We start from the raw sequence: 72,089 nt of genomic DNA on the forward strand, positions 1-72,089 counted from the left end.
GAGGTAGGGGAGAAGCTAGCATATATATGATTTTTTTTGGCTAGGAAATACATGTAGTCAAGCATACAAGAACAGATAGCTCAAGTTAATGATTTTAGTGCTTTTCTATGTATGTGTAAAATCAAGTTAATGATTTTAGTGCTTTTCAACTATCTAGGGGCTGTTTATCCAAAGCAGAGAGTGCCTTATCCTGTTTTTCATCCTGAATTCCTTTCATGGTACACTGTTGGTGAGCAACTGCCATAGGTTATGATTTAACTCTGATATAACTGGGTGATGAGTGATGCTCTTTGTTCTTTCTTTGTTCACAGTATCAATAGAATGTAGACCTCAGTAAGGTCACTGAGTTGGTGGAGTAGGGGTATTAGAGGAAGTGAGTAGGAACATTGGAACTGTTGGTCTGAAGGTAGGATGCTTGAAAGTGACATTATAAATGAGATGCAGTTATTGATGATGACAAGATCTAGATATTGGTTATGATAGCAGGAAAAAGAGCTGAGGTAAGGTGAAAGGTAAGGTAACTGAGGGAGAGGAGACTGAGAAACTGATAAGCCAGAGCAATGCAAGTTTCATCTACATGAGCATTGATATTCTGCCAAATTATGAACAAAATGTACTAGTGAACCAGGAACTAATGCTTTCAAGAAATGCTGGGGAGGGACTCAGGGTGCTGTGGAAGATTGCAACAAGGAGGGTACAATGGTAGAATCTGACGCAATGATTATTCAACAGATGAACTTTTATTTCTTGAGAAATTCTTTTCATATCTCATACAGAATATTTTTTAAAAATTGTCATGATTGGGCTTCCCTGGTGGCACAGTGGTTGGGAGTCTGCCTGCCGATGCAGGGGACACGGGTTCGTGCCCCGGTCCGGGAAGATCCCACATGCCGCGGAGCGGCTGGGCCCATGAGCCATGGCCGCTGGGCCTGCGCGTCCGGAGCCTGTGCTCCGCAATGGGAGAGGCCACAACAGTGAGAGGCCTGAGTACCGCAAAAAAAAAAAAAAAAAAAAAAAACTGTCATGATTTAGCGCAATTTAGGGTCATACTTACAAGAACTGACTCCTGGAGCCAGACAGCCTGGGCTCAGCTGTCATCTACTATTTACTAGCTGGGTGACCTGAGGCAAAATGTCTCATCTGTATATTGGAGATGATGAAAGTACCTCCCTCACAAGATTGTAGTGAGTCTTGTTTGAGCTAATATATGTAAAGCACATGAACCAGAGCCTGGTGCAAGCTGAGTGCTATGTAAGCATTTGCCATTAATAATGTGACTTTCTTTACTTGGGTATCACAGGGCATGTCAAGGAGACAGTCACTACATGCATTGTAAGTTGGCTGGAGAGAAAGTTGGCTCAAAGCAATTTGTCAATGCCTTTATGCAACAGTTCTATTTCTAGGTATTTATCGTTTAGCTATACTTACCCATTTATAAAATGACATATATACAAAGATGTTCTTGCTATGTAATTGATAATAGTGAAAAGTCTGGGAAAATATATAACCATAGAATATATCCTATGCAGCTCTTAAAAAGAATGCAGTAGCTTTCTATGTGTTGACAGAAAATTCTCCAGAATGTACTGTTAGGTAAAAAAAAAAAAAAAAAAAAAAAATCAATTGCAGGACAGTGTACATATTTTGCTAGAATTTGATAATGTACATATATATTGCTCTGTGTGTGTGTTTGTAAATGAATGTAGTATTTTTAGAGAGTTACACAGGAGCCCTCTGTTTGCCTCTCAGAAGAAAACTGGGTGACTAGAAGACAGAGGTAAGAAGCAGCCTTACCTTTTAAGTTTATATTTTGTAGCAGCTTTTATATTTTGTACTTGTATATGTTCAAAAAACTATTTTTTAAAGTAAGTCTTTTTTTTATTATTCTCCAAAATAATCAAGTTTTATTGTAAACTGTCCAAATTAGAAAGTCCAGATGAGGTCATAGAATAGAAATTAAAGTAAGTCTTGATTCTAAAATGTCAATTTCATATTAAGGATATGAAAACTAATAAACAGAAACCTCATTCAAAATGGAGTCAGGAGACCAGAAGGGAAATATTTCACACCCTGCTACTTGAGATCAGTTACAGACCAAAAACAAAGAGAGGAACTTTTGCAACTCCAACAGCAAGAAGGTTACTACCTTACTGTACAGCAGGAGGAAGGATTTCTCTTCGCCCAGCGAAAGCCCAGCCAATGAGAAACTGTCACAACTCTGCCAATGAAACGCCACTACACGTTGAACTGCCAGTTTCCTCCAATGGACTCTTCGTTTATAACAGCTCCTCCCAACTCCCCCTTCTCTATAAAAGAACATTCCTCTCCTTTGGTCTCTGGACTTGCCTGTGGTTCACCGTAACCTGCGTTTCCCGAATTGCGATTCTTTTCTGTTACTGAATAAGCCCACTCTGCTGGTAAAATAACTGTCTGTTTTATCGTTTTAGGCCAACAGGGCACATCCCTTTAGCAAAGATTTCTTGATGGCTTCACTGTGTGCCCAGGTCCATGGCAGGTGCTATGAGAGAGTCTGAGGAAGACTAACATCCATCCTTCTCCTCAAGGTACTTGTTGGGGAGCAAGATGCATCCGTATGAATCATTAGAGAATAACACCAGACACGCAAAGTTGAACAGCCAAGGGTTCTAAAGAGGCTGAGAGGATGACCACTGTTTCAACTTGGGACTTCTGGTTTGGAGTCTAGATCTGGATATACAATTAATTTACTCAGAATCGCCCAAGAAAAGAATTAGTTTCTCTCTATATTTGCTTAGTTTAAAAAAATTAACTAAGGAATTCATTTATCTGAGGGGCTAGTCTGCCACTGCTACAGTGGGAAAGTATTTTATTTTCCCATAAAATATCTTGGAATAAAAAAAAAGTAACTCTCAAAATTATGCTTCCCATTACAGCAATACAAAAACAGCAGGACCATTTATCCTTATTACAGCTGCTTTCTAGTAGTGCTACAACGAAAATACTCTATTTATTTAAATCCTAAATTTAGTATGAGGTGACTGGGCAGCTCAGGACACTGCAGTGAAATGTGAGTGTGTGGCACTACGATTCATGGCCATTGATGAGAATGTAGGACGTTAGTGTTTCCAACGAGTCTTAAGGCCATGAGACACATGGAAAAGAAAATAAGAAAGAAGTAATTGAGATTCTGAGAGGGGACATTGAGAATTACCTACAAATAGAAACTGATCTTTTTTTTTACTTTTCTTATCCTTAATCCCCTTCCAACCGAACGTCACTGCAATGGGTTGGAAGAGCAGGCACAGTTTCTGTGCTACAGGCTATAGCTGGTGTGTGAACAGAGCCCAGTTTCTAATCCTGTACCAAATATAAAACTAACTTAAAAAATGGCTTTCTGTTTCAGTTTGTTTGCTCATAAGTTACAAAGCCCTGATAGATATTTGAGGGAAATGAAAGCAATAGGCTCAAAGTTGTTCAACTGAGAAAAAGAGCTGCTTTGTGAAACTGACATTTCTGAGAAACCTCTCCCCTCAGCCTCCACCTTAGCGCCACCCTCGCTCTTAAGTCATACATTAGGGAGAATGTGCTGGGTTGAACAGTGCTGTACCACACACAGCTGCAGATCTGGGAAGGCTATTTCCATCCTAGTTGGATTCCAAAGAAATACATTTTCTTGGGCTAATCCTGGAGTCTGCTCTTGCCTAGAGAGGGCCCTTGTGGTCCTGAAAGCCAGAGGACCCATCCAAGTAATTCAGGCACTGAGGGTTTGGGTTCACTCTAGGGCAGACCCAAGAACAAGGTTGGGCCCAAGAGTCTGGGGCCACCCTAGTGCCATTTCAACTGAAAGTCAAACTGACCTGAATTCTCAGGAGTCTTTATAAGAATTCCGGCCAACACTTGTCCTGCCCTGAGGCCAGTAATAAAGGTGTGTGGAGTGCAGGACCCTGAGGCAATCAGAGTCGTGTCACATAGTAGCTTGAGAGCTCCCACCATCCATCAAAGAATGTCAGGGATCCTGTCTGCCAGATGCCCCACCGAGTTTCAGGATACGTTTAGCATTCAGAGTACTTGTAAGGGCGTAAGACTACAGATCCCTTAGTGTGTAGTCTGATTTACCTAATGAATCTTTTACCCAAGTCTTGGGTTTTCACCCAAGATTTCTGCTAGGACCAGAGTCTCTCCTAGTTTAGCCAAAGTGGCCACTGTCCTAGTTTCTTCACAAAGTTCCTAGCAGTCCCTTGCTCCTGGGCTGGACCCAGCTTTCTGTTTTCCTTACATAAGATAGGTTTGACCTTTTTTTTTTTTTTCCTCTGCACAGACACCCTTCAAACAATGGGTATTTCAACACTAACCTAGATACATCTAAGATTTGTATACCTCTTTAGGTTGCTGTTTTTGTAGCGGTTCTGTCCTGGGATTAATTTGTCCCTCTTACTCTCACTTTCAGCTCATTGTCCCTAGATTCATCCTCCGAATCCAGAACTCCCAGAAAACCTGATGGCCAGGGAAATGCTATTTAGGACACTTCATTGGAAATGTCCTCTGGCTGAGAGTTCCTGAGGACTCACCCCTAAACAAGCCCCCAAACACTCACCCGTGCCTTCTCAGATGCACTAGAACCGGATGGCTTCTAAATGAAAAGAGAAAGCAGAAGCTTAGCCACAGATCCACCTGGACAAATGCCACCCTAAGGGAAGCATCGCCTGCTCATTCCACGCCTCTAATTGTAAGGGTGAAAAGAAATACTAGGATTTTCTAGACTTATAGGAAGGTACTTCTTTATTATTCAAAAAAAAAGTATACGACAAAAGGAATTCTTGTTCTCCTTGAGTTTTCTAATTGAGGTTCTAGAAGCTGACAGAGCATGACATGCACCCCCCTTCCCTAGTCCCTCTCCACTGCTTCAAAAAGGTCATAAGAGAAGGAGCAAAAAATGTAGAAGAAGCATTGCATTTTTTAAGACTGTCAGATGGTGTGATTGATAGTACAGCTAACTCAGTACATTGAAACAGTAAATAAATAAGGCCCGTGTGCCTTAAGGTAATACAGTCCCAAGGGTGCCTTGGTTTCAAGGGTATAGTTTATGCCCTGAAGAATCTCACCCAATTAAATAATAAAAGTAAAGCAGCAGAAAGCAGGCTCTGAATCAATGAGTTCCTGCTGAGAGCTGATGCCCCGTTCTGTGCTGAGGGATGCAGATGCCATGTTCCCTATCTTCAAGGGACCCACGGTCTAGGTGCTGCAGAGAGAGACGCACACCAAAGAGGAACAAAGCAAAGGACTAAGCAACATGTAATTAAATGCTACACTTTTTCTGAGGCAGGGGAAGACTGGGCTCCCCAGAAAAGGCTTAGTGAGAGAGAGTTGTGTGCTACCCTGGAGGGCAGGAACAGGGACAGGTGAAGAGAGAGATTCAGAATGAACCTCCTGGAAGTGGAACAGACATGGTCTGTTCATGGTTGTGTAGAGGCCCTACTGATGAGAGCAGGCCATCTGTGCTGTGTTAATAATTTCAAAAGTACCACTTTCAGATTATGCCAAACAGAGGGAAGAACGTGTTGATCGAATGAGTAGACACATAAATGCAAAAAGAGATCTGATTCATTTTCCTTTGCCCTTCCATAATATATCCATGACAGTTGCTTCAGAAATTATACTATGGTATAAGCATCAAGCTGAGTTTTTTTGTTTTGTTTTGTTATTTTTGTTTGTTTGTTTTTGGCTGTGCCCCGCAGCTTGTGGGATTTTAGTTCCCCAACTAGGGATCGAAACTGGGCCCTCAGCAGTGAGAGCACGGAGTCCTAACTGCTGGATGGCCAGGGCATTCCTGAGGGTGGGGATTTTGAAAAAAAGAAACATTATCTAGTTACAGCCATTATTTTATGATCTTCTTGTCTATACTTAACATAAAGTTTTTCTGGTGTTGACCATGGTTCCTTAAATCCTTCCTTTTACTTCCAACTATCAAATTTTCAGCCTGAGATCTAACTCAATACATTTTTCTGTATAAAACTGGTAAAGAGTCCAACTGACTAAAAATACAATATCAGGATCATTTAGGATTAGGAAAAAGAAGTAAATTAAAAGAGGAAAAGGAAAGCAGTTCTGTGCAATAAGCTTCATGTTCTATTTAAAACCGAACATTTAGTCTACAGGGCTCCATTTGCTACTAATAAGGCATAGGGTCTTAGTAAAAGGGAAATAATGGTAAGACTTAAATAGTTTTGATAAATGAGATGCAAAAACACGTTGTGAATGTATTTTGAACACATATATTATCTTAGCATTTAGTCTTTTCTTTTTCTGTAAGTATAGGACTGTCTTTCCTATGAAACAAATAATGTCCAAATTTACTCTTTTTCTTCTCATTGGAATGGATTTTTCCCCTTGCAGAAAAGACTTATGCCTATAAAAATGTTAAGCAAAATTTTAAATTAATGAATAAAGAATGTATATGACTTTGGAACAGTCCTTGGGCAGCTGAGGCCATCTGGCTGTGTAATTCACAAGCCACCTGAGATGCATTCCTCTGGCTGCATGCTGCTCACTGGTTTTGTACTTCTTGATAAAGATCATGTGAGAAATCAGCAGCCTTCTGCTCAGAATGCAAGGTCCCCATACCTAGCCCCACACATCGGAAAAGTAAATGGGAAATATTTCCGTTGTCCTTTAGCAAGCTATTTTTCATCCAACTCTAATTTGAGCTGCTTCTCAGTCAGCATCTGTAAATGAGTACACCAGCGGCTGTGTCCTGAATGCTCCCAGGATGGATGACCTGCCAGGATGACACTCCCCAAGTGCCACAGGAGAGACAGATGTGCCTTCTCCCTGCCCCTCCAGAAAGAGACAGAGCAGACCTGCATCCAGACCAGTTCCCCCAAATTCAAAAGGAAAATTCTAAACAGCAAAATACTTTTAGAAGTCTAAAAAGTTTATGGAAGCAAGCAAAGAGTGCCCCCATCACACAGACCCACGAACTACATTAAGGAAGGAAGTCAATGGAAACCTCCTAGTTTTCACAAAGGAACACTAACTATAGCCCCTAAGTTAGGCAGGTACAAGAATGAGAGAGAAAGGGTTGAGAGCAGCAGTCTGGGCTTGGGCACTCACTGCCCACCTCGGGGAAGTCACTTAACTGGGCTCAGGCTCAGAGCCCACATTTGTAAATTAGGACAATAAGTCCACATTTCCAGGTTGTTTTGACAATTACAGATAATATATTTATCTGTAATGTAACACACTCGAAAAAGTTCCAAAACTTAGAGCTATTATTGTTATCTTTGCAACTATTATTGTTACCACTACCACTTTAATCCCTGACCCAATATAGACAAATTAGAAGCTAAGAGACAAGATGTGCTACGTTTTCAAAACCAGCCATCCTACCAGCTTTGGAAGCAGGGATATTCTGTCTTGCCACAATAACATCTCCTTTGTTTCTGCAGCTAGTACCAGACTCTTTCCTGGCACAGAACGTATTTTTCTGTTTATGGAAGTGAAATGCAATATTACAAACATGCTTTTAATCAGAAACAGGCCACCTAAGCAAGAAACATCTCCTCAATGGGAAATAAAATGCTACAGTTCCATCATTTTGCCACGAGGCAGGCAACATGCCGGGAAATGCTTTTGCCCACTTTTTACTCCTCGTGTAATCAATTTTTATTCTTTTCATCGTCACATGTAATGGGGTTGGAAATGGCTAATTAAAGTGAAGGATGTTTTGAATTGCATTACTAAGTGATAGCTGCATTATTTTATAAATGAATAGTGCTACCCGCATTCATATAATTTACGAATCGAAGGGTCATTTGGGGGGAAATATCAGTGTCCGATTTTGCATATAAGGGTCTGCATTAGCTGGCAGCTGTGTAGAGTCCTATAAAGACAAACAGCTCCAAAGTAGGCACACAGATGAGGGCATTCATGGCCCACGTTTGCAAGAAGACGTGATACTGTAATCATGAAGAAGTTTTCTGTAGTCAACTCCTTTACAGCTTTGTCTAAAAGTTTCTAACATCTTTTCTGAAAGCAGCCACATTTACACGATCCATAGTAACTAGCAGAGTCTTTTGAGCCTTCAGAATTTCCTTTCATTCTATCTCTACATGAAATTCTTCCTCTAATTATTATTATTTACTTTTAGAGCAAGTTTTAAACATAAAATTTAATAAACTATATAAGACACTAGAGCATATAAGTCTGATATTTATATTGCAAATTCTAGATCTCCATTTCTGTGCTACTGGAACTTTCCAAATGAGTGAACAATTTTAAGTATACTTACTCTGCTGTGTGATAGTAGTGGTGGTGGTGGCAGTGTGTGTGTGTGTGTGTGTGTGTGTGTGTGTGTGTGTGTGTGTACACGGGCATGCTTTCAGCCTGTAAAAGGAAGGGAAGAAAAGAAGGAAGGGAAGAGAAGAGGATAGCAGAAATCTTATGCCATCATATGTTAGAAGTGTGAGTTTAGTAAAAGTTATCAAATAAAGCAAAATGTAATGAAACAAGTAGAGAACCACAAATGTATCTTGAAGTGCATCCTTTACTTCTCATTCCTTTATTCAACTCCTACTATGTGCTGAGCACATTGTTGAGTGTGAACACACTGAGCCTTGATCAAAGCCTTGTGAACCACGTGTATATGAGAAAAGATTTGTAGAAGACAGTGCGTAAGCATGCAAAACGGTGAAGTAGGTGCCTCAGGGGAGTACAAATTTGGGGGGATTTTATTGTTTTAGATTTGAATCTTTTTTGTGCTTTCAAGAATTCATATTATTCAGGAATGTATAAATGAGTACGCATTACTTGTGTTCAAAATAAGATAGATAAAAGAGAAGAAATGGTTTGTCAGATAAATACTGGCTTAATGTGTGAAAATGGAAAAAAGGATGTTTGACGATGGCCACTCAAAGAGGAAAGTAGAAAAGAGAAAGGCAAAAGATCTGTTCTCTCTCTCCTTGAAAAGAATACAGATAAAAATGTGCGAAAGTCTATTTAAATGTGGTTTAGTTTATCTTTGATGTTTCCTTTCAGCTACACTATATAGTGAATAGCTGTAAAACTTAAAAGTGAAAGAACTTGTCTTCTTGTTTTTCATGGGGGCTGGGGGGTAAAGTTACCCAAGGGGTAACTTCGATTCATTTCAGTCAAAATTAAAACAAAACAAAACCTGGGGAACGGAAAGGAATGTGAAGGGCAAATATTTGATAACAGAATGATATATTAGTCTTTAACTTGAGCTATGGCAACTGTGAGCATGTGTACTGAAATAAACATTTCAGGGTACCAGAAAGTGGTAGCATGCCAGTCAAAGTTATGAAATTGCTTTGACGTTCGACACAGTAGCAGCAACAACAACAACAAATATGAAAGAATAAGCAACCAAAATTATGTCATAATCAGCAAATGTAAAAATTTCGGAAAACTAGAAGTCAACAAAATGTTGGTCTCTTTGGGATATTTCGTTATTAATACTTAGTGTTCTTTTGAGAAGGTGAATAGATCATTAAGTCTACAGAGAAGTTTGCTAAGAAATGCAAAGGACTGGGAATAAAATTTGATTTCTTTAGAAACTGAAAATGATGCTTCCGATGCCCCCACTAGCTAAATAGGTCCTCCATGTGCTAATGCAGAGATAAACAATGCTAAGTGTGTTACCACTTTGGTGTTCCTATTGCAATTAATATAACTCTCCAGGGAGAAAACAAGATATCGTGCAAAATCCCCTGGTACTTAAAACCAAACATTAAATTGAGTCAGATCTTCTCAACTGCCTAAACTACGCTTTGAGAAGTATAACTTTTGGGACATCAGTATAACATCAAAGGCAGTTTTGAGACTCCAGGGCATGGTATGCCAACTGCCTTGGAAGAATTAAGGGAACAATTTAAACAATGGGAGAATCTGGCTCATTAAGAAAAATTTGTGCTAGAGTAACAAACATAATGTGTGCATCAGTCAGCGAGTCCTTTGCTCTCTCTTGGCCATGCACAGGTAATAAACCACACCTGTCATTTCTCTTTTCCCTCACAGTTCCAACACCTCCTTATGGGGCATCATTTGCCCACGTAATTAATATGTTTTTCACCCTGTCTTCCAACTCACTAATGGTTTTTTAAGAATTTTAAATTAACAGGATTAGACATAGCATCACACCCAGTTACACACCATATGGTAGGTTCTCTCAAGTGCTGTTTAGTATTATTATATTTTTTACTCAGATTCAGGATATAGACCCAGCCATGTTCCTATATGAATCTCAAAGGTCAGATAAATCCATTTCTCTCATTTTAACTGATGAGGGAGTTAAGGCCAAGCAAGGTTCAGTGATCTTTAAAAGATCATTTATTGCTCCCAATACTTATGCAGACTCTGAGACTAGCCATTAACCATTTCTTCTGTAGATACTCTGTTTGCAATCTAAAGGGAGTAAAGCTATATGCAGGCAAAATTCGGGCGGTGATATTTTGTGAAGTAAATTTTTCCAAAATCCTTTATACTAATCAGTCAAAAATAATGGCATCTATGAGTTGGAAACTTAAAGAACTGCATTTTACATAAGAATTTGCACACTCAGAAGCTTTTAGGGCCAGTAAGAGAGAAGGCTGTGGAGTACATCTAACTGTAGAGACTGTGCCCCTTTCAAAGTGACTTTAACTCCAAAAGTTTAAAAAAAAAAAAAAAACCACCCAGAAAAGCTTTGGTGAACTCCCATTGATCTGAACACACAGGAATAAAATATAGAAAGGAAAAACCAAAATGGGATAGTAGGATCAAAAGCAAAATAAAATTTCTCTTGAATCAGAAACAAATAAACAAAACAAATGTTTCGTTTATCATTATTTGTTTAAAAAAATGTTTTTTTATCATTATTTGTTTAAAAATAAACAAATAAACAAAAAACTCAAGACACTGAGTGGGTCGCAAGCCATTGGTCATCAGAGCCCCGTGTCCAAGCGTAGGCAGCAATAGGCAAGAGTTCAGCTCCTGAGAGCAGGTAGCCAAAAACTGGTCCAGGTGAGTCAGTGACCACTGCTGAAATTTGCAGACAGGAAAGGTGTTTCCATCCCATAAAACACACTTAAAAATAACAACAAAAAAACTACTCCCAACCACTTCCTAGGGTTACTGTTTCCATGGAGCAGCTGACTTAGGAAGGCAAGCAACAGAGATACAGTTAGGATCAAGTATTAAATCAAGAGACCTGTAGGACTGGTCTCTAGATTTTCTATATCCTCCACTTAAAGCAGGGAAGAAGCTTTAAACCGTAAATTTAAGACCTAGTTCTGTACTATAAGAATAGGTAGAAGCAGCCTTAAAACCACAAGCCAAAGATAGAAACTAGAGAATAGAGTATGTCTCAAAATATCTCGATTAATGTTATACAGACTTTGTTTTCTTATATGAAAACACACATGTGTATAAACACACACACACACTAAAACCTTAAAATGCACCCCTAAGTAGCTCATAGGATAATGAGGAAATTACAATGGAAATTATGAGTTACTTAGAAGCAAATGACAATGAAAGTACTAAAAAGAAAAATGTACAAATTCATTTCTTTGAAAAGGAAAGTACTTTGAAACTGAGTTTCCTAAAAAGCTAAATGAGTTAAGCATTTAACTCAAGAAACTAGGAAAAGTAAAACAAAATAAATCTGAAAAGTTGAAGCAAGAAAATAATAAAGTTAGGAACTGGTTTTAGTGAAATAAAAGGCAAAAAAGAAAAGAAATGACCAATGAAATCAAAATATGCTTTGCCAAAAAACAAATAAAGACTAATCAATAAAATAAATAAAACACAAACACTATTAGGAATGAAAAAGACAGACCTACATTTATAAAGCACATTTTAAAACCAAATCAAATTTAGGGACCAATCTAACAAAAATATAGATGCCAAAATCTTAAATATTATCTAAATGAGTAAAGTTGTGTATAAAATAATACATCATGACCTAATTCTGTTTATTCTGGAAATATAAGAAGAGTTCAATAATAGAAAACTATTAGGTATTACATAATGAACAGATGATAGAGAAAACCACATAATCATAACAACAGATGCAGGAAAAAAAGCATTTCATAAAATTCAACATTTATGATTTTTTAAAAATACATTTAAAAAATAAATGAAGATAATTCCTCTATTGGATTATAAATCTTAGCCAATGCAATATACTGGAAATGAAGAAGGAAATTATATATATTGGCTACCTATGTGATTATTGTGGAATTTTCACTAACAGGAAATTTCACAAAGTGTGCAGGATACAAGGTCAACATCAAGATTATTAAGGTTCCTATACATCAATAATAATCAATTAGAAAATGTAATAGAAACAAAATTCCTTTCCATTATAAAACAACAGCAACAACAAAATCACCATGAAGCCAGGAACAGACCTAAGATAGAAAGACTTTTAGAGGAATAATACTAAAACAGACTTGAATAAGTAAAGATATATATTCATGGATGCAAAGGCTTAATATTGCAAAGACGTCAATTCTCCCCTTAATTTTTTTTTTTTTTTTTTTTTTTTGCGGTACGCGGGCTTCTCACTGTTGTGGCCTCTCCCGTTGCGGAGCACAGGCTCTGGACGCGCAGGCTCAGCGGCCATGGCTCACGGGCCTAGCCACTCTGCAGCATGTGGGATATTCCCGGACCAGGACACGAACCCGTGTCCCCTGCATCGGCAGGCGCACTCCCAACCACTGCGCCACCAGGGAAGCCCCTCCCCTTAATTTTTAAATGTATACCCACAAGTATTATTTGAGTTTTATGAGGACCATAAGAAGCCATTTTTTTTTTTAAAGTAAACTCAGCCAGCAAGTCTGTATCAGCCAGATTTCATCAGAATGTCTTATATTTACTTTCTGAGTCCCTATCTGACTTATTTGCTTCTAACTGGTTCCCAATCATGAGTGCGCATTCACAATAATAATTCTGTAATCCATGCCATCTGGCTCTTTGGATTTTCGGTTCCCTAGTAACTGGCTTTGGGAGGTCCTGAACTCTGGTCTTACCTCCAAGCCTATATCATTACCCCATAGGGAACCAATCCCTGGAGCACTGCTAGTCTGTAGTTGCCTAATCCTGTTCCACAAAACAGTACATGACCACCGCCACTGAATGACTCTTAACTTAGTTCAATTTCTCTCTTTTACATCCAAAAACTTCAGGAAAAAAATTTTCATGCACAAATGCTTCAGTTCTTACTGACATATGTCTCATAATGGGTGTGCCACCATCCCTGATGTTCTACCCCTGGAAATGGGATTTTCAGGCCAAAATGATGACTCACTGAGGCACCATTTCTAGAAATCTAGTCATTTCTACCTAGGAGATTGGCCACTCTCAGGAGTGAATAAATCACGAATAAGTTACCAAAAGGGAAGCTAACGCTTCGAATGAATTGAAGTCTTGTGAGATTTTGATGAGTCAAAGCCAGTTTTTTTTCCAGAAGAAAAATAACCTTGGGTAATTTTCAACATGTAAAATTCTGATTCCTTCAGAATGAAAAAGCAACAGTACAGACTGTTTTTAAAACTTTTTATTACAAGACACCTGGATAATGATTGCAATGTATTCTTTAAATAAATAGATGGTACATATGAAACTGTAATTTATCTGCCAAACACCTTCATTTAAAGACAGTAAACAGCTCTAACAATTTGTTTACTTAGAGCTTCACTCTGACTTATTTTTGGCACTACTGTATTATATGGGGAAAAAAATCAAATATTGAGTAGTACCTTCTGTAAAAGAACTATTTGAAAAGAATCTGAAATAAAATATTCTATGTCTCTAAGTCCAAGGAAATCAATAAAATGAGATGCAGTTCTATGATTGAGTTACTATAGAGAGTTAAAAATTTCATTTGTCCATGATAAAAAAAAAAAGAGATATTAGAAAGCAAGCAGATTTCATGGCTTTTCATGTGAGTAAAGAGGACAGCTGGATGATGCCTGAGCAGTGCTATTAGCTACACTGGTGGTTTGTCCTCACGTTGTCTTTGCCCATTTTTCTCCAGACCCAGACAATCTCCCTTCTTTCACTCCCAACCCACCAGAACTTGCCTGTTGTTGGGTCCCATTACCTCAGCACTTTCCAATGTTTCAGATATCTAATAAAAACAAGTCAAGGAGATGTTGTTTTTGCAGCGCACAATGCTTCTATTTCTGTCACTATGGCAACTTCATGGGCAATCAAACACATCAAGATTATCTTTATAGCATCCTTCCTACATTTTAGAGATAATTGTTTTGTCTTCCTTGTATTTCTGAATTCCTTATTTTCAGTTAGTTTAGCGTGAGCTTGTTCGTATCACCATCCACAGCCATGATCTGCTGAATAGGACTAACCCTCTGTCACCTTTGACCACATAAGTTTTTTGTGTGGTAAAGATGACCCGGAACACAGTGGTTTGAACTCACCAGATCCTTGGAACACCGCTATTTATCTATTAGTATCTGTTAAGAATTGGAGGAACTATAGCAATGATGATGGTTAGTTTTGTGTGTCATCTTGACTGGGCCCAGCGTGGTCTCAATGGTCTTTCTCCAAACTCAACTGGATATACACTCCAGGAGACAGTCTCTCTTCTTTCACTTCCAAGTTACCAGAATTTGCCAGTTTTGAGACCCATTCCCAGATATTTGGTTAAACATTATTTCTGGGTACCTCTGTCAGGGTGCTTCTTAGATGAGATGAGATTTGTTTTTCAAATAAAGTTTTAACTTCTAAACATAAAACTTTATTACATTTCTAGTTAGAGCCTTTTGTGGGATATATGTAGGACCAAGTACTTAATAGAGAAGTCCTAATTTTGCCCTTGGGCTGATATGGTTTCCACCCTCACTCAGTAGATGGACACTTGTCCCCCTTCCCCACTCCAGTTTGAGGCCCTTGGTATCACAAAGAAAGTAGTAGTTATCTGGAGAGATGGGGCTCCAGTCTAAAATTCCCAGCACAGAGAACAAACTGAGAGAGGAAGTCTTCTCCTCAGGGCCTTCCCTGGGTTAGCAGAAGAAAAGAACACAGAAGTTTCCATGAGTGCCATACTAGGTTTCCATATCTTTCAGACCTGGTAGGAAACCCCAAGGCATTTTCCGTACTCCACCCCAGTCTCTCTTCACCCTGGTGATTTCCTACTCACAATTATGATCCTACAGACTACCCCGTCTCCTGACCTTTGCCCCTCACTTTCTCCTCTAAGCAACTGGAACACACATTGCCCTCTCCATTGTGGGTGGGCCCCATCCAATCTGTTGAAAGCTTGTATAGAATAAAAACCTTGAGTAAGAAAGAATTCTTTCTATCTTTGAGCTGGGAGATAGGTCTTCTCCAGCCTTCAGACTCAGATTAGAACTTAACTACCAGCTCTCCTGGTTTGTAGACCCTTGGATTTGCACTGGAACTGAAATCATCAGCTCTCCTGGTCTCCGGCTTGCTCACTGAACATCTTGGACTTCTCAGCTTTGTAATCACATGATCCAATAATAGATCATATATATACAACAAATAATTACAGAATGCCTACCATGAGCCTGACAGTTTTCTAAGCAGTAGAAGATGGAATCGGGGCTTCCCTGGTGGCGCAGTGGTTGAGAGTCCGCCTGCCAAAGCAGGGGACATGGGTTCGTGCCCTGGTCCGGGAAGATCCCACGTGCCGCAGAGCAGCTGGGCCCATGAGCCATGGCCGCTGAGCCTGCGCGTCTGGAGCCTGTGCTCCGCAACAGGAGAGGCCACAACAGTGAGAGGCCCGCGTATCGCAAAAAAAAAAAAAAAAAAAGATGGAATCGGTTATCAAATATCTCAATCTGGGATAGAAGCCTGCCTCATACTCACATCATTGAACTGAAGAGGGTTCTGTCAGCCAGCTTCCTTTGTAACCTCTAGTGAAGGACTAGACATTCATTCATTTGGTCAACACCACATGTTAAGTATCTATTATTAGGTACTCTTCTAGGGGCTAGAGAAACGCCCTTAACTTCATGGAGTTTAAAATGTAATGGGGGATATAGACAACAAACAAGACAGACAAAATGCATAGTTGCTGAGAAATAATTTTCCATGAGTCTCACATTTCCACACATCTTGTGGTCAGAGGTACTGACTGCCTTTGTTCTGGGCTATTTTCTCAAGGATGTTTATATAGAGAAGAGACTTGGAAGAAACAGTCTCTTGTTCCAGAGCGAGGTCCACTTTTCTTACAGCCTTGGATAAAGTGATAGTGATAGGCTTTAGGGGTGACTGAGGCGGAAAGTCACTACAAAGTTTTCATAGAAGGAGTGACATAATTTGATGTGCAGTTTAACAGAATCACTCTGACATCTGGTTTGAAAATAGTTCAAAGGGGACCAGGGCAGAAGGAGAGAGTCATGAGTTTGGAAGATGAGGCAGAGGAGGAGTATGTAGCTAGAAAGGGAATGTTTCTCTGAGTTAGAAGGGGAGGTAAAAGACTGATGTTCTTTGGGTAAAGGCATTTTTCCATTTCATATTGAAAACTCTGACTAGTGTGCTGATTTTCTCAGTAGGATTCTTCTTTAGTTCACTGAACTATAACTGTATAACCCTAATTAGTGCTAAGAATCTATTAGGCAATAAAAATTTCCTCTCTACTTAACAGAGGAGCACATGTCCTATGTGCAAAATTAAGAAAAAATTAATTGTGATTATGCCAAGTTAGGATCAATTAACTGATAACTTGCCACAGACACTGAGAATTTTAATGTTTTCTGATGCATCACGAAGCAAATAAAACCCGGGCTGAGTTTTTTGTCCAGTAAGATATGTCAGTACCTATGATTTTCTGTTCAGAGGAAAGCTTTATCTACCATTGCAGAAAGCAAAAGTTGTGGCTAGGAGGGAGATGGTCACAGGTATCCAAATCACTGTTTTCCAGGAATCTTTTCTTTCTAAGCCAGTCATCTCAATATCTCTGAGATAAAATCTTGCAATGAACTCTAGCTAGTTCACTGACATGATTAACCTCATATCCTCCAATAATATAATAAACCTCATATAAAGACTAAGGCAGGAGGCTTCCCTGGTGGAGCAGTGGTTGAGAGTCCGCCTGCCGATGCAGGGGACACGGGTTCGTGCCCCGGTCCGGGAAGATCCCACATGCCGCGGAGCGGCTGGGCCCGTGAGCCATGGCCGCTGAGCCTGCGCGTCCAGAGCCTCTGCTCCGCAATGGGAGAGGCCACAACAGTGAGAGGCCCGCGTACCGGAAAAAAAAAAAAAAAAAGACTAAGGCAGGAAGGAAGGAGAATTGTCATGGCAAGGAAGCAATGTAAACCCTCGGTAAAAATCAGGAGAAAAGAGAAATTTATTTTTATAGAATTCATCATCATCCAGATCTTTTTAGTGCCCTAGGGAGGTATATTTCCCGATGAGGTGGCATCTTTCTGGCCCACACATCCAGAGAGTATTTGTGGTTGAAATTCCCCCAATGAAGACATTCTTTTCCCCAAAACTCGACAATGTCCTGAATTCTTGATAAACTACTCTTTGAAAAAGCCCCAGATAACACATGAGTGTTTTAACTATTCATCTGTCATCCATCTATCCATTTATCATTGCAACAAATATTTATTTAGCGCTCTGTGCTGGAGGATACAGTGATTTACATGGAAAATACAGAGATGTCTAAGATATGACTTCCGAAGAGAAAATCTACATGCCAAGAAAGAGCACATTATGTGGTAAATTCACTGTTTATACGTGCTTTGATAAAGGTTCTTACAAAGAACCATGGGAAATGGAAGAAACAATAAACCCTGCTTTGATGGTGACAAAGGGCTATTGAATTGTGCATTTAAGGGTGAGTGGGATTTATTCAGGAAAACAGGCAAAGCCAGGGGCAAGGTCATCACAATTTCCTCTATCAATATCCCAAGTATGTAATAGAGGTGTGAAAACTTTAATACACTCCTCAAGAGAGCTGATTCATGTATTATTGAAATCTATGCCAGTGGATTGGTTAAATAGTATAATGAGTATAAGAAATAGTTCATTTGTGAAATGAGTGATATTTAAGATATAGTTGGTTAGAAAGACTTGGCAGACCCTGAGGAATTCTGTCCCGAATCAACTACAAACTTATTTAGAATACAATTCCCTATATGAAATGTAAATGCACACAGACCAATTTACAGGGATGGAAACCAGACAGTTGTTGGGGGAGGGGATTAATTGGAAAGGAGCATCGGGTTGTTTTCCGGGGAGGGGGGAACGAAAACATATCGAACTGTATCTTATTTGTAACAGTGGTTACATGGGTATATAAAATTATCAAAATGCAACAAACTAACATTTATGATTGTATTTTAATTATATCTTAATAGTAATAAAAAATAAGAAAAAAAATACCATTGCACCCTCCTCAAAGTAAACTTTTCATGCATGGTACTAGTCAGAAGGTTTAAGGATAGATGTTTCTCCATGCTTTGAGAACAGTCTCTGATAGTTTTTATGACAGCTCACAAATAAATGCAGGGACCTTTGGCAGACTTTGGTCTCAGATTTGCTTTCATTGTAACTAACCATCTGGCCATTAGTTCATAGAGAGGCTGGCAGAAAATCAGTAACTACCCCTACCTCTCTGACATTTACCAAAAAAAACCTGACATTTGCTAAACAGCTAAATTGGCTTAGGTAAATTTGCAGCCATGAATAACAGTGATTCTCTAGGTGGAAATTTGAAGTCAAGCTAAAATGGGAGGGCAGCACATAAGCGAAAGGAGGATTTTAAGGGAATCTATCTTTCTGCACCTCTCTAAGAGCTAGTCAGCCAATTTTGCAGATGTGCAGAGTTCTCTTTGGAACAAGTACTACAGGCCACATATCTTCTATCCCCACAAGGCCATATACTGTCTTACACTGAATATTTCAATACTTGCAATGAAGTAAGGGAGAAATAAACACAGAAAAGTTTATTTCAGTTATGTGTTTGTTAATTTGTCAAACCAGAAAGTTGTAAACCCAAAAGAAGACAAAAGAAGAAGGAAGAGAATCCATGAAAAGTATTGACGATAAGAAATGGACAGGGCTTCCCTGGTGGCGCAGTGGTTGAGAGTCCGCCTGCCGATGCAGGGGACACGGGTTTGTGCCCCGGTCCGGGAAGATCCCACATGCCACTTGTGGCGCCTCAAAATTTAGCTTACTGCTAGAACATCTATTTTTTTTTGAAAATGCATATGATACTGGAATGTCCATTGAGCACCAGTCACACAGCTTGCCTAATAAAAGCTTCAGTTTTGTGCAATCTGTTCTACTACACCGTGTGCCTCAGGGACTTTGCTTACATATTCTAGAATGTTATTTAACCTAAAGATAAACAAAACTCTTCAAAAGAGAGTACAGAGGCTGCATTCTGAGGCTCAGGTCTTACTTTGTTCTTGGGTACAACTCAACCCACAGAAAGATTATTCACACCCACTCAAAGCTCCCAGCTGCACACCCACTATCAGGTACGTGTTGCTCAAAATGGTCTCTTTGTAAAACAGCAGGACCTGGAAAGGAGGAACAGTACGTTCAGTCATTCTGCAACCACTGGGTAAAATGTTGATCTTTAGTCCATGCTGAAGAATGTCAGTACCTGTTCTATACAGTTGTGAAAGCCAGAGCAAATGAAATGCTATTGAGACAAAGTCATGGTTTGGAGCTTGGAATTCTTGATTTAAATTTTTGAGATGTTCTTGTAATAAAAATTATTAACTTGGTATTCCAACCTACGTTTGCATAAACATTCTGTTGTCAGTTTAGAATGTGTTTTCCATGGCGAACTGGCTTAATAAGCCTGCACAAACTGTATCAAAATGTTAACACAGAGTTGGACTAAAACAGAAAAATAAATTTATGTGTTATATTAGGCAACAATTTTACATGTAAAATTGTACTTTTTAAGTATTTTTGCTGTAAACCTGATCTAAGTGGAGCCCACTGTAGAATAAAATGACTGGATCACACTTATTGAACTCCAGATTAGGAATGCCAGACTACATGAGCTGATGAGCATGCAGAAAGACGATGGGATAGAATATTTTAAATCAAGGCTTCTCAGCCAGAGTATTACCACTGAATATTACTATTACAATAACATTTGTGCCTGGATAATTCTTGGTTGTAGGGGACTGTCCTGTGCACTGCAGTACATTCACCAGCATCTCTTGCCTCTACCCACAAGATGCCATTAGCACCAACCCTTCGTAACAATCAAAATGCTTCTAGACATTGTCCCCTGCAGGGGGCAGGGGAGAGAGGTCAAAATCACCCTGTTGAGAGAGCTGTTTTAAATCAAGACAGTTCTACAAAATCCTGAACATGTGGTTACTAGTTATATAAAACTAAAAAACAAACAAACAAACAAAAAAGCTCAAGTATTAACACAAAACAATGCCACAACCATACACAAATCTTTGGCTTGAAGATACTAGTCACTGTCAATAGGCAATCTATTGCCTAAATTTTCTCCAGTATATTGATATATGATTTTAAAAAATGGAGTCATATTTATCTAGATGGATTTTTATTTTTACATAGGTTTCCCTATTGCTCTTTATTCTCTGTATTAATAAATCTGAGTGTTTAGAAAAGAGACTTTTTTCTCAAATTTCCACTTAACCTTACAGGGAAAGTGAAACGTGATTAAATATTGAGTCTCACTCAATTCTCTGAAACCATCCATAATACTGGACTTGGAACATGCAACTTACATTGTTCTAGATACAAAACTTTCTAAAATTTTGCTTTCTAGAACAAAAGACAATTAATCAATACTATATTGCATGCAAACTATTCTCCTATATATTTTAGTTCAATTTCCAGCCTCACAATTTGCTTTGTTGTTGTTGTCATTTAATTTCTAGGTTTCTAACTGATGCCTTTTAAGACCCTGAAGTTCCCTCTAAACCCTGCCTTCCTTTGCACATCCAGAACCAGTGCAATTTAAAGAAAAGTAACACTTAAGTAGTGGAGGGAAAGAATAAAAGAAATTTACGAAGAGGAATATAAATCAAAGAGAATATTACAATACTTGCTTCTTTCCCTGGATGGGAAAAGTGTTGTGGACAGCTGGGCTTTGTCCCAGCACAGACTTTGTGAGATGAGAAGAAAGTCCCCACCCCACCCTCACGTGGCACCCATCTGAGCCTGGAAAAAGTCCCAAGTCCTGAGAGAGAGGCAGGTGAGCTGTGGGATGGATGCATTGTCTCAGTGAGAAGTTCCCTCATAAGAATGCTTTCATAGATCTTTCTTGTGATTTTCTCATATGGGGGAATTCAGATGCTGTCCAAACATTAATGAAATATTTATCATACTGAGCCTGTCTCTTCGCTTCACAGAGAGAGAAAAGACTTGAATTGCTTAGTTTACACTGTCATGGTTGACCTGCAGGAAAAGACTAACTTCCTGTATGCTCTCAGGAGATGGAAGGCCTGAGGCCACAGAGTACACACATGTCACCTGTACTCATGAACTTCTCAAACTACTGATTTTCATAGACAAATCAAAAGTTGTTTCATGGGCTTCCCTGGTGGCGCAGTGGTTGAGAGTTCGCCTGCCGATGCAGGGGACACGGGTTCGTGCCCTGGTCCGGGAAGATCCCACATGCGCAGAGCGGCTGGGCCCGTGAGCCATGGCCGCTGAGCCTGCGCGTCCGGAGCCTGTGCTCCACAACGGGAGAGGCCACAACAGTGAGAGGCCCGCGTACCGCAAAAAAAAAAAAAAAAGTTGTTTCATTTCTGCACCCAAACAAGAGAGGACTTCGGCAGTTGTGTACATTCATTTAGTGTTGTCTGTCACAGTACTTGCTAGTAGAAGGTGTTGTCATGCTTCATGAACGTAAGTCCTATCATGTGTGATATATGAAAATTCAGTGGAAATACTAAAAGTGCTGGTAAGAAGAGAGATAATTTTTTATTAAAAATAAAAGATCATAAAATAATTGAGAGTTATGAAAAATGGTGATGGTTGGGTAGGGGATGAAATCTTTGAAATCAGGAATAATTCTGAAAGCCAAAGAGGGTTCACGTGCAGAATGAGAAAAGTATGGTGTCCACACAATCTTCAAAAAGGAGTAAGAGACAAAAGTGATTATTGGAATTAAAAAATGTTTGAGCCTCAGTATCAGGTGTCTGTGAGCACAGTGTTAACTCAGGAAAGGTCCATGTGTTTGCATAGTTTTATATGGACCTTGCAATGAATAGACTTAAACGTGGACTTCTGAAACATAATCTGTTCTTCGAACTCTTTTATATTCGATTTGCTATAAACATCTGCAACTCCCTCTCGTGTCTTTGACCTGGTAGTTTGAGTACAATTTTATGCTTGGAGAAGAAAAAGAAGAAAGATATTGTTTCTTGTTCATTTTGCTTTGGTGGTCCAAGTGCATTCAGAGTCAAAGAACATATGACTAGTAGCAATCAGTTTATTAGCCTACTCACTGGATTTCCAGATTCTGTTAATAGTATGACTACTCTACTAGCCAAATAAGCTCAGAACTGCCAAGTCATTCGTGTCTTAAAAAAAAAAAAAGAACTACTAATGTGAGTACTTTTCAAAACTATTTACCCTGTTGTGTTGGCTTAACTGGTCTGGCCTCGATTTCTGTGTACAGATATTAAGGACAAAGTTTACATTCAGATTAGCGTGTTCTCACACATACTTCATCTCTGGGTTCAGTATTCTGTGGTTTCTAATTGGGAAACGTTAGCTACAAACAAATGGAATACGGAAATTCAAATTGAATTGAATTTTTTAAATTCTTTCTTTGCAGCTAAATAAATCTCTTTCTTCCCTTTCACTTTAATAACTGTACTTAATCAGTTGCCAAATTACGTAGATTTTTACCTCTGAAACATCTTTACAATCTTCCCCAACTTATACTTCAACTATTTCTTCCAAGATTTATTTTGCTTGTGCCATAACTGGGCTTCCATGCCTCTCATCACTGCCCAATTCTTTCCTAAATTCAAGTGTCAGTTTATATTCACACACACAGCTCTGATCACACACTAAATTCCTACTAAAATATGTGAAGGCTTCCAATTGTCTAATGACGTTAAATATAAACTCTCCTGCTCATTTCATGGCTACTAGCAATAACTGTCACTTCATCCTTCCTATCACTCCAGCTTCATCCCTCAGCTCTTTCTGCAGTTTTTCTGTTCATTAGATAAATGGAATATCTCAGTACATGTTATTCTCCTGCTTGGAATTTCCTGGATGCCTATTTCCACCTGTCAAAACATTACCCATATTTACAAATCCATCACAAATGCCTTGTCTACTTTCCCAATTTCTCTCAAGTGGAGGTGACTGCTCCCTGATTTTGAGATGACCAGTCCCTATAGAACTTTCTTTGTACTCTTTTATGGCATTAACCTCATGCATACCAGCTTGTACTCTATAATGTGTGCCTCCTGACTAATGCCATCTACTAGACGATCAGCTCCTGAAGTGCAGCAATTAAAATGTATTCATGTTTATGTCTTCTACAGTGCCTGGTACTTAAGCACTTAGTGAATATCTGTACAAAAAAAAAAAAAAGAATGAAAAGTAGGGTCAGCCCTCTTGCGAGAACACCAAAATCACAACTAGCTGCTGGACAATCATCGACAGGAAGACACTAGAACTCACCAAAAAAGATACCCCACATCCAAAGACAAAGGAGAAGCCACAATGAGACAGTAGGAGGGGCGCAATCACAATAAAATCAAATCACACCCACAGTTTGTGGATGACTCACAAACTGGAGAACACTTATACCACAGAAGTCCACCCACTGGAGTGAAGGTTCTGAGCTCCACATCAGGCTTCCCAACCTGGGGGTCCGGCAACAGGAGGAGGAATTCCTAGAGAATCAGACTTTGAAGCCTAGTGGGAATTGATTGTAGGATTTTGACAGGACGGGGGGAAACAGAGACTCCACTCTTGGAGGACACACAAAAAGTAGTGTGAGCATCAGGACCCAGGGTAAGGGGCAGTGACCCCGGGGGAGACTGAACCAGACCTACCTGCTACTGTGGGAGGGTCTCCTGCAGAGGCAGGGGGTGGCTCTGTTTCACCATGGGGACAACGACACTGGCAGCAGAAGTTCTGGGAAGTACACCTTGGTGTGAGCCCTCCCAGTGTCTGCCATTAGCCCCACCAAACAGCCCAGGTAGCCTCCAGTGTTGGGTTGCCTCAGGCGAAACAACCAACAGGGAGGGAACCCAGCCCCACCCATCAACAGTCAAGTGGATTAAAGTTTTACTGAGCTCTGCCCACCAGAGCAAAAGTCAGCTCTACGCACCACCAGTCCCTCCCATCAAGCCTCTTAGATAGCCTCATCCACCAGAGGGCAGACAGCAGAACCAAGAAGAGCTACAATCCTGCAGCCTGTGGAACAAAAACCACATTCACAGAAAGATAGACAAGATGAAGAGGCAGAGGGCTATATACCAGATGAAGGAACAAGATAAAACCCCAGAAAAACAACTAAATGAAGTGGAGATAGGCAACCTTCCAGAAAAAGAATTCAAAATAATGATAGGGAAGATGATCCAGGACCTCGGAAAAAGAATGGAGGCAAAGATCGAGAAGATGCAAGAAATGTTTAACAAAGACCTAGAAGAATTAAAGAACAAACAAACAGAGAGAAACAATACAATAACTGAAGTGAAAACTACACTGGAAGGAATCAATAGCAGAATAACTGAGGCAGAAGAACGGATAAGTGACCTGAAAGACAGAATGATGGAATTCACTGCTGCAGAACACAATAAAGAAAAAAGAATGAAAAGAAATGAAGACAGCCTAGGAGACCTCTGGGACAACACTAAACGCAACAACATTCACATTATAGGGGTCCGAGAAGGAGAAGAGAGAGAGAAAGAACCCAAGAAAATATTTGAAGAGTTTATAGTCCAAAACTTCCCTAACATGGGAAAGGAAATAGCCACCCAAGTCCAGGAAGCGCAGCGAGTCCCATACAGGATAAACCCAAAGAGAAACACACCGAGACACATAGTAATCAAATTGGCAAAAATTGAAGACAAAGAAAAATTATTAAAAGCAGCAAGGAAAAAATGACAAATAACATACAAGGGAACTCCCATAAGGTTAACAGCTGATTTCTCAACAGAAACTCTACAAGCCAGAAGGGAGTGGCATGATATATACTTAAAGAAATGAAAGGGAAAATCCTACAACCAAGATCACTCTATCCGGCAAGGATCTCATTCAGATTCCATTGAGAAATCAAAAGCTTTACAGACATGCAAAAGCTAAGAGAATTCAGCACCACCAAACCAGCTCTACAACAAATGCTAAAGGATCTTCTTTAGGCAAGAAACACAAAAGAAGGAAAAGGCCGACAAAAACAAACCCAAAACAATTAAGAAAATGGTCACAGGAACATACATATCGATAATAACCTTAAAGGTGAATGGATTAAATGCTCCAACCAAAAGACACAGGCTTGCTGAACGGATAAAAAAACAAGACCCATATATATGCTGTCTAGAAGAGACCCACTTCAGACGTAGGGAAACATTCAGACTGAAAGTGAGGGGATGGAAAAAGATATTCCATGCAAATGGAAATCAAAAGAAAGCAGGAGTAGCAGTACTCATATCAGATAAAATAGACTTTAAAATAAAGAATGTTACAAGAGACAAGGAAGGACATTACATAATAATCAAGGGATGAATCCAAGAAGAAGATAAAACAATTATAAATATATATGCACCCAACATAGGAGCACCTCAATACATAAGGCAACTGCTAACAGCTACAAAATAGGAAATCGACAGTAACACAGTAATAGTGGGGGACTTCAACAACTCACTTACACCAATGGACAGATGATCCAAAATGAAAATAAATAAGGAAACAGAAGCTTTAAATGACACAATAGACCAGATAGATTTAATTGTGATTTATAGGACATTCCACCCAAAAACAGCAGATTACACTTGCTTCTCAAGTGCACACGGAACATTCTCCAGGATAGATCACATCTTGGGTCACAAATCAAGCCTCAGGAAATTTAAGAAAATTGAAATTGTATCAAGCATCTTTTCTGACCACAACGCTATGAGATTAGAAATGAATTACAGGGAAAAGAACATGAAAAACACAAACACATGGAGGCTAAACAATATGTTACTAAATAACCAAGACATCACTGAAGAAATCAACGAGGAAATCAAAAAATACCTAGAGACAAATGACAATGAAAACACGATGATCCAAAACCTATGGGATGCAGCAAAAGCAGTTCTAAGAGGGAAGTTTATAGCTATACAAGCCTACCTCAAGAAACAAGAAGGGCTTCCCTGGTGGCGCAGTGGTTGAGAGTCTGCCTGCCGATGCAGCGGACACGGGTTCGAGCCCTGGTCCGGGAGGATTCCACGTGCCGCGGAGCGACTGAGCCCGTGAGCCACAACTACTGAGCCTGCGCATCTGGAGCCTGTGCTCCGCAGCAAGAGAGGCCGCGACAGTGAGAGGCCCGTGCACCGCGATGAAGAGTGGCCCCCGCTTGCCACAACTAGAGAAAGCCCTCGCACAGAAACAAAGACCCAACACAACCAAAAATAAATAAATAAATTTAAAAAAAAAAGAAAAGAAAAAGAAACAAGAAAATTTCAAATAAACGGCTAACTTTACACCTAAAGGAATTAGAGAAAGAAAAACAAATGAAACCCAAAGTTAGCAAAAAGAAAGAAATCATAAAGATCAGAGCAGAAATAAATGAAATAGAAACAAAGAAAACAATAGCAAAGATCAATAAAACTAAAAGCTGCTTCTTTGAGAAGATAAACAAAATTGATAAACCTTTACCCAGACTCATCAAGAAAAAGAGCGAGAGGACTCAAATCAATAAAATTAGAAATGAAAAAGGAGAAGTTACAACAGACACTGCAGAAATACAAAGCATCCTAAGAGACTACTACAACCAACCCTATGCCAATAAAATGGACAACCTGGAAGAAATGGACACATTCTTAGAAAGGTATGACCTTCCAAGACTGAACCAGGAAGAAACAGAAAATATGAACAGACTAATCAGAAGTAATGAAATTGAAACTCTGGTTAAAAATCTTCCAATAAACAAAAGTCCAGGACCAGATGGCTTCACAGGCGAATTCTATCAAACATTTAGAGAAGAGCTAACACCCATCCTTCTCAAACTCGTCTCAAAAAATTGCAGAGGAAGGAACACTCCCAAACTCATTCTATGAGGCCACCATCATCCTGATACCAAAACCAGACAAAGATACTAGGAAAAAAAAAATTACAGACCAATATCACTGATGAATATAGATGCAAAAATCCTCAACAAAATACTAGCAAACAGAATTCAACAACACATTAAAAGGATCATACACCACGATCAAGTGGGATTTATCCCAGGGATGCAAGGATTCTTCAATATATGCATATCAATCAATGTGATACACCATATTAACAAATTGAAGAATAAAAACCATATGATCATCTCAATAGATGCAGAAAAAGCTTTTGACAAAATTCAACACCCATTTATGATACAAACTTCCCAGAAAGTAGGCATAGAGGGAACCTACCTCATCATAATAAAGGCCATATAAAACAAACCCACAGCAAACATCATCCTCAATGTGAAAAACTGAAAGCATTTCCTCTAAGATCAGGAACGAAACAAGGATGTCCACTCTCACCACTATCATTCAACATAGTTTTGGAAGTCCTAGCCATGGCAATCAGAGAAGAAAAAGAAACAAAAGGAATACAAATTGGAAAAGAAGAAGTAAAACTGTCACTGTTTGCAGATGACATGATACTATATAGAGAGAATCCTAAAAATGCCAACAGAAAACTACTAGAGCTAATCAATGAATTTGGTAAAGTTGCAGGATACAAAAGTAATGCACAGAAATCTCTTGCATTCCTATATGCTAATGATGAAAAATCTGAAGGAGAAATTAAGGAAACACTCCCATTTACCATTTCAACAAAAAGAATAAAATACCTAGGAATAAACCTACTTAGGGAGACAAAAGACCTGTATGTAGAAAACCATAAAACACTGATGAAAGAAGTTAAAGATGATACCAACAGATAGAGAGATATACCATGTTCTTGGATTTTAAGAATCAATATTGTGAAAATGTCTATACTACCCAAAGCAATCTACAGATTCAATGCAATCCGTATCAAATTACCAATGGCATTTTTTACGGAACTAGAACAAATCATCGTAAAATTTGTATGGAGACACAAGAGGCCCCGAATAGCCAAAGCAGTCTTGAGGGAAAAAACGGAGCTGGAGGAATCAGACTCCCTGACTTCAGACTACACTACAAAGCTACAGTAATCAAGACAATATGGTACTGGCACAAAAAACAGAAATACAGATCAATGGAACAGGATAGAAAGCCCAGAGATAAGCCCACGCACCTATGGTCAACTAATCTATGACAAAGGAGGCAAGGATACACAATGGAGAAAAGACAGTCTCTTCAGTAAGTGTGCTGGGTACACTGGAAAGCTACATGTAAAAGAATGAAATTTGAACACTCCCTAACACCATACACAAAAATAAACTCAAAATGGATTCGAGACCTAAATGTAAGACCGGACACTATAAAACTCTTAGAGGAAAACATAGGAGGAACACTCTTTGACGTAAATCACAGCAAGATCTTTGTTGATCCACCTCCTAGAGTAATGGAAATAAAAACAAAAATAAACAAATGGGACCTAATGAAACTTAAAAGCTTTTGCACAGCAAAGGAAATCATAAACAAGATGAAAAGACAACCCTCAGAATGGGAGAAAATATTTGCTAACGAATCAACGGACAAAGGATTCATCTCTAAAATATATAAACAGCTCATGCAGCTCAATATTAAAGAAACAAACAACCCAATCCAAAAATGTGCAGAAGACCTAAATAGACATTTCTCCAAAGAAGACATACAGATGACCAAGGGGCACATGAAAAGCTGCTCAACATCACTAATTATTAGAGAAACGCAAATCAAAACTACAATGAGGTATCACCTCACACCAGTTAGAATGGGCATCATCAGAAAATCTACAAACAACAAATGCTGGAGAGGGTGTGGAGAAAATGGAACCCTCTTGCACTGTTGGTGGGAATGTAAATTGATACAGCCACTATGGAGAACAGTATGGAGGTTCCTTAAAAAACTAAAAATAGAATCACCATATGATCCAGCAATTCCACTACTGGGCATATACCCAGAGAAAAGCATAATTCAAAAAGACACATGCACCCCAATGTTCATTGCAGCACTATTTACAATAGCCAGGTCATGGAAGCAAACTAAATGCCCATTGACAGACAAATGGATAAAGAAGGTGTGGTACATATATACAATGGAATATTACTCAGCCATAAACAGGAATGAAATTGAGTCATTTGTTGAGACGTGGATGGATCTAGAGACTGTCATACAGAGTGAATAAGTCAGAAAGAGAAAAACAAATATCGTATATTAACGCATGTATGTGGAAACTAGAAAAATGGTACAGATGAACTGCTTTGCAGGGCAGAAGTTGAGACACAGATGTAGAGAACAAACATATGGATATCAAGGGGGGAACACCGTGGTGGGGTGAGTTGGTGGTGTGCTGAATTGGGAGATTGGGATTGACATGTATACACTGATGTGTATAAAACTGATGACTAATAAGAACCTGCAGTATAAAAAAACAAAGAAACAAAAAAAACAACTAATACTAAACTTTCTTTGGGTTATTTGTATGGAAATATGTTAATATAAATGTTTCAGACATTACATGAAATTTCTAAAAATCTTGTATGTTCTGGTATAATGTTATAAGTCATAATTCTAGTTTTTACTTTAAAATGTATATCTCGGAAATAACTAAATTTCCTTGTCAATTGCATTATTTTGAACTTTCATCAAATCTTTAACCATGGTCATTTTTAAGTCTTTTGTCATTTACAGACAGTTCTGGGTGTACTCTGATGCTTTTGCAAAAATGTTCCTGTAAAAGAGTTTCATCTTCAAGGAACTCATGGAAAAGACTGACAAGTACAGGTTTCTGGTAACTGACTATACTGCTGAACTGAATGAATAAGCATTTTCAGAACTCTAATGGAAAACCGATGAGTTCATAAAAGTGCTAACAAAGGATCAAGATGAAAAAGAAATTAATTACATGGGACTGAGTGAACTGAGGAGGATGATTATAATTTTTGTGACTTTCTGTTTGAATAAAAAAAAAAATCCCACAAGGACTCAGAGGCAAAAAATATACAAATCAATTTTCACTGCAAAGTAAAGGAGCTGTTACAGTGGAGGATTACCGGAAGGAATGTCAATATTATGACATAGTATGAGTGTGTTTCATGTGTGGTAATTGCAATCATTGTTGCTTTTGTTGTGTTTATCCACTTACAATGCTTGGTGTCAGTTTATTTATCTCTTGTAAAAATAAAATACAGTGTGTGTGTGTGAAAAAGAAAAAAGAAAAGTAGGGTGAGGAACTTGAAGAAACATGCAAGTATTCTTTCATTCACTCAATAAATATATTTTGAGTATATATATCACTTGCCAGAAACTCTCCTATGATACATTTCATTCAGCACTAGGGCTTTTCCCAGATGGAAGAAATTAATATTACGTGTTTGCCAATAACAGACAAAAATAAGCCAACTTTACTTTTAGAATAATCTACAACATCGTTTTCACCAACAAATCTGGCAGATATAATGTCTCATAATGTTAAAATACGCAAATGAAATTAAATCTCCCTATGTGTCAATTTAAGTATTATTTCTGTATAAAAACCATGGTATGTGGATGCAAGTTTTCACTTTCTAGGATATACTTAATGCAAAATAAACATATAGCTCACAGCTGACAGCTGACAGCTTTGTATGATTAGTGTTGGAAAAACTCCGTAAAATTAGATTTGTTAGCTCTGTAACTCTAGGTTATGGTAAATTTACACCAAAGTAACTGTAGGCATACAGGCAGGAATAGATCTTCTTTGCAAAAATCATTTTACTGCACCCACTACTTTTTACTGGCATATGTGTAAATTACTTGAAATTAAGTTATCAAGCACCAAAAATTGGTATAGTTGTGCATATGTGCCCAAACATACATCTGACTACATGCAAATGTTTTCAACCAAAGTTTGTTGAGGATTGACTGCTGCGTGAAATACAGACTGGTTGTGAGTTCTAGGCCTAACTGTTCCTAGCTAGGCTTTATTTACTAGCAGTAAAACCTTAGTCAAATCAATTAACTTTCACAGATTTAACTTAATGAAGTGAAAAATCACAAAATCAAAATTAGTTTTGAGGGGCTTCTGCCATCTTGGAAGAGAGACTTTCAGAAGAGGGATTAGATTTACTCTCCTGACTAAAACAATCCCCAAAATCAGACAATGTATTTGAAGCAATGAACTTAAGGACCCTGGACATCAGGCAAAGAAAAATAGTGATCCCTGTGGATGGGAAATAAGTGAAGTGATCCTTATAATTGCCCAGCTTATTGCCTCGAGAGAGTTTCCAGATGGTATTACGGGGAGGGGGAATCCATGTGGAGCTTGGTGGACTCCCTGAGGTGAAGAGATAAGGCTGAGAGTCTAAAGAGACCAAGAAGATGTAGTTTCAAGACAGAGTACTGGAGAGAAGTGAGCTACACAGAAAAAGAACACTGGAGATCTGCAGAAGGTCGCTATTGAATATTCATTAGAGTTTAGATCAGTGTGTGCATGTGAAGAAACTGCCCACAGACAGAGGCAGAGCCACCTGTAAGCATAAGAGAGAACAGTTCCTGAAACTCAGACATGACAGGGAATAGCGCCTGTTCCCACCAGCCAGACTAGATACCAATGAAACAATAACTGGTTCTTTTATTTTTTATTTTTTTTTAATTTTATTTATTCATTTATTCTTGGCTGTGTTGGGTCTTTGTTGCTACATGTGGGCTTTCTGTAGTTGTGGTGAGCAGAGGCTACTCTTTGTTGCGGTGCACGGCTTCTCACTGCAGTGGCTTCTCTTGTTGCGGAGCCAGGCTCTAGGCACGCAGGCTCAGTAGTTTGGGCACGCGGGCTCAGTAGTTGTGGCTTGCGGGCTCTAGAGCACTGGCTCAGTAGTTGTGGTGCAGGGGCTTAATTGCTCCACGGCATGTGGGATCTTCCCGGACCAGGGCTCGAACCCGTGTCCCCTGCATTGGCAGGCGGATTCTTAACCACTGCGCCACCAGGGAAGTCCCAATAACTGGTTCTTTGAGAGGATCAATAAAAGCAATAAACCTCTAGTCAGACTGATCCCGAAAAAAAGAAGATAAAATTATCAATATCAGAAATTAGAGAGATAATGTCACCAAAGATTCTACATATATTTTAAAAATGACAGGATTATAAACAACTTCTTGCAAATAAATATGACAAATTTGATGAAATGAACAAATTTCTTTTTTTTTTTTTACATCTTTATTGGAGTATATTGCTTTACTGAACAAATTTCTTGAGAGATAAAACTACCTAGTTTCACTCAAGAAGAAAAGAAATAGATAACAGGAATAACCCCATATCTAGTCAGGAATTGAATTTGTAGGTAAAAACCTTCATACACAGAAAACTCCAAGCTCAGATGTCTCCCTGGTGAATTCTACCAAACATGTAGGGAAGAATTCATCCCAATTTTGCTTTAACTCTGAGAAAATTGAAAAGAATGGACTACTCCCTAAATCTTTCTATGAGGCTAGCATTACTCTTTAGTCAAACCCAAAGGCATTACAAAAACTAAAACAAAAAAAACAAGCAAAATAGAGCTGACTATCCCTCATGAATAGAGATGCAAACATTTAAACAAAATCTTAGGAAATCAAATCCAGCAATACATTAAAAAATGAAAATACATCATGACAATGTAGAGTTGATCCTATGAATACAAGGTTGATTAAACAGTCAAAAGTCAATCAAGGTAATTCACCCTAGTTGTTCATATTCATATACATGTCAAAATCATGTGACATCCAAATTAATGCAGAAAAAGTATTTGATAAAATCAAACAGTCATTTCTGATAAAAACCTCTTAGCAAAATAGGGATATAAGGGAATTCCCTCAACCTGAAAAAGGATATCTATGAAATAACTACAGCTAAATTATACTTAATGGTGAAAGACTAAATCTTTTCCTCCTAAGAACAGGACCAAGACAAGGATGTTCAGCCTCATCACTTCTGTTCAACATTATACTAGATATTCTAACCCTCCACGTTCATCCATGTTGTTCCAAATGGCAAGATTTCCTTCTTTTTTAAGGTTGAATAATATTCCATTATGTATACATACCACATTTTCTTTATAGAGGGTAAGCCCCTTTGGACACTGGTCTTGGCAATGATTTTTTAAAAATTGACACCAAAAAAGCAAAGGTAACAAAAGCAAAAATAAACAAGTGGGACTAAATCAAACTAAAAAGCTTTTGCACATCAAAGGAAACCATCATCAAAATGAAAAGGCAACCTAATAATGAATATGAGAAGATATTTGCAAACCACAAAACTGATGCAAAATATACAAGGAACACATATATGTGTGCAAAATATACAAGGAACACATACAACTCAATAGCAAAACCCACAAATAACCGAATTGAGAAATAGGCAAAGGATCTGAAATAGCCAGTTTTCCAAGAAGACTTACAAAAGGCCAACAGTACATGAAAAGGTACTCAACATCACTAATCATCATGGAAATGCAAACCAAAAGCACAGTGAGAGGCTGCCCCATACCAGCTAGGATTATTATCAAAAAGACAAGAGACAACAAATACTGGCAAGAATGTCCAGGAAATGGAACCCTTTTGGTAGAAATATAAACTGATACAGCCACTATAGAAAACAGTATGGAGGTTGTTCAAGAAATTAAAAAAAAAAAAAAAAAAAAGAAAAGAGAAGAACTACCATGTGATCCAGCAATCCCAGCTCTGAGTATCTGTCCAAAGGAAACAAAATCATTATCTTGAAGAGGTATCTGCACTCCCATGTTCATTGCAGCATTATTCACAATTGCCAAGGTATGGACAATCGATTTTTAACAAAGTTACAAAGGTGGAGAAAGGATAGTCTTTTCAACAAATAGTGGCAGAAACAATGAAAATCCATATTCAATAACATGAACTTTGATCTCTAACTCACACTATAATAAAAGTTAACTCAAGACAGATCACAGAACTAAATGTTAAACCTAAAACTATAGAACTTTTAGAAGAGAATTTAACAGAAAATCTAAATGACCTTGGGTTAGGAACCAATTCTTTAGACACTAGAAGTATATCCATAAAAGAAAAAATTGTAGACTATTAAAATTAAAAACTTCTGCTCTCTAAATGACCTTCTTAAGAGTATGAAAAGACAAGCCACAGATGGGGAAAATATTTGCAAGGCATATTTCTAATAAGAGACTTGTATTGAAAAGATATAAAGAACTCACAAACTGCAATTGTAAAAATCCAAATAACAAAAAAAATGGAAAAAATATTTTGAACAAACACTTCTCCAAAGAAAATATATAGGTAACAAATAAGCATATGGAAAAATGCTAAACATTGTGAGCTATTAGAGAAATGAAAATTAAAACCACAATGAGATATATACCTCATGGAATGGCTATGCCTAAAAAGACTGGCCATACCAAGTGTTGACAAGGATGTAGAAAAACTGGCACTCACATACACTCTTAGTGGAATGCATAATGGTCAACCACTTTGGAAAACAGTTTGGCAGGTTCTTAAAAAGTCAAATATAAACTTATAATATGATCTAGCCATTCCATTCCTAGGTATTTACCTAAGATAAATAAAAACATATGCCTATACAAAGACATGTACATGAATGTTCAAAGAAGCTTTATTTGCTATAGCCCCAAACTGGGAAAAACCCAAATGTTCATCTCAAAATAATTATAGTGAGTGAAAGAAGCCCAACAAGGAGTACATACTATATGATTCCATTTATATAAAGCTCAGAAAAAGCAAACTAATTTGTATTACAGAAAGCAGGTCAGTGGCAGCTAGGGATGGAAGGGCCAGTGAGGAAGAATGGGGGGGAGGGTGAGATTACAAGGGACACAGGAAAACTTCTACTGGAACAGATTTATCTTGACTGTGTGATGGTTTTACTGGTATAAACATACAACTTTTCAACTGTACTTTTAAAGTCTGTGCAATGTATCACATGTCCATTTTACTTCAATAAGGTTATTAAAAATTTCTCTTTAAAAACCCATTAACTTGCCCCTAAACTACAATAAACACACATATATTACACACAGACATTCTTATACAGAGCATACTGTGAGACCCACTAAAGTAGACTAAAAAAAGACAAAAGGAAAATACGCACACACTCAAACCATTCTGCTTCTAATCCCAGTGATGAAGAGTCAGATGAAAACTTCTCAGGCATCCTTCTTACATGCAGTGCCTACTGCATTCCATTACACCATAAACCCGATCGTTGGCACGCACATTACTAGATGTGTTTGCCATTGTGCAAGACAATGGAATATCAAATTTTGTTATGTTTCTCAGCAAAAATTAAAATGGTTTCTATGATGAGGTTCCACTCTAATTTCTACCTATTCCATTGCTTTTTGGATGTTTGAATGTGAAAATCAGTTTCTACCTTAAAGGTCTGCACAGTCTCGTGGGAAATTCAGCATGTAAGCATTTATAATACAATGTTGTTATGGCTATACAGAGGCAATTGATTTTGCGCAGGGACAGAGGGTTGGGTAAAGCTTTATTGAGGATGTGAAACTAGAACGGTGACTTGAATTATATGCTGACATTTTCCTAGAAAGGAGGAAAGAGATTACTTCAGAAAGAAGAGTCTTCCTTTGATGAGAAGCACCTTCAAAAATAATGCAGTAGGGGCTCCAGAAATTCCTCCTTTCTAGCTCCTAAAACTTTTACACTGCCATCTCCAAGCTGTTGATTGACTACCAGTTGCTGGGCTTTTATATAGTTATCTCACTATCTTACATTAGCTTTGCAGAGTGGATATTATTATCCCTATCTTACAGATAAGGAAATGTATAAATCACTTTAGGCTAAGGTGCTGTGTGGTCTTAGTGGTTTACAGCAATAAGAGTTTGTTTTCTGCTCACATCATAGGCCTCCATTGTGGATCCACTCTTCTGGACCAAAGCTGAAGGAACAGCCCCTATCTGGGACATACTCATCTTGTGACAGGAGAAAAGACCAATAGTGGAACCACAACATGGCTCCTAAGACTTCTGTTCACATTCTATTGGCTAAAGCAAGATACATGGACAAGGGGGACATAACGGCTGGAAGTCTAATCCTCTCTCAGGGAGATTGTACCATGAGCCACGTACCGTGGGAAGGGATGTATCATTCTCTCGCTGCAAGAGGTAGCAACTATTTGGACCTTCAGAGAAGGAAGGTTCAGGAAAGTTTGTGTAACTTGCAGGCCATGTAGCTGAGTAGCAGAGCCAGGATTCAAAACTGTTTGTTTACTGTCAAAACCTAAGCTCTTGGGCTTCCCTGGTGGCGCAGTGGTTGAGAGTCCGCCTGCCGATGCAGGGGACACGGGTTCGTGCCCCGGTCCAGGAAGATCCCACATGCCTCGGAGTGGCTGGGCCCGTGAGCCACGGCCGCTGAGCCTGTGCGTCCGGAGCCTGTGCTCCGCAAGAGAGAGGCCACAACAGTGAGAGGCCCGCGTACCGCAAAAAAAAAAAAAAAAAACCTCAGCTCTTTACACTATTCTACACTGCCTCTATCATGGATCTCAAAAGGGCAAGACAGGTCAAGACTAACTTTAAGTGTGAGGAATGACCTTGGGATGGAAAAGAGAATCTACATATTGTGTGTGGTGTGTTTGTGTGTGTGTGTGTGTGTGTGTGTGGTGTGTGTGAAATAGGGTAAACAGAGACACAGAGATGTGAACTGGAGAGAAATGAACAAACAGACTGATTGCTTTCTCTTCCCTCAGTTCTAGAACTAGAGGAAAAGAGAAATTCTTTATTTCTCTGAATTTATCACACCCTTCCCCCGAATACAGAGAAAAATATTAAATAGGGGTTTGAGGCTATTTAATACAGCCTCAGTGTACAGCAATACATCACTCGGCATTTATTAAGTACACCATGGATAAAGCACTACACTAAGTCCTCTAGAGGAGACACCAATCAGATTACAACCCATATGAACCAATATTAGAACTCAAATAACTCAAACAACAAATTCTTCAACCCAACAAGGGCTACTTCAGATGCATGGCTGGTTGGGGAGGTACCCCACACACAAGTTAATTTCACCTAATGTCAATTGCTAACAAGAGTCTGCAAACTCTGACACACTGTCCCTCTGTCAAGTCCTTCCACTTCCAATTCTGCCAGGGGCAACTCATCTTGCCCCTGGTTTTCCTTCCCTGGAGTCCTTTAGCACATGAGCAAATGCAGGGGATACAGGTTCAAGCCCTGGCCCAGGAAGATCCCACATGCCGCAGAGCAACTAAGCCTGTGTGCCACAACTACCGAGCCTGCGCTCTAGAGCCCGCGAGCCACAACTACTGAAGCCTGCATGCCTAGAGCCCGTGCTCTGCAACAAGAGAAGCCACTACAATGAGAAGCCCGCGCAACGCAACAAAGAGTAGAGTAACCCCTGCTCGCTCAGCTAGAGAAAGCCCACACGCAGTGACAAAGACCCAACGCAGCCAAAAAATAAAAAAAATTTTAAAAACAATAAATAAAATAAAATGGAGATAAGAATGAGCCCAAAGTCCGTAGAAGGAAAAAAATAATGAAGATTAGAGTGGAAATAAGTGAAATAGAAAGTAAAAAGACAATAGAAAAGATTAATAAAACTAAGCACTAGTTCTTTGAAAAGACACAAAATTGACAAACCTATGACTAGACTCATGAAGGAAAAGGAAAAGAATGAGCTAGGGTGGTGTGGTGCATGCTGTTTTCTAAAGGTGGTCCCACATGGAAGCAACCCAAATGTCCAGTGACAGATGAATGGATAAAAAGATGTGGTTCATATATACAATGGAATATTACTCAGCCATAAAAAAGAACGAAATAATGCCATTTGCATCAACATGGATGCAACTAGAGATTATCATACTAAGTGAAGTAAGTCAGACAAAGACAAATATCATATGATACCACTTGTATGTGGAAACTTAAAAAAATGATACAAATGAACCTATTTACAAAACAGAAACTGACTCACAGACTTAGAAAACAAACTTATGGTTACCTAAGGGGAAAGATGCGGGGGAGGGATAAATTAGGAGGTTGAGATTAACATATACACAGTACTGTGCATAAAACAGATAATGAAAGAGGACCTGCTGTATAGCACAGGGAATTCTACTCAATACTCTGTAATAACCTTATATGGGAAAAAGATCTGAAAAAGAATAGATATATGTATATGTATAACTGAATCACTTTGCTGTACACCTAAAACATAACATTGTAAATCAAATATACTCCAATATAAAAATAAATTTTAATAATAAATAAAAAAAAAAAAAAAAAAAAAACTGAGGGAAATGCAACATAGAGGAGCTGGCCTGCTTGCCTGGAGCTTTAGCATAAATCAGCAGAAGAGGGAGGACTTCAGTAATCATCTGAGCCCCAGTCATTCTCTTCTGTCCTTGGAATGGTTCTGACTGAATGCCATTTCTTCCAAATTCATCGTTAAGTGAATAAATGGAAGAGGCTGTATATAACAAGCCAGAGACAACAATAATGTGGCATTCTACGCATGATAGAACCGATTAATTTTCTGTCCTTTTAAAAGAAATGCTGTCACTTTAAGTCTGCACATTAGGCAAGTTTTAAGAAGCCGGTTGCTAAAGGTATCTAGGGAAACCTGGCAAGAACTGTTTGTAAGTAAATCTACGTTATATCATATACAATAAGTCAAGTACCAGTGGGCAGAGTTCAGGAAAGAAAAAAGACATAAAAGATTAAATTGTATTTTGAGGTTGTATGGTGTGATGCTCAGCTTGACCATGGCTGTGTCCACTGCTGAGAGTTCAAATATGTCATGGGCCGCAGCTTGTGAACTCCTGGGAAATCTATTTGCATGGAAGCCTCATGGGACTCCTAGGAAATAACTGAACCTGTATACATTTGTGGGGTTCAGACATCTCAGGTCTGCCTGGAAAACTGGAGGAGCTGACAGAGTGAATGGGGGAGGACAGGAGGAGGGTGAGGAGTGTGCTGACAGCAAGTGCGTCCCACAAAGGACAGCAGCATTCGCGGTGAACTTGGCTCAGAGAAAACACACCGGAACATACATTTGCAGTGACGGTAGAAGGGAGTTTTACGTATAAAACGAAGGTGCAGTTTCTCAGTGGCAGGTGCTGTCCATGCCCGCTCCATTTACTGGCAGCCATGGTGGACATTCCCACACAGGCGGCCAGCTCTCTGTTTCTCAGTCTTAGGGCTTTCTCCAAAGCTATGGGAGTTTTCCCAGTGCAGCAGCACAGCTCAGAAATGCTGGAGATTTAACGCCCTCAGGAGCACCCCGCAACAAATGAGAAACGGGAGTCAGCGGATAAATACCCAAGCTTCCTAGATACTCAGCGGACACGTCTGTGGTGTATTCCACCCAATATCTCAGACGGCCCCTCATCAGATGGAGCCCCTGTTTCTCCACATAACCAGCTTATCATAACCTTGATCAGTGCTTCTTCCTTTTCTCTTTCTCTCCCTCACTCCTTTACTCATGCTTACTGGAATATCTCACAAATCAACAACCTGCTCCCAAATCCTTGTCCTGGAGTTGGCTTTTGAGGAATCCGAACAGTGATACTCACTGAACTCCACGTATCGTTGGGTCCAAATAACTCAGCTTTTGAATTCCATTAAAAGGGTATAATACAAAGCTGGGGGAAAGACCCTTGGCCCACTCGGCCAGACTTTCTCAAAGCTCCCAGCACCATGAAGATTCAAGGTGGTGACAAGTAGAGAAAGACTGATAGAACAGTGAGAGAACAGAGTCCTTGCAAAGCAGTTCCAAAGAGTGGTGGGGTCCAATATGGGGTTCAGAGCAGAGGCAGCATCAACCGCCCCATTGGGGGGACAGATACCACTTAAAGACACCAGCTGAGGGCTGTGAATCAGTAAAGAGATGTGGCAGGGTGTATGTCCCACAGGAAGAGAGTAATCAAGGGCATGTTAATATGCTTGTATGCTTACTGATGTGTTGCTTGGATAACGAAAATTTTGAAATTATAAATTGCAATAGGGAAAAATAAAATCTGACACGGAAATAAAGATATTCTGTATCTCTCTATGGATCAAGGCAGTTATAGTTATTTCTTCCCTGCTGACAGGTTTTTGGAAATGAACATCCAAGCAGAGCACAGACTGCATAACACAGACGGCTAAGAGAGAATGAAAATGAAGTGGTCCAAGGAAGAGAAGAGTCACCAAGGTTATTCTCCGAACTGAGCCCTGGGTGAGGGGTTAACTCCAAAGTTACTGTAAGGAATAGATGCGGAAGGTTAAAGGAGGTCCATGTAATAATTAAAACACCTAAAAGAGCAGTAAGTTGAACTACCAGGATATAGTTTAGAAATTCCAATTTGGGAGAAAAATATTATCTGGAGGAGTTGTTAAATTTTGCTTAACCAAACAAGGACCCAGAAGCTATAAAGGAGATAATAAACACACTTCACTATATCAAATATAAACATTTGTAGACAAAAAGTCTACACAAAAATAAACCGAAAAATGTACTGGAAATATGTGAATATGCTAGATATATTTGTATATAAAATAACATTAACAGTCAATATAACAGATATAATTATTTGAATAGAAATATTAAAATATTTGGACATAATAGGTTTAATTTGAATATAAATAGTTACTATAAATAATATATAAAGAGCTTCTATAAACCAGTAAGTGAAAGAAACCCTAATTTTAAAATGGATATAAGATTGGGAGTAGCCAATTCGCAGAAGAAGAAATCCTGGTGCTCAATCAACATAAAAATGTGATCTTTCCCTCCATGGTCCTTTATCCTTTCTGATCTCCCATCAGCACCTTTCTGCTTCTTTGGCATGGGCTCTGGCCTAGGTTGTCAGGCATTTGGTTACTGACAATTACATCAGGGTCTGCTTGTAGGAGGAGGATGTTAAAGAAATTCTACTTTCCCTGGTCCAGCAACAGGGTGAAAGAGATACAAGGCAAATAGCCCTCTACCCCTAAGATTGACAGTATCTTACGGTGTGACTCCAGATACTTTATTAGAGACTTTCTTTTCTCTATTCTTACTAAGAATGGTACTGTTGTCTGCATCTGAGCATAATTCCTACAGTATGCTCATGTTTTTTTCTACCTTTTAAAATAATCTATTCTATCTTCAGGAAAGTGTATAGGGGAAGGAAGCATCAAAATCCCTAGACCACTAAAAATTTTAATAAATGCATATTCAAATTTTATGAGATAGATTTGTAAATCATTTTAAGGCAGTAAATATATTTTAATTCCTTTTTCTTTTATTCCTCTATTATTATTGATATCATCATTATTCATCTATTTGATGTGACAGAGACAGAAGGGGCTGAGTGTCAAAATCTGCCATACTGACTGTGGTTATGTCCATTTTCTCTTGAATTTTTAATATCTTTAGTTTTACATATTTAACAATTCAACATTCATGGCTGCGGATATTTTCACTATGAAAATTTAATATTCTGTCAATATTTTTAAAAATTTGCCTCCTGTATTATGACTTTTGCATGGTGTTTTCTGATATTAATATCGACAACCCACTGTCCTTCTCTTGGCATTTGCCTGACATACCTTTCACTCATTCTTTTGTTTGTTTAGCCTTCCATTTTCCAAGAAACTAGTCTTAATAGTGCCCACACAGTCTCTGCAAATATTTGTAAATCCAAATAATGAATCAAAACAGGTCTCCCTTTTTGAGAATGGGTTGACAGAGAAAAATACCTTTTTTATTGGACTGGGGATCTAGTTGGTCATAAAAGGGCAGGAGAGTGTTGGTGGGAAGGCAGGGACCTTTTGCTCTGCTGCGTGCAGTGCTTGTAGCCCTTGAAATTATAGGCAGTCTTTTCATAATTACGTGATTTGGGGCAGTTTCTGCAACCTCCCTGTCTCTCAGGTCTGTCTCATCTGTAAAATGAAGATGATGACTATACATACTTTCTGGGATAGATGTGAGGATTAAGTAGGTTAATGCATGGAAAACTGACCAGCACCTGGCATGCTGTAAGTGTTCAAAAAATGTGAGGGAACATCACGGTTCCTAATGTTACTCATGTCACAATATATGCTCCATCCAACTGTTTTCCACTTTCCCTGCACCTCCAGAGCTTCCCTGTGGACATTTAGGGGTAGCTGTGACAGGTGAGAGCTGCAGCTGTCAGTAGGAACTTGAGCCCGTGGAACTAGGTTTGCCATTTTGTTTTGAAGATTTAACTGAACAGAAAATGTTGTGTTGGCATCATTTTTTTCCACAATACAAAAAGTTGTATGGAAACAGACCACCCCAGTCCTCCTCAAGCCCCCCTTCCCAATGCCAATTTTGTAAATAGTTTCTTACGTAGCTTTTCTGAAGCCTTCCATAAACCCTTAAAAATAAAAATTAAAAAATGAAGGAAGAAAAAGCAACCATGAATGGTAGTGTTTCACCTTCACACACTGTTCTGCACTTAATAACACCTCTTGCCTATGGCATAGACTTTCCCTATCATAAATCTACCAGCAGTCTATTGATGGACATTTAAGGTATTCCCTGGTTTATTATTTTATCTGCAAAAAGAAAAGTCACAATGAATAGCCTTGTACATGTGGATCTATTTTCTGAAGAATACATTTTTAGAAGTAGAATTCTAGGCCAAGAGTATGAGCATTTTTAATTATGGTAAATACTGTCAAATCATCCTCAGTGGAGATCATTCCAATTTACGTTCCCACCAGTGGTGTGTGAAGGTAGAAAGCTGTCTTCCCCACACTTTTACCCTCGGAGCATAGAAGCAAACCTTTTTAACTTTGCCAGTGTGATAGCTGGAAACAGTATTTCATTACAGTTGTAATTTACTTGTCTTTCATTAAGAATGAAAGTAGGTGTGTCTGCGTTTGCCACCATCATCTAGCAGCTGTGTTAGTGAGAGGATGTATGAGAACGTGTTAGTCCCAGCTTAGCTGTAGGTTTTGAAACACTATGGTTGGCAGCCTGAACTTTAGTTGCTTTTTTTTTGCTCATCACAAATACTTTAAAAATCAAAATTGCAGGTTTCCTTAGCCTCATTTTGTTTCTTTTATTTCATACTTTTTTTTTTTTTTTTTTTTTTTACCAATTCAGTAACATTTCTAAATCGTAGTGGCCCAGAAGTTCTCAGGGAGTCTTTTACACTTCTATTAACTTTCTTTTCTGTGAAAATATACTAAGAAAATATAAAAAAGGAAATCCTTTTCTGCGTGCCTGCAGCAATTTAAATGATGAATGGTTAGCTGGGAGAACAAGGCTCTCAAAGCAGGGGAAATCGGATGATTAGGTTCTGTATTTTAAATTAGGACTATGTACACTGAATACATAAGCAATCAGATACCCATTTATGCAGAAGTAAGGAGAGCTCAACGTTAATCCATTAATTACAAAGGAATTCAACATAAAAATGCAACTTTTCCTCAAAGAATACAACTTTCTTTAAAGAAAATTATAATGTTTAAGTCATTCTGTTCGGGGCTAAGTATAAATGAACAGACACATGTTTAGACAAAGAAAGGACAAGGTATTTTCAGTGTGAAAACCTGAACCATGAAATAATAACGAATCTGAATATGGTGTTCACGAGAATCATTTCTCAGTGAGGTGAATGCCCCTCCAACTAGTATTTATAATCTAAACGTCACATAGATTTTTCTAAAAGCTCTCTTGCCATACTTTGTTGCTCAGTTACAGGATGTGCAATGATAATTCCTGAATCAATGGGTTGTGCTGGACAATTTTATTGCTACATTAAACTGGTAAACACTGCATTTCCCCCCAGTGTCTTCTGTTTCCATAGTCATGTCCCTTTCTCTATTGAACAGATTCTGGTTTAATCTAATTTTTCCATAATGATTCATCCTAACCTTTCACTGGAATTTCTACAGAAATTAAAAAGATTTAAACACTTCAGAACATGCCTCTGAAGATGCTGTGTTGGATAAATTTTATTAGTAAAGAGAATTAATAGTTCATCAAATTATTGCTTTGACTGCCAGATTTGTATATGGCAAAATGGAAATTGTTAAAAATAATGTTATGCAATATTAATTAAACCTAACAAAGGAACAAGTTAATGTAATGAATAGAGCATCATTGAACCAGGCTACACGGCTCGGTTTCTTTACCAAATCTCTACATACATACATACATACATGCATGCATACACGCATACATACTCTACATCTCGTCCTCTTAACAGTTTTGACCCAATGTGATCTTTTCAATAATCTCTTTCCCAAAGCAATAATAATACCAGTGGAGAAAACACTTGAGGGAGCATCTGTCCAGTACCTTCACCTTCTTATGGAAACAGCCTTTCTCCTTCACGCACAGTTTTAGAGGAGCCACTATGGTCAACGAAATCCTCCCTAAGCCCTGGCCATAGAGACGGGCACCTGACCCAAGCTGGTTTTGAACTTGGAACCAAAGAAATAATCAAGCAGTCTCACCAAGAGATTGAATTTGTGAGAATGTAAAGCTAAGGAGCTATCAGAAGATTAGAGGGAAGAAACAGAAAGAAAATCACTTGTGACACCAAAAGGTAAGACAGAGAAGGGCGCAGACAGTACACTTCACTTTCAGATGGATAGGTCAGGGAAGGCTCATGAAAGAAGTGGCATTTGAATCATCAAAAAGTCTACAAACAATAATTGCTGGAGAGGGTGTGGAGAAAAGGGAACCTTCCTACACTGCTGGTGGGAATGTAAATTGATACAGCCACTATGGAGAACAGACAGTATGAAGGCACCTTAAAAAACTAAAAATAGAACTACCATATGATCCAGCAATCCCACTCCTGGGCATATATCCAGAGAAAACCATACTTTGAAAAGATACATGCACCCTTATGTTCACTGAAGCACTGTTTACAATAGCCAAGACATGGAAGCAACCTAAATGTCCCTTGACAGAGGAATGGATAAAGATGCAGCACATACATATAATGGAATATTACTCAGCCATAAAAAAGAATGAAATAATGTCACTTGCAGCAACATGGATGGACCTAGAGATTATGATACTCAGTGAAGTAAGTCAGACAAAGAAAGACAAGTATCATATGATACCACTTATATGTGGAATCTAAAGGAAAGAAAAAGATACACATGAACTTATTTACAAAACAGAAACATACTCACAGACTTAGAAAACAAATTTATGGTTACCAAAGGGGAAAGGTGGGAGTTATGGATAAATTAGGAGGTTGGGATTAACATACACACTACTATATATAAAACAGATAATCAACAAGGACCTACTGTATAGCACAGGGAACTCTACTTTTCCTATTGGGAAAAGAATCTGAAAAAGAATGGATACATGTATATGTATAACTGAATCACTTTGTAGTACACCTGAAACTAACACAACATTGTAAATCAACTATACTCCAATATAAAATAAAAAATTAAATTTAAAAAATAAATGAATAAAATTATATTAATCACCAAAAAAAAAAAAAAAAAAAGAAGTAGCACTTCAGCTTGACCTAACACATGGGTAAGAATGAAAATTCATGCTTTATGTGTACCAGAGGGTGCTCTTGTGCGCTTTTGGAACTTTCTCTGTTGTCTTCTCTTCTGGAGACCCTCATTTCTAAGTTACAAAATAGTTATTTGGATATATGTATAAGCATGTGTGTGCACATGTGTATATTTATGAATAAAGTTATGATTAAGGATATTCACTGCAGATTTATTCTTAGTAAAAAGAAATGTGAAAATGTATTCATGTGTGTACAATATGTATGTCTATATACACACAGAATCATGACTACATGTTATGACATAGAACGGGGAGGAGGTCCATGAAAATTGTATTCCAAATGCTTATGTATCCTTTGAAACATTTTTCCAGCATGTACCTTCCTTATCGTTATTCTTAATTTGGTTTTTCATTTTTGAAAAGTTATACCTGAACACAGTTTAGAGTTAATAGCTTGTTCTAAAAAACAGCACGCCTCTGACCTCCCATGTACCACTACTTCCTGATTTTCAGAGGCAACCCTTTTTAAATCATTTTAAAACTTCTAAATTTATTTTTATTCTGACTAGTTTACTTAAATTGCTTCTTCTTGATCTTTGAGTTTTAGACACTGTTGACTTACCACTGGGCAGACAAGGCTCCCATCACATGCATTCATCCTGCCATCTCCCCTTCGCTCAAGATAATCAAAACATAATTTTCATTAGATCAATGTTCATTTTTCAGCTGTAGTATACTATTTAGTATATACCATGATTACTTTGCCTTTTCTACACAACATTTTACTGTCTCTATTGTTAATAAGCATCTTATTTTTGTGCGCTTTGTTTCTTTATAACTTATTATTAATTGATTTCTATACTATTCCCCCACCCATTACTTAAATCTCCTCTAAATTAATTGAAACTTTTTAGGCACTCAAATTTATTTTCTAGAAAAAATTTTTCCTAGAGCCTGATGATAAGCTTCAATAAAGGCCAATTATTCTTTTGAACTTTTTCCTAGAGATTCCTTTTTCTTCTGTCTTATGTTGGATGTCTTTCCTGGATCCTGTGTCTTCTGATTCTTGGTTTATTTCTTTATTTTAGGCATACACTTCACTAATATCCCTGGAGAAGAGCATGGGTTCTAAAATTTGGGGGGTCTTGCATTTCTGAAAATGTCTTTAATCTTGTCCCAACCTTGAGTGATAGGTTGGCAGGACACAGATTTCTAGATTAGAAGCCATTTTCCCATCAGAATTTTAAAGTGGTTTTTAGTTTATTCTCTTTGTCTCTAATGTTGTGAAATTTCAAGGTAATTTCAAAATAGTGTGTCTAGGTATGAGGCCTTTTGTTATTCATTCCTTGTATCAGATATAGTATACATTTTTAAATCTAGAAACTCATAACTTTCAATGCTCAGAATTTCACTGAATTATTTCTTCTGTGATCTTCTCCCACTTCCCCACCCCAAACTCCTCAGATGTTGAACTTTCTACATTGGTGCTCTAATTTTATCTTTTATTCTTTTCTTTTTTTTTTTGCTATATTTTCTGGGGGAATTTTTCAACCATTCCAACTTTCCTACAAAGTATTTCATTTCTGTTCTTTCATATATTTTTAATTTCCAAGAGCTCTGTTATATTCTATGAAAGTATTTTGTTTTATTGGCATTCTTTTTTTATTTTTTGGACACAACATATTTTCTTATCTCTGAGTGTTTTGAAGAGAACTGGGTTTGAGTCATTATTGTTTTTCTCCTTGTTTCATGTATCTCTTTCCTCCAAATTATTGGGGTTTTTTAATTGTTTTGTTTCTTTATTTTGGTTTATGGCTTTCACATTGGAGGCTTTCTCAAATACTTAGTGATCCTTGACCGTCTGCTCAAATTTATGACTGAGCCGTCAACTGTTGATTAGAAGGTTTACATGGAGCTGCCTCCATAGGTATTGATAGTTATTGAATGTGAATTCTTTTCAGTGCTGTCTGCCTAAATTAGTCCACTGGGTGACCAATCAGATCCCTCACAGACAGCTTCTTCAATTCTTGCTTGAGGATATAAGCCTAACAGCCAAGCTTTGCGGGTCAACATAGAGTACCTAAATCTTCACTTCATTCCCTGTTTACATGGGGCATTCTGTTCTCCATGTGCCTTAGAACGGAAACAGGACAGAGACCTTCTATAGAGAGCAAACCTGCCACATTGGGGAAGAGCAGTGATGAGCCTCACAGAGAGGAGGAAAGAACTAGAGGACTAACTTTCTTAAAAAACTTTCAACCCAAACCCTTGTTTTCAGCGCACTTGCATCTCCACTTCCAGCACTAGTCAGCAACAGCAATTCTGGAGCCTTTTGGAGGTCCCATGGTATAAATCAGTTTGCTCTTTGCTTTCTCCACTGTGTGATTGGGACTCAGCTTTCTGGGATCTACTAAGTCAGTTATAACTCTTCCATCTGTTCTTCAGCTTCCAACATTGCGTTACTGACATCTTCTCGTCTCTTCTCATTGTCCTTGTTTATTTACAACCTTAAAAAAATACCTTTACTGTCATTTTTATTTTTTTACTGTCATTTTATTGCAGTTTCAGGAAGCAACAGAAGCTAATGCTTGTGCAACTCACTGTGTTTAACTTTCCAATTTGCATTTTATAGTATACTTTTATAGACTTTAATATTGAGGCTAAGCTAGCCATGTCTGCTTATTTATTGTAATCCCAAAACACCAGATTTTTTAACAAGAAAGTTGTAGGCTTTCTTTTTCTTTTAACTAAATATGAATGGATAGCAGGCAATACAAATTCACTTTAGAGTAATTTTGATAAGGTATTTAACTCAGCCTCTGTCCTGGAACTTGGGTAAACTGAGTTTAAAATGTGCACTCTGATAAATATTGAATATTTGAACCCTAGCCTTTGGAATCAATGTATTGAAAGTTTTCTTCATGCTCTGGAGTAAACAAAAGAGTCCAAAAAATAAAACAAAAACCTGAACATCTATGACACCTGAACAATCTACCATTCATATGTTCTCACTGCATTAAGTCTGAGACACTTAAATTAATTGAATACCTGCAACCCTATCCCCATAAATTATTAAGAGATTTAAATTCCTTTAAATGAAGAAAGAAATGAAATGAAGAAAGAAATGAAGGCAATTCTCCTTACAACTAACTACCATCTTAACACTGTAACTTCTTTTCCAACATATTAATTCAAGGACATTTTAGAATGGGTTTTGAAATCTTTTGAAATTCCTACAGCTGTTTTTATCTCAACCTAAGGGGATATACTTAGTGGTCCATGACTATTTACCAGCGTATAAGACTTCATAGAATGTCTCAAACATCAGAGAAGCAGCTTCCCCACGTTACAGTTATCCATGCCATCCAAGCAGAGACCTCTTACCAACTGGGTCATCAAAACACAGTGGGGGCCAGAGAGGAGAAACAGCCCTGCTCCACCTACGAAAGTGGGAAGGTCCGTCTCAGGAGAGGGTGGTGATCGAAATCCAGGGATTCTCTCAGCAACTCCCATCATTTGGTACCAGATTACATTGACTATTTGTACAACAGTAAACGTCAGGATTTTTAACTAGTGCAAGCCAACTGATAGAGGTAAAGAGGCAATTTCTACAAAACATTCTCACTTGCCAAGGTTAAGATAAGCAAACATGCTGTAAGATTGTCTTAACAAAGATAGATAAGATATGCGAGAATCTGTGGGGCTACATCCACTCTTCAAAAACTAGTCCCCTTATCATTTGGGGACACACAAAAACCTCTTGGGAAGAAAATGGTTTGCACAATTTGGAATCAGAGTCCAAGGCCATCTTGAGGTCTTAAGTAACTGACTGGTCCCAAGATTCCCCAAGCTACTCTAAGTGTCATTATGTGACAATGGTTCTAGAATCGTAGAGACTTGTATTCAAATCCTGGGCCTGCCACCTACTAGCTGTGTATATATGGCAAATTTAGGTAACCTTTTTCATGTAACAAAATTGGAAGGGAATATTAGTTAGAATTCTTTTGATTGTAAATGTCAGTAACCCTACTAAAATTGGCTTCAGCATTAAAAAAAAAAAAAAAAAAGAGTACTGGTTAACATAGTTTTTGGCTCTGCTTTCCTCTGGGTTGGCTTCATTTGTAGGAATATTCTTCCCAGGGAGTAGCAAAGATGGTCCCTTGCCATTCCAAGTATACATACTCTCAATATTAGAAACTTCAGACAAAATGGCAAGGTATCTCCCCTCCAAGAACCACATGAATCTCCAGCGTGGATTCTGGATGGCTTTTCTTGAGTTCTTTCTCTTGGGACAGTAACTTTGGCTACTGAGATTAGTACAGATTGGCAAATTTCATCTACGTCACACGGAAGTGAAAGCACAATTACCTTACTGCACCACTTGAATTACGTGGAGAGGTAGTTTCCGAAAGAAAAAGATTAAAGCAATTCACAAAGCAGCCGACGTCCACAGCATGGTCTATTCATCCCTATTTTACAGAGTCACCATGACAAATACATGAGATAACTTCAGCAAATTCCCTGACACGGTGACTCTCAGCAGTTATATTTTAAGAAGCTTCCTTACACAGATAAGCCAGTTCAGTCCAGGCATTTCACCTACTGACTTGAACGTTAGCTTTCTGTCTTTTGCTCAGCAGTCTCTCAAGCATCTAATCAGATGTTGTTTCTTTAATTTCTAAGCACATGCTGAACGTGATCAGTTAAAGCTAGAACTTTCAAAGAAATAATCAAAAGTTCTTCCTTCCAAAACAAAGTCTGAAAACCTTAGCAATCAAAATACAGATTGTAAGCACTGCACTGAAGTGCTAAAAAGTCACACACTGCCAAAGAACAGAAAATTGGTCCACTTCAAAATAGGGAGCACCATTGAAGCAGTCAACTTTAACCTCCACTTGAACCGGCTGAGACAGTGGACATAAACAGCAATTGAAATGACTACAGACTTGTTGTGTTATAAAAATGCTCTATGGAGTCCTGAAAATGAAATCTAGATGTTAAAAACTCTACGTTCTTTCTCTTTCAGCAAGTATCTTAAGATCCAAAAATTAGAGACCGTGATATTTTTCCAAGATCACTGTTCAAACTGCAAGGGTGCTTTATACACCCACTATTTTAACTATTTAGAGCTCCTCCCTTTGCTAGATATAAGATGATGTTTATTCAGTAGCTGGAATTGAGTATGTGCTAGATGACTTTGATATAATTTAAGGTTGAACTTGAATCCATATTTGTCTGCTGTTAGAAAGGGTGTGGCTAGTTGTGTCTTAAATGACTTAAGACTGGGTTGCCTATGTACTGCAATCCCCTGGGACTTCTGAGGGAAAGACAGTAAGATAGAAATTCAGAGATGGGGAATTATACCAAGTGAGCACTTCCTAGTTTAGCTTGCCTGGAAAAGAGAATGCAAAAAAGAGGCTATGGGAAATATGGAATATTTTAATGAATACTTGATGAATGCAGTTTATGGAAAATTGGGTTCTAATATTTCTGCTTATAGATGAAGCAGTAAAAATTATTTTAAAAAGAGGACTCTATAGATCTTTACAACTCCAGCATGGCTGTAACTCAATGCTGCTTTCAATATACAAAAGAGTCCAAATTACTTCACATTTGAGAATAAAGGGCTTTCTCTGTCAGCAACTACATCATTTTCTGGTCATGCTCTCCTACACTTTTTTTTGCAAAAGAATAGTGTAAGTACTGCAAATTATGTGAACTGCTTTTTAGAACATCAATTCCATTTATTTAAACTTTTTGATTTCATGCTGAAGTTTAAGCAATGTGGCTTTTTATACTAGGAAATTGCTGTCATTATGCTAGTTTTCTTACTTCCAGCTACCAACCCTTGATTTCAAAAACTGAAAGGGAATCTACTCTTAGCTTAATTATCAACACACACCTTTTTGTTGGGGGGAGAAAAAGATCATGTCCCAGGACAGCGATAACTACACTGTCTTTCTGGGAAAAGTCTTTTCCTTGGTTTTTTTGGACCCCTGACTTGACTATGTGTTACTTTCAGCCTTGGAAATGTCTTCAAAGCTTTATGGATTTTAACAAAGAAATCTTATGGGGCAGTTCCTGTTCTCAGATAGTTTAAATCTGGCAGTTTTGCGTGTGGTTATACAATGAGGAAATTTGGTTTGCTGATTTCCTTTTTTGGATGATGATATGATTTACTATGGATAAATAGAGCCCTAGAGCTCTAAAGACCCTGAGAGTCCCCCAAGAGTTGAATAAAATTAATAATAGAGTAAAACCCACATCAGTATTTAAGTGGGAAACAAAAACTAAGTACATATGTCATCAAGAAAAATTCAGTTCCTCTTATGTAGGTAGCTATCTTGAATAATAAGTTTCAGAATCACTCATCATTCATGGAAAGAAAGGAGGTAAGTAGTTTTTATAATAGATGACATAATCCCTAGGTAACAATCAGTAAACTGATATGTTGAACCTTCCTATTAACAGTGGAAAATACAAATAAACTCCTTGCCCTCAAGTAGCTTAAAATCTAAAACTAGAGATAAAATGTATTAAAATATACAAAGCAACAAAGCATCATAAAACTGATAAATAACAAGAAATGTTATAGAAACTCATCACTGAACTCAAAAGGCAGCATATGTAATTTTATGTTGAGAGAAGCTCACGAAAGGGGGTGAAGTTTAAGTTGGACCTTAAAGAAAGGGTGGGATTTTGCTAGAGAAATGTACAGAATATGTCTGGGTAGGGATAACAGAGTGATCAAAGACATAGAGGAAAAACAATATTAAAGAAATAGCGATTAGTTAAGTTGGATTGGAATGGAAAGTTTGTGTGAGAGAAGTAGATTAGCTGCAAAGGTATATAAAAGGTAAATTGTGTGAACCCTTCAATGCAGTATAAGGGATTTAATCCCAAAGGCAAAGAAGATTAATCTTAGAAAAGACAGACGTATGCAGGGTGAGCTGGACAAGGGAAAGACTGAAAACACAGCGAGCATAAACTAATCTTTGTGTGGTCCTTTCAGATTCGGTGCAATTGATCTCACAGCAAATGCAGCCAGCCTGGTATCAGTGGAAATAGAAAGGAAAGGATGGATGCTGGAGATATGGCAAAGGAATGTCTGATTAGAGGAAAGGATATCGGACTTTCTGCGTCTGGGGGACTGGAAAAGTGCTGATATAGTAGCAAAAATGTGACATCAAAGGAATGGTTTATAAAGGGGAAAGAGAAAGAGTTTGGTTTTAAAAACGAGTTTTAATATTGATGTCCAGTGAGGGGCCCAGAAGCCGGAACTGGAGAAATATATTTGGTGTCTGCTTTCATAATAGGTGAAACCACAAGTATAAAAAGAGGGCCCAAAGGAAGTGGGTATATGGAAGAAGACCGAACCTTAGGACTATCTGAGCCTAAGGATAATATGGTAAAGGAAAAAGAGACAGCAGGGAAGAAAGAAGCTTCATCCAAGAGATAGAGAGAGGGCAGAGAAGAACAGGATAGTGAGCTGGGACAGAAACTAAGGGTTGAGGGCATTTCCAAAAAGGCAGAGCTCGCCTCTGAAGCCGCATGTCCTCAGGTCACACATGACAGGTACACTGCCCTGCAGGTTCATCTACGTCAGTGTCCAGGGCGAAAATTCATTCGAGGGAGTATTTTAGGCCCATTTGGCTGCCCAAATGAAGCAACAATTTCCCATTGTCCTTATCTATAGTAGCACCAACATTTTGATCTCAATAACTGAGAAAGAAGAAAGAAGGAAAGGAGGGAGAGAGGGAGAAATGATAAAATAATAAATAATGTAAGGTGCTATAGAAGAGTTAAACAGCACGAGGGTTGTCACAAAAAAAAGAACAAAGTCTGCTGAGAGAGCATCTGTGGAAGAGACTCTGTATTCACTAAGTAAAGTTGTTTTAATAGTTAAGAAGTCTGCATTTTTACTATAATAATTCAGGAAGAGAAGAAATCTGAGAATTTCCTACAGCCCATTACACTGAATTCAACTTTGCAGATTTCACTACTGTTATGGGGGCCTTTAATTTACATCACAAAATATGCACCCATAGCCACAAGTGTTACAGTTTTTATAGCATTGATTTTAAGTGAAAAGGAAGGGAGTTTTAATCAGTGCTTTAAAGAAGTTTTCTCCTTATTAATTTGGAAGTGCTGTAATGACTTGAGTGGCCAAATTTGTGCCCAGTGAAAGCAAATAAACAAATACCAAGAGCTTTCTAATTGAAGAGCCACACTGTTGTACTTTTAAATAGTCACTGAAAAATTCTCAGGCGTAGAATTGAACTGTTCAGTGACTCTCTCCCCATATATCCTGTAATAATTAAAACCTCAATTCCACTTTGAGGAACATTTCACACCATCTTTCTCACTTTCTTCAGATAATAAATGTGGCTGCTAAATCAGCCATAGACTCATAAAGCTAAAAGAAATCTCAGGATTATCAAGTCCTAGGATCAGAATAAAGGATATTACCTAAGCCAGTTTAATCAGAGACATACATTTCGATAGTTTTAAAAATAACTTTAGGCTTTCAAAATCTATTGGCTTTGCGATGGGTAAAGTTATTACCTTGTAGGCTCATTCCTACAATTTCCTTAATAACACAGATTCTATGCTTATAATAAAGAGATTGAGAGTTTTCCTAAGACACATTTTTATGTATTAAATAAACGCATTCATACATACATAAGCAAGCAAGTATACCTAGGCCAGTTAAAATTAGGTTGGGCTGAACAAATGAGTCCCCAAAGAATAGTGCCCTACATAAGTATTTTATTTTTCTCATATTAAACTCTAGGGATGTCAGTGTAGATGATTAGGGCAGCTATGATCCCAACCTTCTTCCAACTTTGGTTTCACAGTATAGGGTCTACATTCCCAAGATCTCATGTTCCAAGATGACTGTCTCAAATTACATTTGCCCAGATAAGTGTGTTTCTAATATTCTATATTATAAAAAAAACTCTGTAATGAATTCATTTACAGGTAAACCTTTGTTTATAGCTCCCATTTTTCCTCAGAATAAATTCCTAACGCCAAAATATCATTCAGGAAAGGCATAACAAATTACGACTTTCCCAGCAGCACCTAACAGTACCTGTTTTGCCAACACACGCCCTTGAAAAAATTGAGTATATCACTCCCTCAATTATTTGAGAGGTGAAAATATTTTTCGGTAATTTTGATTTTTACTTCTTTGATCTTAAGTGATCTTGAACAACTTTTGTGAATATTAACTACTCATATTTATTCTATTGCAAATTGTTCTGATACTCTGATAATTTGTTTGAAGCTGGAATGAGAAAATTACATGAAAACATTTTGCATATTATTTATATGCTCTATAGATATGAGATGCTGACAGTGTCTTAGTAATAACAAGAATGTCTTTCCTTTCTACTTTTAGGACTGTTGTTCAGATCAAGAGAAATACTAAATGTGACAATGCTTTGAAAACTTAATATATCTTCCATGGAGAATGCATTCGGATATACTCGAAAGTTGCTTAACTGGTTGACTTATTAACACAGATGGAAGATCTGTTAAGGAAGGTAAGAAATCGGTTTTCCCACTGTTATATCTCCACATTGATATGCATCCAGGTGTATGGCAAAAGTAAGTTTTTCTAAGGTCCCCCCCAAAATCACCATCAGCAGGAGGGAACAAACAGATTTGCGGGAAAAAAAACTAAGGTTTGAAAAAGAAATGGGGCTACTTTCTAGACTTCTAAGTAATTATCACTATGGGTTTTTAAACTGACCTCACCTCTCATCTAAGAGAAAACAATACATGACACAGGAATTCTCTTAATAACCCTCTTCTCTCTTTTACGTTGTCTAACTCTATACACATCATAATTTGCCTTCCTCTGCGCTTAGGATAGAGGTTCCTCTATACATTCCCTGTAGAAGCTCCTTTCTGGCCAAGGCTGCAACTAATCTGCAGGATTTTGTCTCTCAAATAGATACCTCCAGCTAAATCTCACTACAGACCAGCTAACCCGCATTGACTTCAAACAAAAACTAAATTCGTCAATATTTTCCTGCATTTCAGTGTCCCTTAAGCAAATACATTGTATACTAACATTTTGCCAAAGGCAAAACATCTTTTTTGTGTGTCACAATCAACAGTTCAAATGCACATAATTCATGTTAACAGGATATGCAGATTTGGGACACAAAGAAAAGAGGTGATGGCAATATCATCTTATTCTATCATTTCTATAAATCTTAATATATTCTGATTACGCTGCTTATTTCAAAGTAGTATTAATTATGTTTAAATTATATGTGATTTTATCAGAATTTGAATTAGTCTATTGGACTTATACTATTATTATTTTTATGCATGGTTTATTTTTTTGTATTACTTGTCATGGTGGCTGGTCATTTCGTGCGCTTGGTAAGATATTAACACAAAAGAAATTAGAGGATAAAAGACACTAAACAACTCCAATATTAAATATGCTTTACAGGAAATGAAATGAATAAGTGTTTCCAAAAATGAATATTCTTCAATCAATCATAATTATTTTTCTGGAGAAAAATCCAACATACTTTAGTCCTTGGCTCCTGAAAATTATATGTTCCTGTCTGGGAGCAATGAAATGTTTCCTAAACGGCTTTGGAGCTCAATGCAGAGCACAGTATCTGCATGAAGGGTGGTTCTTTATGCAGTTGGGAAAAATAAGCACAATGATTCAAGTGCCATCTATAGGAAATGTTAAAGTATGGTAAGAGATTTTACAGCGTTGATTGATAAGTAAACTTTCGGTAATATATTTCTTATGCAAAATACGTTAAGACTTTAGGCCTTAATTCTGAAATGATTAAAAATTTCTCATGCAAGGAAAGCTCTGGACTTTAATTCTGACCTCTCCTGCCGTTAATGTTGGCTTCATCTATAGATTGTCTCTACTCCGGGTCCTTCACAGTAACTGAATGAGGCTGAACATCTGATGCATCAGTTGCAATCTTTTCATGCTGAGGATGTGTTATGAGGGCTGCCATTAACAGCTGTGATTGTTGTTTGTAATTATCTCTATTTTCCTCATAGGTGGTCTCTTGCTGCTACAACTTCCAAGCAATCATCTGCAATGTTGACTTCTCTTAAAGCTGTGATGCTCAGAACTGAACTGCTTTCCACTTTATTTGTCTCCACTAGAAAAAAAAAGAGCTTAATGACTGCAAATGTCAGATATGTATTGCTGAAGCTGCTGCCATACAATATGTGAAATGGGGAATGTTGGTTATTACTTCGATGTTTAAATAAGATAAATGTTTGATATTAAACTGAGGAAGGACTAAGGCTAGGATGACAAGTTATATCTTGACTGAAAATTCTGACTGGTAGTGGCTGCCTTTGCCACTGAAGATTTGAATCTACATTTAAACCTAGAAGAAAAGCAGTTAATTATTCATTAGCAGTGTCTACCCTCAGTACATGGGTGGTGATTCAAATCTATTCGTTTGGGCTAAGAGATTCTAGACAAATCTGATTGTCATTGAGAGTGTTATATTATCTGTGTAATAAATTACTTTCAAAATCCAGCTGTAAGCAGTGTCATGTATACAGGTATAGGTTAACTCTAATCCTCAAGGTGGGGCATTCAGTTACCATTTGACTTGGTTTAAAGAGGAAACCATACTCTGGAAGTGCACTTAAGCCCTTCTAATATGTTATCAAAATCTTTATGAGAAATTTTACTAATCACAAAGAAATCTTAGCAGTAAGTTTTCATTGCTGACAAGGAACTCTACTCAATACTCTGTAATGACCTATACAGGAATAGAATCTAAAAGAGTGGATGTACATATATGTATAACTGATTCACTTTGCTGTACAGCAGAAACTAACACACCCTTGTAAATCAACTATATGCCAATAAAAATTAATTTAAAAAAGAATGAACAGATGTGATTAATGTAGTAAATCATCTGCAAAAAGCTTGAGATATCTCTTATGGGGCGGGGGGAGCTGTTTTCAGTTTTTATTTCTGGAAGTGTAGCAACGGTAATAACTGTTAAACTTGAAACTGAAGAAAGTAATTTTCTTCTGGTAGAAGGGCTATCCAAAATCCTTTCTGTAATTTCTAACCACATGATTGAAAAATATAGTAGGAAATGTGTATCATCTTAAAAAAAAAAAGTTTTCATTGCTGAAAAGGTTTCTGAAATATATGACTGGCTAGAAAGGGTATGTGAGACTAAATAAAGAAGGCATAAAAATTCAACAAATCTAAATTGGGAATCGCTGGAGATTTAGGGTTCCGACAGCCTTGGGCCACTCCATTTCAAGGACAGCCCTGTCATTTGACCCCAGTAAGTGTTGGTTGCACTGGCCTCTGGCTGAATGCTTCAGTAAGATGCATGTCAGAGGGGCTGAGGACAGAGAGACGGATGTTCCAGAAGTAACAAGAATGGATTATATGACTGTATTTGTTCCTGTTTGCTAACAGATGTTTGTACATTAGGCAGAACTGGGTTCGAGGTTCAGACTTGCTTTTCTCATAAAACATCACCTGGTAACATGAAGGGGGGAATGCGTAGCCCCCACATATTCCTATTCATCTGAGGTGACGTTGCTGGCCAGCTAAATTGACTTAGATTCGTTCACAAAAGGGGTTAGTCTTTTGTCGGAGATGGTTTATCCTATCTCCCTACTTTTCTTTGTTCCTTTTTCTCAGATACATTTTATGTGTAATGTTCTGTTGGAAATTATCTTCTCCTCCACTATCCTTCTCTGTACTTGCTCCTTGCTACTTTTTATCCATCGCATTTAATGAGGCATTTTAATAGCATGTACGTTTCAAATGGAGTAATGACAAATTCTCTTATGGGTTTAGACTCACAGAATTTACAGTTATTGAAGTCTGCATAAGTGTCTCAATATGCCAAAGACATATCCATTATTTTTTGCAGGCTAAAAGGCCAATAATCTGCCATTTGTCAGGTATCTGAGCCACTTGAAGAAGAACAAAATACAACTTTGGTTCTAGGGCACAGTTTTGAAAGACCAGCTGTGGGCCACTGCCAAGTGCAGAGCACTGCTGGTCACACTAATGAAAAGACAGCTTCTCTTTAGTCTTGCTAGTTAGTAGGCCAACAGTTTGCTGGCAGCAGAATAGATTTTCAGACATTTTACTTCATTGGTATGACACAAGATATGTATCAATTCTGCATTTCATTTTCCAGCTTTGCCTATGAAAGAAGACTTTATTTGTTCTTTGGTAACTATCTGCTGTATCTTTACTTCCCCAGCCTTCACCTTATATTCAGTGACAGGTTAACAAATCAAGAGCCTCTGAGGCAAGAGGTCCAGCTCAGGTAATGATAAAGTAGTTGGTATCAGACTAACTCTCCCACAGAAAACAATTAAAATTTTGGACAAATTATGGAAAACAACTAGTTGAAAGCAATGGAGAGGGATCAAAAACAGGCAGAAACTGAAGAAGGTACTGCACTGAGAGATATCCATATCTAGATGGCTTTCCTCTAAAGGAAATTCTCGGTAGCACATGACAGCTGGGTAGAACCAAGCAGAAACCTTCAGTCTTAAGACGAAGTGTCCCAGGATAGAGTTCAAAAAAAGTTAAACTGTTTTATATAAAGAGAATTGAAAGAATTTGTTTGTCACATTAATGGGAAATATTTACTATGCAGAAAGATGATTTTTAATTTTGAACATGTCTTTTGGACAACTGAAATATTTAAGAAGAATACTGAATATATTTAATTTATAAATTCAGCTAAATATATTTAAAGGTGTTTATTAGTTAACTAAGTTTGAAATGGTACAAAAATGATGGTCAAAAGTTGCTGGACCTAAAAATTATAATCGTAAGATTTGTAAGCTAAAAACAATAACTTACTCTTATTGAACTCACAAGTTTTTGAACTTGTGAATTCAATAAATTGAATTCTAGTTATTGGAACCCACAACTAACCTGAGTAGCTTATCTATTGAAAAAAAAGAAAAGAAGAATCCTCAAAGATACTAAAGATCTTACACAGTCAGAGACAAGAGCATGACTAATACAGAGGGTGCCGGATGGGAGGTCAAAGTTCAAGCAAATGGGCAACACGGGATCTGAAGAAGCTGGGGAGCCAGAGGGAAGAATGCAGGAAGAGACCAAAGATAGCAAAAACAGGAAGGATCTTTGTCACCCTTTGTTTTAGCCAGGAAATATACACATACATGTATCAGATACAGATACTTAAAAAAAAAGAAAACAGGGCAGTAGCAAGCACGTTCTTCTTTTTCATGAAGCCAGAGTATGTGGGATACTGCAATCACCCAGCTGCAAGGGAAAGCTAAGGGCCACAAGGAAAAACTGCACCTAAGTGAACTGATGAAACCCTACAGAACCATCATGATTCATTCTTAGAAATCAGCTATTTTTGTTCTACAGCAGAATGTTAAGCAGAGTTTGGACAATGAAATGTACTGCAAAGTGATAAAGCAAGTAATACCAACAAGGAGAGCTATGCAAGCTATTAGATTATTCCTTCCTTGAAATACCAAGACTCCCAGAGCCAATTTAATTGCACTTCTGCAGACCATGTTATCCCTGGTGAACAGAACTACTTTTCCTTTACCATAAGCTCCCACATACAGCAATATACAGAAGAACTTATCAGTTATGTACATAAGTGTTTTAAAATCTACCTTAAATTATTTTGGAAACAGCTAAATTTATATTTAAAATAAAATAATACAGATAATTGGGCAATAGAGTCCTACCTTAAATTATTTCCATCCAATCTTGAAATGTATTTTCTTTATATTAAATTTTTTCTCCACGGTATATTAGAATTTGCTCGCCAACTATGATGGACACTCACTGAAGACAGATTTTTATTTACTTTTTCTGATTAACTCATACCACCTGGTAATGCTGGATGTTCAAAATAATGTTTTTGCATATGCAGCTGCATATGTCATCAAGCAGGAAGACATACAGTCATAGGCTGGAGTTGGGGCTTCAACCTATGAATTTTGGGGGGGACACAATTCAGTCCATAACACATAATCCAGATGTTTACCATTTTTAACCAATGTCCCCATGCAATTCCTCCCTGCTACTTAGCCCACATTGCTTTAGCTGCATTACTCAGTAAAACAATTTAATGGCACTCTGAAAAATTAAATTCCTAATTTCAAATTTCCTCTAAGAATAGCATTTTCAGGTAAAACCAAGTTACTATAATCATAGCTATACTCCAATATTTGCTTATATCCTACCAAAGTGCTTCTGAAGAGAGGGTGAGTTGGGCAGAAGCAGGGAACACAGCCTGTAGACAGTTACATAATAATTAAATCAGAATTATCATGGGAAGCTTTCTCAAAATATACCTGTCTTTCTCACTAATCTCTCCAACTCTGAAAAGTTGTATGTGGATATCTGTAGGTACTGTTAAAAGATCTTCCCAAATTTCTCCTCATGCCTTTACTTTCCTTTCAGCAAATTATACAACGAATATTTCCGCGACAGATGCACTGCCTGCCAGAGTTTTCTAACAATTGAACCAGATACCTCTTTATTCTCCAAGTCTACGAACAAATTATTTTGCAAAGGAGAAAATTGTTTTAAGACAAATCAGATTGGTATCTGATATATTGGTGCATTTAGTTTTATAAATACTTCTAAAAAATACCTTTTACGTCATATAGTAGTTGTAGTTCATTTTCCACTACTGTTATAAAGTCTCTTTGTTCCTTTTCAAAGCACATTAAGAATATGTAATTCTAGAAAATCACATTGAATGAAAAGTGCACTGGCCACGTTAACATATCAAAGTCATAATGATGCAAAAAGAGCAGCAAAAGGGAAAAAATACGTTGACACACAAATGTTGGCTGGGACTTGGAGAGGAAACAATGTACTGTTCAATATAATAAATAAGTTACAAAGTTCACTTTGAAAAATAGATATAAATATACTAGCATCTGTATAAAATCAGTGGAGCTGGCTGGTAGGCTTGTATTGGTTCATAATAACTGATATTAAGATTTTAGGAAATTTGGGGCTTCCCTGGTGGCGCAGTGGTTGAGGGTCTGCCTGCCGATGCAGGGGACACAGGTTCGTGCCCCGGTCTGGGAATATCCCACATGCCACGGAGCAGCTGGGCCCATGGGCCATGGCCGCTGAGCCCGCGCGTCCGGAGCCTGTGCTCCGCAGAGGGAGAGGCCAACGTACAGAAAAAAAAAAAAAATTTAGGAAATTTGTTAGTTGGTTGTTAAATCACTGGTAGCTTGAAATGGATAAATCTGGAAGTATGTATACCACAAAAGTCAGTGAATTCTACAAATCGGGACTTTTTCCCCAAAGAGCTAGTGCTTCAACATTTACCAGCATACCACCAGAGCACTCAGTGCAATTTACGCACCCACATTTATCACTTCAGTTATAAACATCAGACATTTCTTCCCTTCCTCCTCATCTATCCACTCCCAGTTCATCCATTAAAAAAAAAAAAAACCTCTCTATTTAATTTTTTTTTAATGGAGGAAAAACCTAATTGAGAAACATATTGGCTTGGTAGGAGTACTCTTATTTTTAAGTAGCAATATATCTCCGCAGACCTCCCATGAAGAGACGTGCATACCATGGAATTTCTACATCTTCAAGTTTACTTCTCTAGCCTCTCTGTGTAAACAGACTCCCACAAGGTTGCCTGTTAGTATTGTATACAGTACATAGTATTCTATAAGTCAATGATTCTTCAATGATAGACCCAGGAATTACTCAGGGTCATAAAAAAACAGCCAGATTCTCAAGTCTCACTCTCAGAGAGATGGATGCCATTAAGCCAGGGTAGGATCCAGGAATCAGACACTTTACAGTATCCCAGGACACTGTGCTCTCAGTGGTCTTCAGCCTACACCTAGGAAGCATTGCCATAAGGTTGTGCGTAAGGTGATGGCAGAGTGTGCAGACTTTTGTTCACCTTGCCGAAATTACTTTGCACCTGACTACTCTCGTCTTTGCCTAGATAATGTCTAGATAATATCTCAGTACTTTTCCTCTCCAAAGTGTATATTTTACTTGCCAATTGATTGCTGCTGAACAGCTACTGCTGGTTTTCTTGGCTAGAGATCAGATTTTTGTGTCCAACTTCTAAGTAAAGCAGGACTTTGCTAGATTGGGACTTCCCCGAAGATCACACAACTTCTGTTCAAAGTCATGCTTCCCAGTTTGCAACCTTTCCTTGGAATGCCTCAGAGATACTAAATAAGAAATTCAAAGGCTTTTCAATACACTTAGGGGCCTCCTTATGTCTCCCCCAAGGAGTAGAAAAGGAATTTAAACTATTGATCATCATCCTTTATTATCTACAGGGTTAATATTTGCCAAACGACTTCAAAGATAGTCAGGTGCTGACCAAGCGCATCTCTTTGCTTATTGGAGTTCTGAAATTGTACTGGGACACTGTTCAGTACCAGTACTAGACCTAGTTCTCAGAGACTGAGTCTACCTGAATGAAGGAGTCATAAAACAAGTGGCTATACGTACTGGCCACTACCCTAGATAGCCCCTAAAAGTTCTTTTGTGAGTGATTTCCAGCATATACACATGCGGTAATAAATATATTTCTAAATTTTAACCTGCCTTTTCCTTCCATCCACACCTTCCCTGAACTTAGTGAATTCTTCCATCCCCCACCCAGGGGACCTCTTCCAATTTCCCAGGCTTGCACAGGGACAGGTAGATATGATCACCTACCGCACAAAGATAAATAAAGCCTGAGAACAATGCAAGAGAAAGCGGTTTGGAGGCTTATAGCAGAAGAAGTTTTCCACTGGCAGAGCCTATAGAAGCAACCAGTTGGGAGGAAAGAATAAAAAGATAGGGAGGCACCATGTAGAAATGAGAAGATAGTGGAGAAAATTCGAGCCGCTGGGAGCTCACTTTTCTGGAAGCTAACTCATTGTGCAGTTGTTCCCTTTTGAGATACACTCCCTGAGTGGGCAGCCTGTTGTCTACATTTCTTTTGGTTTGTATTGACTTTGATCTAGACCACAGAGAGACAGCCCAGGGTGCAAGCCAGCCTCTCCATCCGCTTCCCAATTCGCTAGCTGCTGGCAACCCACAGGTAGAAAACTTAGGACACTTGGAAGCTTTCAGAAAAGAGGATGAGGGACTGTTAGATGCTTAGAAAACTCGTGAGTTAAAGATGGTATGAAGAGCAAGCCTTGCTCTCTGACCAGCAGTACAAGGCTAAAAGTATAACACCTTTGTAAAACTGCAAGAAAACAGGTCCTTCTGAGTGAACAAATCTAAAAAGGCACCTCTGTGGATGGGGGAATTACAGAAAGGTGCCCCCTCTAGGCAGATGAATTACATACTGGCAAAAGAGTACAAGTGAGAGCAGCATGGGCTGAACTCCAATGCACAGCCTGAACAACCGCACTCAGCACACTGGCCAAGGCAGGACTAGATAAAACCAAATGGAAACTGCTCCCATCCATTCAGCTGCATGGACTGGCCTCTATGTGGCTAGCTTTTAAGTTTGAAGACTTGGTTCAGGCATTGCCCTCCTTACCTTACCAGACAGGGTCAATACTCTGTTTCCCAAAATACTTTGAATGTTTCTGCCTGAATACTAATCTAAAACTATTATATTGAGATGGGCTGTTTGTGTGTCTATTTCTCCCTCTAAACTGTAAACTCAAAGACAGAAACCACAGAGCGTTGATCTTAAGACCTCTACCAAGTAGCATAGCGCCCGCTTCATAGTAGGATCTCAATAAATGTTTGTTTAACTGTCTATCCCTTGCAAAGCCATGGCATATTTACAATAGTATTTGCTTCTCTGTTAAACACTTCTAAATAGAAGAGGAAAGCCAATGACGTGGAGACGTTAGTAGCATACAGACACGTCACTCCACTCGACAGATTCAGTGAAGAGCCTATTTAATTAGGCAAGTATAAAAGATAGCATTTTGAATTATTAATGCACACTGCCTCTCCTTTAACCTAAGCACATATTCAGCTAGATTCTTAAAAATAAACTCCTCCAAACTTCACCCATTTTGTGAAGTCATTGTTATTTGGAAATATTATGAAAAGTACTACCTAGCTAACAGTGATTCTTTTAGTCTCTATATTTACGATGCGTATGTAGAGCCTCTGACGATGTTTCTCCTTAAGCACACAAAATGTCATCACTAAAATGGGTGGGATTATACTGCAGTTGTGGGAACAATATTCTGCATATTAATATTTTAGGTTTAGGGACTTCCCTGGTGGCTCAGTGGTCAAGAATCCGCCTGCCAATGCAGGGGACACGGGTTCGAGCCCTGGTCCAGGAAGATCCCACATGCCGTGAAGCAATTAAGCCCCTGCACCACAACTACTGAGCCTGCTCTCTAGAGTCCACGAGCCACAACTACTGAGCCCGCGCACCTACAGCCCATGCTCCGCAACAAGAGAAGCCACTGCAATGAGAAGCCCGCACACCACAAGGAAGTGTAGCCCCCACTCACCGCAACTAGAGAAAGCGTGCACGCAGCAATGAAGATCCAACGCAGCCAAAAATTAATTAACTAAAAACTAAATAAATAAAAATAAAATTTTAGATTTAGAATTTTGAATACAACAGTCAGTGAAGGAAATGTTTGGGAAAGTCATTACCCTGTGTTTTTCCAAAGAGATGTGTGTTAGGAATTCTTAATGACAGCACACTTGAAACCTCCCAATGCGCTAGAGTCTATAAAGCCAAGGATGTGTTAGAAACCATGACTGTTCTGACATTTTCATTGTGTTTTCAGATTTTGTAAGTAGTCATTCACGTCAAAAGGTAATAAAGCATAAAAGCAGTGCTGTGGGGGCAGTGATTTCATAAAACTGCCTCAACAGTGAAATTAGTAATACTCTGCACTGTTTGACAGCGAACCTTTTTCAGATGTTATCTAAATGCAACTTTCAAAACCCTGGGGAAAAAGACATTACATTTTAATTTTACGGGTGAACTACAGTAGGTTTAGTATACATTAATTGAAACTCCTGTGTGCTTGGTCAACATGATAGCCAATGACTACCCAGACTTATATTTTTAAACTTGCCTTTGTTTTATCTTGATAGACTTAGGAAAGAATGAAAAAAATTAAATATATGAGCAAAAATTTACCTATAAAAATGATCATCAGAATATTGCTTATATAAGAAAAATGGAAAACCATACATGTCTTATAATAGTACATAGGTTACATAAATTATGGTACAGCCATACAACAGAATCTACTATGCATCCACAGAACAAATGCTGAAAAATATATTTATCATCTCAAAGGGATGTAGACATTTTGTTGCTTTGTTTTAACAAGCCAGTTCAAGAATGCGTATACTCTTATAAAAATTGAACAGAAACCTGTATTAAAATAAAATAAAATTGAGCTATTTGTAATGAGGTGGATAGACCTAGAGTCTGTCATACACAGTGAAGTAAGTCAGAACGAAAAAGACAAATACAGTATGCTAACACATATATATGGAATTTAAGAAAAAAAAATGTCATGAAGAACCTAGGGGTAAGGCAGGAATAAAGACGCAGACCTCCTAGAGAACGGACTTGAGGTTATGGGGAGGGGGAAGGGTGAGCTGTGACGGGGCGAGAGAGAGTCATGGACATATACACACTAACAAACGTAGTAAGGTAGATAGCTAGAGGGAAGCAGCCGCATGGCACGGGGATATTGGCTCGGTGCTCTGTGACAGCCTGGAGGGGTGGGATAGGGAGGGTGGGAGGGAGGGAGACGCAAGAGGGAAGAGATATGGGAACATATGTATATGTATAACTGATTCACTTTGTTATAAAGCAGAAACTAACACACCATTGTAAAGTAATTATACCCCAATAAAGATGTTAATAAAAAAAATAAATAAATAAAAAAAAAATAAAATAAAATCAGGAGGCTAGAAGGAGAAGCTCTCATACCCTATCATGATAGCAGAGGCCAACAGGAAGAAGAAAGACTTCTCTTCTTGTCTGGCAAGAGCTCAGCCAATGAGAGACTGTCACTATGCAGCCAATGAAAAGCCACTACATCTCGAAATCTCAATTTCGCCAATGAACACTTTGTCTACTACAAATTTCCCAGCTTCCTTTTACCCTCTTTAAAACAGTTCTCTTCTTGTTGCCTGGGGACTTGCATATGGCTCGCCACGGTTGCAGACCCGAATTTCAATTCTTTTTTGATCTCGAACACACCCATTTTTGCAAGGGAATTAACTGGCAGTCTATTTATCTTTAGGTCAAGACCATAAACCTCAAAATGTAAAAAAAATAATAAGCCTGACAAAACAGGACAAAGTTGTTTGACAGGAAGTGGGAAAATGTGTGTGATTGATTTCCTAATCTTTTACAGTAGGTATGCAGTAGGTGCTGTCTGAAGTTACCGTTTTCTGAATGGCATTGTTTAAACGATACCTCATTTTTATTTTAGAAGCTGTGGGCAAAATTATGCAGGAACAAACTGCATAGAGACTCCTTTTATTAACCCCTCTCTGAAATATTGTTTACTTTTATACTCACACCTTTTAAAATTTTTTTTTCTTTTTTTTTTTTTTTCTAAATTATTTGCTTGTTTGTGTGTCATATAGACGCCATTATTAAGATACATCTATGATTTTTTTTTTTTTTTTTCGCGGTACGCGGGCGTCTCACTGTTGTGGCCTCTCCCGTTGCGGAGCACAGGCCCCGGACGCGCAGGCTCAGCGGCCATGGCTCACGGGCCCAGCCACTCCGCGGCATGCGGGATCCTCCCGGACCGGGGCACGAACCCGCGTCCCCTGCATCGGCAGGCGGACTCCCAACCACTGCCCCACCAGGGAAGCCCCACACCTTTTAAAATTTTGAGATTTTTCTTTTGATATTTGTAATTCAATCCAAGGTAACATTGTAACAATACACTGGTATACACACCTTACTAAAGCTTTGGTCATGAAGCAATTAAACAAATCAAAAGATAAAATAATTGAGTAAGTTGATTGCAATCACATTCAGAAATGGACTGAGCTTCAAACTGGACATGAAAGAAAAGTTAAAGGGGGATGCTGGACTTGAGGGCCTAAATGGTATATATTATGGGGACAGAGAAAAATTTGAAGGCTGTTTATATAAGGAGTAGGGGACCCAGAAACAGATCTGCTAGCAGAAGCCAAAAGCTTCTGCCTTTCACTCAAATAAGAAATGCCTTGACTCACTGATTCTGCTCTGCTCTGCTCTGCTCTGGTCTGGGCTGGAGGGGAAAAGAATAGTCTGCAGAGTACCAGTGAGAGAACAGAGATAAAGGGAAAGCCAGAGCCAGAAAATAAACAGATAAATACATGAAAACAAATCCCTACATCATCTACAATCCAAGGAGAAGTGAATGAAACAGTTTGGCTGAAGCTAAGCGTCAATGCCAAAGTGTAGGGAGGACTGTAAATGGAAAGGTAAATTGGGATTAGAATATGGAAGGCACGGAAGATAAGCAGTGAAGTAGATTTTAACAGGTATGGATAATCACTGCTGGTTTTTAAGCTAGACTCTGGAAAGAATTAAACAGTGTAAAACGAACTAGAAGTACAAAAGAGGAAGGGGGAAACAATCTCTCATAAACAGCCTATTATATTCCAGGCACGGTAGCCAGTAATTTCACATTTAATATCTATAACAACTTGATGAGGCATATATTATAATTTTCACTTTACAGATGAGGAAATTAGGGCTCAGACAGTGATGTTCTCTTTTTACCCTGATTTCACTAATTTGAGCCCTTTCTCTTTTTTTTTTTTTTATTGGTCATTCTATAAATGAAAGTTTATAGATTCTGTAGATATTTTCAAAGAACCAGCTTCTGGTTTTACTGATTTCTTTTAATGTTTTCTATTCTCTATTTAATTTATTTTCAATCACTGTTGTTTCCTTCCTTCTGTTCAGTTTGAGTTTAGTCTAGTTCTTTTGTAGCTTCTTAAGGTTAAAAGTTTAGGTTATTGATCTGAGATTTTCTTGTTCTTTTTCATCTATGTGTTTACAGCATTGATTTCCCTCAAAGCACTGTTTTATCTGCATCACATACGTTTTAGCATGTTGTGTTTTTGTTTTCACTCATCTTTAATGAAATTTTGCTTGTGATTTCAACTTTGACCATTGGTTATTTATGACTATTTTAATTCCCACATATTTGTGAATTTTCTAAATTTCATTCTTTTATTGATTTATAATATAATTCTATTGTGGTTTATTCTATCATCGTACCAAAACCAGACAAATACATGAAAAGAAAACTACAGACCAACGTTCCTTATGAATCACAAAAATCCTCAATGTAGTATTAGCAAACTGAATCCAACAACATATAAAAGGATTATACACTATGACCAAGTGAGATATATCCCAGGAATGAAATAAATAGTCTTAACATCACAAAATCAATTACTGTAATACAACATATCAATAGAGTAAACAACAAAAACACATGATCACCTCAATCAACGCAGAAAAATCATTTCACTAAATCCAACATCATTTCATAAAAAAAAAACCTCAATAAACTAGGAAGAGAAGGGAAATTCCTCAACTGAAAAAGGGCATCTACAAAAAACCCAAAGCTAACATCATACTTAATGGGGAAAGACTAAATAAAGTTTGTCCTCAGACTTCCCTGGTGGTGCAGTGGTTAAGAATCCGTCTGCCAATGCAGGGGACATGGGTTTGAGCCCTGCTCCAGGAAGATCCCACATACCGCGGAGTAACTAAGCCCTTGCACCACGACTACTGAGTCTGTGCTCTAGAGCCCGCAAGCCACAACTATTGAGCCCACGTGCCACAACTACTGAAGTCCATGCGCCTAGAGCCCATGCTCCACAACAAGAGAAGCCACTGCAAATGAGAAGCCCATGCACCGCGACGAAGAGTAGCCCCCACTCCCCACTCACCATAACTAGAGAAAAGCCCACACGCAGCAACGAAGACCCAACGCAGCCAAAAATAAATAAATTTAAAAAAAAAAGTTTGTCCCACTAAGTTCAGGAACAAGACAAGGATTCCACTCTTGCCACTTCTATTCAATATCGTACTAGAAGTTCTACTTAGGGAAATCAGGCAGAAAAAGAAAAAAAAATTCATTCAGATTAGAAAGCAGAAAGTAAAACAGTTTTTACTCACAGATGGTGTGATCTTGTATTTAAAAATAGATCCAAGCTCATTCTTGTTGGCACAAGGCAGTTCCTTGCCTTTGTAGGACTGAGGTTCCTGTCTCCATGCTGACTTTCAGCCAGGGGCTAGTTTCACCTCCCAGAGGCCTTCCTCAGCCCTTGCCACAGGGCCTCCTCCATCCAAGCCAGTGATAGCACATCCAATCTTTCTCATGCTTTGAATCTCTTGACTTCCTCCTGATGGGGAAAAAAAAAAAAACAACACTCTGCTTTTAAAGGGCTCACGTGATTAGGCCAAGCCCACTAAGACAATCTCCTTATTATAAAGTCAACTGATTGGGTACCCTCGTTACATCTACAAAATCCCTTCACAGCAATACCTAGATTAGTGTCTGTTTGAATAACTAGGAGAAGCTATACGTACACCAAGGGTCAGGAACTGGGGGAGACAGGGGCATCCTGGAATTCTGTCTGGCGCAATACCTTTTTAACAAACTGGCTGAACTATTACAGCATTCGTAACTGTGTGTTGAAGAAATATATCAGTATGAGAACAGAGGAAATGAATGCCGAGCTGCATGGTGGACAAGCAAAGGTTGAGAATACATCATCGCTGTAGAGATTATTGCCAGAGTATGGCATCAGGTGAGTGTGGCCAGAACACAGTGTGAAGTGGGAGGTGACAACTGAAGCCATACAGACAGGTAGAGTCCGAGCTTTTATGCCCCATTGAAGAAATTAAGCTCTGTTCTTTGGGCTATGGGCACCAGGCACACAACATAGTTAAATGTCCTTGTGTATCGATTACTCTGGTGACAGTGAGGAGGATGGACTCTGGAGCCTGACTGCCTGGGTTTACATCTTGCCTCCCCCAGCTCTGTGATCAAGTTATTTAACCTCTATGTGCCTCAATGATCTTATCTGTAAAAAGCAGATAATAAGAGTACCTGCTTTGGGAGCTTATCTTGGGAATTTAATGAGTTAATATAAATAAAGCACTTAGAACAGAGATTGGCAAGTAGTAACTGCTATTTCAGGGTTTGTTATCATCATTATTTAAAAGGTAAGAATGGAGAGCATTTAGAAGGCTACTAAAATAATAAAGACACAGCGACTCACATCAGTAAAGACTCAGGCATTTAGACGGAAATGAGAAATACTGGGAAGTAAATCTGACTGGACTTTGAGATGGGTGAAGATGCAAGAGTAGTTGAGAGTGATTCCTAGGCTTTCTGCTGTAGGTGAATGGGTAGATGGTGAGTCCATAAGCCAAGACAAGAAATAAAGAGAAGGAGGGGGCTGGTTTAGGTGCAGATGTTCACTTGGGACAGACGGTCAGCCATACATCTGAAAATTAGCGTCTAAACCCTGGAGATTCAGATTTCGGAGTGATTGACACGTTGATAATAAACAGACCAGATTATCTAAGGACAGGTGAAAAGAAAAGAGCAACAGACCAAAGATTAAACCTTGGAAACACTAAAGGGATGGCAGAAGAGAAAAAACCTGCAAAACAAAGCAGTGGTTAGAGATTTGTGAGAACAAGGAGAGAATATCATCACCAAAGCGAAAGGAATAAATAATTTGAAAACCATGTAATATGGGCAACAGTATAAAAGGAGCATATGAGGACTGAATAGTATCCACTGGTTTTAAAGTTGACACTATTGATGCTGTTAGGAGAGCAGCAAAGCGGATGAGGCAGCAGCCAAACTTACAGTTGGTTGGGCATTAAAAGTGAGGGAAAGAAGACACTTTCAGAAGCTTCTCGTGGAAAATTTCATGGAAAATTTTGAAACAGTGACAAGAGTTAAGACCAAAAAAGAAAAAAAAAAAAAGTAGGTCTGTTGTAATGTGCAAGAGGGAAGTTCAAAAGGTTGAGTATTTAAATTAGCCTGCCCAGCATGACTTGTTTGTCAAGTTAATTATCCAGCGTGTAGTATTTTAAATTCTCCGTGATTACAGTTCATTAACATTTCTCTATTAACTTAGTTACGAGTTAGCATTAACTTCATGTGAAACAAACCACCCGTGATTCAAATCTTCTAGGGAGAAAACTGGCTCAATGAAATGTCACTTTTGTTAGAGATCAAAGGTTTCCTTTTCCTCATATTTGTGACAGTGAGGCAGTTACTTCCTGATGCCATTTGAAGCCCTCAGCGGTTTTTGGTTTTGGATAATTTCCCATATTTGGCTAGAAA

The sequence above is a fragment of the Delphinus delphis genome, chromosome 3 (assembly GCF_949987515.2).
Source record: "Delphinus delphis chromosome 3, mDelDel1.2, whole genome shotgun sequence".
In the NCBI taxonomy this organism is placed as follows: domain Eukaryota; kingdom Metazoa; phylum Chordata; class Mammalia; order Artiodactyla; family Delphinidae; genus Delphinus; species Delphinus delphis.